The 72,089-nt window shown below is 32.8% G+C and overlaps 5 protein-coding genes, 2 long non-coding RNA genes and 1 pseudogene across 8 annotated transcripts in view; 7 read left to right on the top strand and 1 right to left on the bottom strand.

Annotated features, from left to right (window-relative positions):
* The window catches only part of LOC146943050 (serine/threonine-protein kinase STY46-like), a 5,942-nt gene extending 5,062 nt beyond the window's left edge, over positions 1 to 880 (top strand). The window contains exons 13-14 of the mRNA XM_085758061.1: positions 445 to 498; positions 670 to 880. Coding sequence (XP_085614187.1) covers positions 445 to 498; positions 670 to 825 — 210 coding nt within the window. The 3' untranslated portion in view covers positions 826 to 880. The remainder of the gene's footprint in view (positions 1 to 444; positions 499 to 669) is intronic.
* Positions 881 to 8,210: 7,330 nt separating this feature from the next.
* On the bottom strand, positions 8,211 to 12,246 carry LOC146943049 (uncharacterized; annotated as a pseudogene). The gene is made up of 9 exons (XR_015032944.1): positions 11,942 to 12,246; positions 11,581 to 11,618; positions 10,557 to 10,819; positions 10,168 to 10,409; positions 9,876 to 10,082; positions 9,685 to 9,776; positions 9,477 to 9,578; positions 8,572 to 8,950; positions 8,211 to 8,457 (listed from the first exon to the last, which is right to left on the bottom strand). The product of XR_015032944.1 is annotated as an uncharacterized LOC146943049 (transcript).
* Positions 12,247 to 13,755: 1,509 nt separating this feature from the next.
* Positions 13,756 to 15,399, top strand: LOC146943048 (ornithine decarboxylase-like). The gene has a single exon (XM_085757135.1). The coding sequence runs from the start codon at positions 13,839 to 13,841 to the stop codon at positions 15,120 to 15,122; it is 1,284 nt and encodes a 427-aa protein (XP_085613261.1). The 5' UTR covers positions 13,756 to 13,838; the 3' UTR covers positions 15,123 to 15,399.
* Positions 15,400 to 29,552: 14,153 nt separating this feature from the next.
* Positions 29,553 to 46,675, top strand: LOC146943045 (uncharacterized). Its single transcript, XR_015032946.1, has 3 exons — positions 29,553 to 29,687; positions 29,934 to 29,992; positions 46,447 to 46,675. It is a non-coding gene; the product is annotated as an uncharacterized LOC146943045 (long non-coding RNA).
* Positions 36,977 to 45,669, top strand: LOC146943046 (uncharacterized). Its single transcript, XM_085757133.1, has 2 exons — positions 36,977 to 38,898; positions 40,899 to 45,669. Exons 1-2 carry the CDS (start codon positions 37,834 to 37,836, stop codon positions 40,977 to 40,979), a joined length of 1,146 nt encoding a protein of 381 aa, XP_085613259.1. The 5' UTR covers positions 36,977 to 37,833; the 3' UTR covers positions 40,980 to 45,669.
* On the top strand, positions 43,029 to 45,669 carry LOC146943047 (uncharacterized). Its single transcript, XM_085757134.1, has one exon. The coding sequence runs from the start codon at positions 43,029 to 43,031 to the stop codon at positions 43,863 to 43,865; it is 837 nt and encodes a 278-aa protein (XP_085613260.1). The 3' UTR covers positions 43,866 to 45,669.
* Positions 46,676 to 49,497: 2,822 nt separating the features above from the next.
* Positions 49,498 to 50,836, top strand: LOC146943044 (uncharacterized). Its single transcript, XM_085757132.1, has one exon. The coding sequence runs from the start codon at positions 49,580 to 49,582 to the stop codon at positions 50,744 to 50,746; it is 1,167 nt and encodes a 388-aa protein (XP_085613258.1). The 5' UTR covers positions 49,498 to 49,579; the 3' UTR covers positions 50,747 to 50,836.
* A 5,022-nt stretch (positions 50,837 to 55,858) lies between these two features.
* On the top strand, positions 55,859 to 56,585 carry LOC146943043 (uncharacterized). Its single transcript, XR_015032943.1, has 2 exons — positions 55,859 to 56,445; positions 56,538 to 56,585. It is a non-coding gene; the product is annotated as an uncharacterized LOC146943043 (long non-coding RNA).
* Positions 56,586 to 72,089: the final 15,504 nt, after the last annotated feature.

Here is a 72,089-nt window from a genome sequence, read left to right as displayed (position 1 = left end):
ATAGAGCCCTAGAGTTAAATCTTCCCCATTAAAAGTGATTTATCCTCTCTACTATGCAAAATTTGTATTAAACTTTCATTTTCTTTTTATTGACCAAAACCTATCATCTTCAAATAGCGTTGAACTAATATAGTTTGGTATGTAAACTCAACTCAATGCCACTGGTTAGATTACTTCCAGACAATGTTGGCTACATTAATTCAGATATAGGACTAATGAGTAAAATATAAACCTTGGTGTAGAGAAAGAGTAAAGACTAAGGACTGATTGTTTCATTGATTTAAAACTGGTAACAATGTATACTACATTTAACAGCTTACAGCAGAATTTGACAATAAAAGAGGAAGAATGTTTCAAATAATTTTTGTGTGTGTTTTTGTTCAGTTACAATTATGGTTGCACAGAATTTAAACTTTTCATCATTGTTTTCTTATTGAATGTCAGCTTCCTTACGAGCATTTGTCCCCATTGCAAGCAGCAGTTGGAGTGGTCCAGAAGGTATACTTTCACTAGCAAATTATACTTGCACTACAAAAATATTTGAATGAAGTAAAGTATATATTGGCTATAGTAAATATAGTAAATTCGAAAGTCTATGGTAGCTCAATTTACCAAACAACAAAAATATTATTATTAATAATTTAGATGAGATTTGGGGATAAACTGCAGGGTTTAAGGCCCAAAATTCCAAGGCATTCTCATCCAAAGTTGGTGGAATTGCTTCAGTGGTGCTGGCAGCAAGATCCATCTTTGAGACCCAATTTTTCAGAAATTTTGGAATTTTTGCTGCACATTTCCAAGATGGTATGTCAGGGCCGTTCCTGATGAGATGATGAATGTCATGTGAAAATTAATAATTTAAATGTTATTTTTTCTTACATTTTTTTCCCTGCAAAATCATTAATAATTCATATATTAGAAATTAGATTATTTAAAATATTTTTTTCTATTAAAATCAAATTAAAACTATTTAAAATAATAATATTTTGCTAACTATCTATAACAGCATAAATAGATATATTGCTATCTCTTTTTTATAGGGTGTATTACTAAATTTTGTTCAACAATATATCTAACAACATAAATTATCTTAACTAAATCACTTTTTCAATGTTTTTTTTTTTGGCAAATTTTCAATGTTCTTTTCTTTTCTTGTAAGTTCTTGACTATGTTTATGAATTGTAGTTTTTTTAATATCCAATTTCAATCCATTTACTCATTAAAGTCATGTGTGCTAATTCACGCTCTTTAAACGCTACAGAAGAATGATTCCGGTCATTGAAACTGTATTTGCTAAAGGGTTTGTTTTATGTCTTGTACCAAATAGCACAACATGCCCAACTCCTATCTTGATCTTCTCCTATAGAACACTAACAAATAAAGTATGATATGAGAAGTGTCTACCAAAAGAATGATTCCCCTTCTCTTTTAGATGATGGGTTATGTATTTGGTCGGAAAATATACACTTCTTCCTCTAAAAGACACACATTCATCATCGTTGCTACCGACTGCTTTACTAAATGGGTCGAAGTTCAGCCGATGATAAATGTGGGATAGGATGACATCATTAACTTTATCCTGAACCAAATCAAATACTCCATCCGGTCACTATTATAAGCAAAAATTGACTTTTTAGATTCATTCAATAAATGATGTATGTGGTCTATATATAAACCACATACATTATTTATTGAATGAATCTAAAAAGTGAATTTTTGCTTATAATAATGACCGGAGGGAGTATAAGTTTGAAATTTTTGGGACTATCACAACCGACCAAGGAACAATGTTCATAGAAGAAAAAGTGGTTGCCTTAATGATAAATTTTAAAAGAGAAATGTTAACCAGTGCCCCGGGCACATGAAGCATATATAGTAACACTGCATTGGAACTTGTGAAGTCAACTCTTTAAAGGTTTAAAAAATGTTATTTTTAAACTAAAACTTTCTTTTTTTGGTTTCTTTAAGCAGTGCCCCGGGGGCACCGGTTAACCCAACCCATTTTAAAATCAGGCTCGTACATTCCTCCCTTTATTGTGTTGAGGTCAATGGGTAGGCCGAGGCGAGCAACCGAATTATCATCGGCATAATAAAATCGAGAATAATCCGAGGAGATGACATGTAACCATGCAGGAAGTCGTTTGGGACATGAGGAATTCTAAAACAAATGACACATGTTTCACCCCTAAAAAAAATCCTTGTTAAGACTCATATCAAGTAGCTAGAAATATTCACACAAAAAATATGTTTTTCCATTAATAGGCTATTTATTCATTGGAAATGTTCATTGTTACGACCAAGATTTTAACGAAAAATAGATGAAAAATGTCGAATGACTTACTCCACCCACGACACGGCGTGTTTTCAGCCAAAAATATCACTTCAAAAATATTACATATTGTGTGATTCGTGGGTTTGCTATTTGTACTAAATAGCTTAGCTCATACATACTTAGGGGTGGCAAAAGGGGTCTGACCCGCCGGGCCGGCCCGTTTGGCCCGCTATTTTTGGCGGGCTGAGTCGAAGTTTTGAACTCGTTTTTTATAGTTGGCTTGACTCGTCTCGTCTCGTTAAAATACGGGGCGGGGCGGGCCGGCCCGCTTAACTCGTTGGAAACGGGACATGCACGGGGCGGTCCGCTTAACTAGTGTTTCAATTTGTTATTTTGAGTCTTATTTTATGCTTTTGGATTTCTTTTGGTTGTTAGATTTATTTTGAGACTTATTTTATGCTTTTGGATTTATCTTAGTTGTTGAGTTTATTTATTTTGAGGTTTATTTTATAATTTGGTTGTTGAATTTATTTTATGATTTGTCTTATTTTGCTATTAGTTATGATGTTGAATTCGACAATTTGATAATTATTTTGTTTTTCACAAATTTACTTGCTACCTATTCTTTTATATTTTTTTAAGATAAAATCAACATAGTTTTTTTTTGTAACAATTAAGTTGTAAAAAAAATAAAAAATAATTTTTTTTTGTTTGGCGGGCCGGCCCGCCAACTCGCAAGTCCGCCACTAAACGGGGCGGAGTGAGATTTTGGACTCGGTCACAAAATTTGACTCGGCTCGTCTCGTCTCGTTTTTAGCGGGCTTAGACGGGGCGGGCCTAAATGGGGCGGGCCGGCCCGCTTTGCCATCCATATACAGTTAAAACTCTATAAATTAATAATGTCAGGACCGGAGAAATTTATTAATTTAGAGAGTTATTAATTTATCGATAAATTAATAATTATTAATTTAAAGAGTTTTTAAGTAATTATACTGTACATACCAAACAAAAAGGTAAATTAGTCTATGCCTCTTATAATTACGTTGCAGCGAACCTTGGGACTCAACGTAAATTAGTAACTACTGTGTTCATATGCATTGGAAATCAATAATGACTTTTGAAGTACAGTAAATGTAAACAAGAGGAACAAATGTGTTCAATGTATTCTTAATATATTTTTTTTCAGTTTCCATGAATTATTAATTTATGATTTTGTTGGGACCGAAAATTATAAAGGGATCTCCCGAAAAATTATTATCTTATTATTTTATCGAGTTTTTTAATTTTTTACATTGGCCCAAGTCGGGACCGAACAAATTTATTATTTTAGAGAGTTTATTAATTTACCGAATATTAATTCAAAGAGTTTCTACTGTACATACTTTATTTTTGGTAAACTTAGCTCATACATACTTTGTCTTTATCATAGAATCACTTGTTTAAAAATTTGTTCTATAACCTTGACGATCTAAATTCGATACTCTAATACGTTGAAAATACAACGAAAACTCATACATACTTTTTTTTGGGAATGAAGTTCATACATACTTAGTATAGCATTATGAAGTCTTGAAAATGAACGATATAAAAACAATTTGTTCTAAAAAATTGGGAGAGTTAAAACGAAATTGGAAAACTTTAAATTCTCAAATCCATAATTTATATGAAATTTATGTAGATCTGTTTAATATACATTGTTCTTTTGAACATAGTTCTTTTTCCCTCAAATTTCTCTAGCCATAGTAAAAAATTATTATATAACAAAAAAAGAATTGTGTTTTTTATATGCATGTGTTTAGTTGTTAGTATATTGTTAGAGAAAAAGAAAAAATATTAAGCTTGCATAATAATTATTTTTTAAGGTGCCCCTTTCTATTTTTTAGAGGAAGGGGATTTATTATGTATCTACCACATTATTCAATATTTTAGGAAAAAACAATACTTTCTGTTAGTGTTTGGCGTATAATTCATTTATTATTGAATAATATTTTATCTACATTTTTTGTAGATGTATACACTTTGAAATAAAGAAGAACAAGAATAAAAATAAAATAATATGACATATATGATAGTTTGAAAATGTGAAAGAAAGAGAGATAAAGAACAAAATAGGATGTTAAATAAGTGTATAAAATTTAGAAATTTCTATTTATTATTGTTTATTATCACTGACCTCAGCTGTGTTTGGGAAACAAGACAAACAAATGATAATCGACACTCCATCTTTTTCTTATGAAACAGTAGTTTTTTTTGGGTTGATATATATATAGACCTAGTTTATTTCTAGATGAATCACAGATTACACATGCTTTAAAATATGCTATAGTATATGCTTTTTTTAAGGGAAGTATACTTTTTTTTAAGGGTTTAGTGTATAGACCTAGTTCGTTCAAAAAAAGTGTATAGACCTAGTCTTAACAGCGAGAAAGTCATTTTTTATTTTTTTGACGTGGAAGGATATATGAGACAAAGTCCAGTCAAATTTCTTAAAATAAAAAGCCCATTAAAAAAAGATAGATGTGTTTGTTTTAACTTTAAGAACATATATTGTGTAAGAATTTTTTAGAGATATTTAAAAAAATCTAAAACCATTGTGTTTGTTTTTTTAGGGACTATTTATGTTTGTTTACTACCCAAAAAAATAGTTTTTTAACTAAAAGATTTTTAACTAGTTCATATGTTACCTTCTTTGTTTTAAAAAAAAAATAGATTTTTTGAAGGAATAAAATAGATTTTGAAAAAAGTTAATCTTAATAACTTTTCATTTAAGAGTTAAAATAGATATTTTCTAAAAATATCTAAAACAAATGGGGCCTAAAAGTTGCCGGTCTGTCATTAATATTAAAAAAATGGAGACTAATTTTACAAAAGTCGTCATAAAAAATAATCACAAATGTACCAAGCTACTCCCTCTGTCCCTTGATATAAGAACTTATAGTTTTTTCTTCCACATTTTATTAAAAAAAATTGATAGCGTAGTTAATGTGTCTATTTTATGTGTGAATTACTAAAATGGCCTTTGTATGTATGCGCAGTAAATTTTTACTTTTCCTACTCCAAAGCACTTTGTAGTATTAATTAGGAGTTTATTTGAAAAAGAAACAATAAATATATCTAGTAATTTAAAAATAAATTTATATTTAAGGTCAACTTTTTAATCAAATAGGTTCTTTATATAAAGACGGAGGGAGTAAAAAAATAAACATGTTCTCTAAAAAAATAAAAATAAACATGTTATGCGCACAACGTGGTTGATTGTCTATTTTTTTAGAGGAGTAGTTGTTTGTTAGTCATCCCAATAATAATTATTTATTTACTAAGGGAATAATAATTATTTAGTCATCCCAATTCGAAGAGATTCAAGTTAACAATTACTACCAAGTACCAACGTCAAAACAATCGTGTCTCTGAACCAAAATAAAAAGTAAAAATCAAAATACAATTAAAATCACACCTAACTAGGAATTTTACCCCATGATTAGTCGTTTAATTCAGATTACAACCAACCACGCAAGAAATAATAATGCTAAATTCTTCGTAACAATTTGTTTTTGGTGGAAAGACATTTGTGTATAAGTCTCCAAGCAAATAATGAAATCTTCAAAGAAACCATATCAATCAAAGCGGCTTTATAAAAAGGTGAGTTTGCTCCATCTTCAAATTTAGATATCAACTAATAAACTTCTTTAAGTGATCAATACATACCATCATGATTAAGATCCCAAATTAAAGTATCCTCCGCATACCACATTATCTTTCAACAAAATGTTAGACAATAAAATCTTACGCTCCTTCACAAACTCAACCTCCTAAACAAACACAGTTGTATTGTCCAACTCCAACAACTTCCTTCAACACCGACAACTAACCTTGTATACAAACTTATGGTAAAGTATTAGATTAATGAAATTGAATATCTAATTAGATTTCTTTTTTTTATTATAATTATATTAATAAAAAAAATCCAATTCAAAAAGAATCCATTTTTTTTCTAATCTCTAGTAAAAGAATTTTAGAGGATGTTTTCCAATTGTTTTATAGAACGAATCGGGAGACAATCAAATAGAAATAAGAGATGCAAATAAGAGTCTGAGTATGCAAAGAAATCCTTCACGTAGAGATTTTTCTCCATCACTAAATTAAACAACTTATTAAAGTGCTCTGTTACCACCTAGCCACAGCTCTAACCAAAATAATGTCTTACTATCATTTCCTATTTTCTTAGAAACATTATACATAAACCATCTTCAGTGTCGTTTTTGAGATTTTAGTGGTTTAGGACAAACATACAATTTGGGTCCTAAATAATGAGTATATAAAAAAAATTAAATTTCTAAAGTGTGAAAATAGTATGCTTGAAGAGGATAGTTTTTACTATGTTAAGAAATTATCTAACAAAAACATCAAAATTCATACAAAAAAAATATTCAAATGTTCATACAAAACAATTCCTATGGACATTTTGAGATGCAAAGTCACTAATAATTGTGTCAATATCAATAAGTTCTATCATATCTTTTTCAACATCAATAGGTTCTGGTGGGATTGTAAAAGCGTTATTTTTCAAACAGTTGAAGAAGAGTCGCTTTAACAAGGGATATCAACTGGATGGGTAAAAGATAAATCATCATTATTCAATTTAACACAACAAAAGTTTTTTTCTTATAGACGAGGTCAATCAAATGAATTCAATAAGCATCAAAATCTCCTCTCATAAAACATGCAGATAACCCTCAATTGTATAGCCTACAACTTTTCTAAATAAGGAGTGTGAGATGCTTTCTTTTGATTTAGACGGAAGGTTTTGGGATGGAGGTAGACTAAGGATTTAAACTCCCATTATAACATCACAATAAATTATAAATGGGTTAATAAAGAACTAAGCTCATCCTTTAAAAAAAAAAAAGAACTAAGCTCATTACTAACAATCACACCTCCCTTTAGAATTCAAGTAACTTTTTGTTGGGCCTAATGAACCTCTAGTTTTTTTTTTGTTGCGGCCTAAATTTCGTACTTATTTTTTTTGGGGTCTAGAAAGGCCGTCATGCTCGCCATGCCTCAGCTACGACCCTAACCATCTCCCTCGACACACCTCATTATCTCTTTCAATACTACAAATATCATTCCACCAAGTCGAATATATATATGTATGCTACTACCCCCAACTACTTCCCCATCTAGAGTCTCATATTTATGAATCAAGACTTTACACCAAAACTCACATTTCTCCCTCTTTAACCTCCAACACCACTTATCTAAAAGAGCTAAAATCTTTTAAATAAAATAAACTCTTGCTTTGAATGTAATAGTATCCATATGATCCGCAATACGTTATTTTATTTTTACGAAACAAGTATATTATTTTATTTCCTCTTGATACAAAATATTTTTATGCTTTTAAAATTTTAAATATTTTCAGTTTATGTTTCTTTTATATGAAATAATGAGTTGATATCAGGCAAGGTCATGAAGAAAATACTAATTTTTTCTACGTAAACTTTAGCAATTGTTTGCTTTTTTGAATACTTAACAAATGTCTTAATGATACTTGCACTACCAGAAAACCGGTGATTAGCCACGGTCAAAGGCGTGGCTAAACTATTGTATAACCGTGGTTAAGGAATGTTACCACGCAGACCACAACCGTGGCAAACAAGGGCGTCGCTAAACTTTAGCCACGGCTAATTTTGTCGTGGTAACCTTGTGTTAGCTACGGATTTGAGCTCTTATAGCCACGGTTAACTCGTGGATAAAGAAATGAAGAAGGTCTGTTATACATACAGTTTGCCACAGGCCTATCCGTGGCTAAAGTGTTTTTTTTTTTTTTTTTTTTAATAATTGCTAATTTTTCAGCTTCAGCATACTAGCCAAAATGCAGTACAGTATATAAAGACAATAGTAGCAATACTCCTGCTTGGGATATAAGTAGACATTAAACTAACAAGGTCAAGAGCCAATTTCTTAAAGCAATATGTAGGGATCAAAATACAAGTTGCAGTCATATAAAATGTAGTGGAATCAAAATTACATTCTTAACATATTATAGCATGACTAATATACTAACAAGGCCAAAAGCTAATATACTAACACATTCACTACTGAAGCTAAAAACACAAACAGAGTCCTTCATTTAGCAGTCCAAAAAACAGCATGTTCCTTATTGGTTTAATTACTAGAACTGGTACCTGTCAAGTAAAGAAAAATGAAAGGAAGAATTGGTTAATTAAAGATCAACAATTGTATAATGCTAATTATAATGTAAACTAGAAACACAAGATATGATTATTATGAAGAAATACCTTGGTTGAAACTTGGTAATTCATCGCCAAATTTTTCTTGCAAAAAATTGGTGAGAAATGCCAAGTGACTTTGAGCTTGTGTAAGCTGCTCCTTAGTCTCTTCATATCCAGTTAACTTTTCCCCTAAAGTGTGTACTTGCTTCTTCAAATCCTCAATATTTTGGCTAGAGCTACCAACATTAACAAATTCAGAGAAACGCTTGCGTGTTCCAAATACCTTAGAGGGGCAAACACCAACACCTAATCCACGCACTCGACCTGAATGCTCAGCTCCATACACTTTTCCGACAACATCATCTGGATAGGCATTAATCTTTAAGGGAACACCTAAAGTAGCAACACGCTCTTGATCTTTGAGCAAATTCTCTGATATCTTATCCTATTAAAAACAGGTAATTAGCTACCATGAAATATCCAAATAGCAGGCTATATACATCAAGAGTGATGTTATATCTCGCGACCCAACTAGATGCAATTTCATATGCTCTGATAATTAAATAATGCAATTTCAGCATTACTCTTAAATTAAATATTGTGTCACATAGAAAAGAAAGCAATGACTCATTCAAATTAAATAGTATCCAGACAATAAATATAGAACCAATGCCCACCCAAAAAAACATGAAAAAACTGCTAGTGTCATAGCAACATGTTCTACCAACACCCACCCCAAAGATGACAAAACATAAACATAACACGTCATTATCAAATTCAACTATAACTGAAACTGAAGCCCTCACACACAAGATCAAGGGGAACCTGGAAATTTTGCAGAAAATACATTTGACATCTCCAAACAACTTATTTGAATCTATGTCCCATCTAATCTAAGTCTTTAGAACACATTCATTAAACTAAAACAAAATTATAGAAAAATGAAAAGGAAATGCAATCAATTTACTTACAGCAATAACTTTTCCTTCGTCACTCACAAATTTTCCGTGCTTATTTATTAATGTTGACAAAATAACCTCACTGCGACATACCGGTCGTTTTAATCGTAGCTCCTAATAAAATCAATACAATAAAAGTTAACCATTAATTATCATATATCATATAACATACTTAAACTTTACTATGATAAAGTAATATAGAACGCTCTAAACAACTTACCATCTGACGACCCCTTCTTGCTTGCTCTTACTACCTCCAGCATGTGAAACTTTCAGCTTCTTGCGGTTTCTTGTATTTTGCTCACTTATTTTCTATAATTGTTAAATATATTAGTCATTTTATACCTTCAAAGTGAAAATATAAATATCTTTTACATATTTTGTTAAAAAATATACAATGAACATCTATACCTTCATTTTGTCACTAGTATAGTAACTCACAAAAGTTGCCCATTGAACAGGAGGAACACTAGAAGGACGATTAGCAAGTATCTCTTCTTTACTTTTCCTGGGATAAAAGTGATCACACCTTAACTTGTATTTATAGGCCCTCCATCTTTCCCCTAGTGCACTCCATATCCAATTGATTCCAGCAGCATAATCAAATTCAAAACGATCCTTTAAATATTATATTCATCAATCAATCAGTAATAACAAGAAATACAATAAAACAATTAAAGTAATGGTAATTTTAGATAACAACCTCGATAGACTTCCATTGTGCCAGACCATTCTCGATTGGCATCAGATCCCATGTTTCAATAGATACAGGACAGAATGCTGACTTTGTAGCAAGTTTACCTAAATATCTCACAAGTAGATTTGAACCATCATCAATGCCTGGTCCGTCACCACCGATCTCCACCATAACTTTCTTTGTCTTTTCCAAATGCCAAACTTGGTTTGCTACCATTCTTCGAATTGTAATTTCATTGGTAATAGTATCTAAAATTATGTACATGAAGTGAAGTAAATAAACTTAATTAGAGAATAAACTTAATAGTGCAACTAACAAATTAGAGAATAAACTTAATAGTACATTTTTCGTGCAACCAACTAATTAGAGGATAAACGTAATAATGTTACTTTTACCTCTAACTTTGACAAGTAAGGGCTCCTCTTTTAGCTGCGGGACTGTTTCATTTGGGCATGAAGAAGAGTCAAATATGTCATTCTCAATTGAGTTATCTGTCATGTCCACATTGGTAAATTGGTCATCCAGTTGATCGTCGATATTTTGTTGGGGCTGGTCTTGTAAAGTCTCCCTGTCATTTTGATTTTCTTGTCCTTGTAACCTTTCTAACAATTCGTGTCCTGAAGTATTCTTGCGTCTTCTACCCATATCAAATCAATACCTATGTATACATGGTTACAATTCATGTCTTGAATTACTCATTTCAGCAACAAAAAAAAGTATAAAATTGTGAATAAATACTAAAACTAAATGAAGCACATTATCAACCACAATTGAAGAAGTATGTTCATAAGATTAATCGCTACCTACCACTAATACAGCACAAAAAGTCTCATATAAAATTCAAATTTATACTAACAAAAAGTCTCATATAAAATTCAGAACTGGTGTAAGGACTTTGTTCCATTGGTTTTAGTTTAGAAATAAGTTATGCAGTGCAGGAGAACATTCATTGTGACAGTCCAACAATAAAATGCAACTTAAATAAGTTATGCAGTGCAGTCCCCTGAACTTTCCTCCACCACAACCAAACCAAAAAACTTTCCCTCTTTATTATAACACAACCAACAAAGGGTAAAACTCGACTACGCCGCAATTTGAGAATAAGTAATAGCTTATCCTTTACTTCAGAAACAACATTAACAATTTAAGGGTTTCAAATCTAAGTTTAAAATATTGAATAACACAAAAAGATCAAACCTAATAAGTTTAAATCATCAAATAATAGCAACGATCGAACTTAATAATTTCAAGTCATACAAATTCAACTTCTCAGTGAAGAAAATATAAACTGAAGTAATACCAATGCTAAATACAACTTTTCACAGAATAATAATCACAAAAAAAAATGCTAAATACAACTTTTCACAGAATAATAATCACAAAAACTAAACGAACAAGAGAAAGATAAGAAATCCTTACCTTGAGCAAGATCAAAGTGAAACCAGAAATTTAATAACCTGTGTTAAAAAACATGAAAAAGAAAGAACAAGTTAAAATCAAAAGAAACATGGGCAAAAATCAAAGAATCAAACAAAAAGACAGAGAACCTAGAAATGGGTTAGAATGGGTTAGTGGGTTAAGGAATGAAATGAAATAAAAACACAGAGAACCTAAAAATTTCATGCTCCAAACGATGAATACAGATTGAAAATCAAACTTGAAATAGCAAAACAGAGATAGATGAATACAAATTGGAAATTACAAAGGTAAGAAAATTGAGATTTGAAGAAAACTAAAGTTAGGGTTCGGCTGGAAGGAAGAAGAGAGAAAAATGATTCACCTTGATTCCTTATGTGAGAATGCTGGATGGACGGCGCTTAGTAGGTGGAAGGAGGTTAGGGTTTCATGTTTGGGGAAAATGAATTTTGTCTCTCTGTTTCACGTTTTTGAGGGAAATGAAATGAAAAAAAAATAATAAATGAATGAAGGAGGGAGAATGAAAAAAATAGGCGCGGAGACAATTTTAGTAGAGGGGGAAACCTGAATTGGGATTGTTGACTTAGCCACAACTTTGACCGTGGAAAATGAAAATTTAACCCGTGGCAAAATGAAATGTTAGCCACGTTCACCATACCGTGGCTAAATAACCGTGGCTAATAGCCGGTTTTTTGGTAGTGTTGTTAGCATGACCCAATTACTTACACAAATACTTATACATCTTTTGGTAAAAATAAAATAAAAAAACTTATGCAACTGTCCTTAAAATAATTAATATAAGGTTGACATTTAATACTTGTTGTTTAAGGTATACTCCTCATACAAACATGTGCTTTGATTATAATAGTATCCATATGATTCGCAATACTTTTTTTTTAACGAAACATGTATATTATTTTATTTCCTTTCAAATAAGTATAAATTTTTATTTATTTTTGGGTCCAACATTAACAAGTACATTATTTTAATTTGCTCACATCGTGGCCCGTACAATTCCATGTTCATTGTATTTGTTTATTAGAGATAAATTTGTTGTGACCAAACTTTTTGAATTTAAATACTGAAAATTTATAAACTAAACGATTTGACTCAAATGATTAAAGAGCTTGACAAATTGTTCGATTCTAAAGTGAAATAATTTTTTCCCTAAAAAAAGTGAAATAATTTTTTACCAAATTTTATTTACCAAACTCAGCATTACCAGGACCCCTTCCAAAGGGTTAACACAAGAAAAAGTTAATTAATACATAAATATATTACAATATTTAATATTTTTTTATAAAGTTTTTTATGCTTTTAAAATATTACATGATTTTAAAATAATTTTTTATAACAGTATCCATATGATTCACATTACAAGATTTTAATTAAAGGTTTTCTTAAAAAAAGATTTTAATTAAAGGTTAAATATATCAATTTTTTGTTTTAGTTCTTTTACAAATTTTCTTTCACCTTTAGCCTCTTAAAATTTTCAATCATCATTGTACCAAAAAAAAAAAAATTCAATCATCATTTATGATCTCTACTTTTAAGTCAACTTTCATGTAACCTTCAAACTTTTAAATGAAATTTTTTAGGAATGTTGAGAATATTATAAGAATTTTTTATAAAAGAATTAGATTTTTTAACAAAACATGAATTAAGTATGAATTTTTTTATGTTTTTACATTTAAAAATTCATATTTAATTTATGTCATGTTAAAAAATTCTATTTATAGGGACCAAAGTTCATAATTGATATGAAAACTTTTGCGAGACTAAAAATCAAAGAAATTTTTTAAGAAAACTAAAACAAAAAGTTGATATACTTATAAGATCTAAAAATATGCTTATCCCTTTAATTAATTTGCTCACACCCTAAAGTTATTTGTATTCATTTATCTTTTTTTTTAGAGATATTTGTTTATCTTATTAATCATAATTCATAATATATGCGGCAAAATATTATCAGAGTGCAAGATGTATCAAATTTAATTATAGAAAATGCAAGTGTTATTTCCCTAAATTTTAATATGCGGCCAAACGGTCATGCTTCACGTGGCGCTGGCGGATTTTCACAGCCTGTGTGATATCTGCCTCCCTTCTAAAGTATTTGTAACGTGTAATCTTCTCTTACCTGTATAATCATGTGTATATATATCATCGTTTGTTCATTCTAGCTCCAGCATCAAAACCAGTTATAATTCCACGTTACTTCTCCTTTTTTTAATTATACCTTATCAAGCTGTTAAGCACCAAAAATGCCTACACTAGTAGCCGAAGAATCCCTATCCCAAATTGCCAACCTGAAGCCCATTTTTGGTGCTTCAGGAGTGAAAGGCAAGAAAGTTACAACTTTGTCATCAGAGGTTACTATTTCTGATTTCATTCAATCCGTTATTAAAACCAAACCAGCTGAAAATGACTCACCATTTAGCGTCCTTGATTTAAGGGTTGTAATTGATCTTATGAACAAATGGACCATAAAACTTCCAACTGTTAAGCCTTTTTACGCAGTTAAGTGTAATCCAAACATTTCACTTGTAGGCACATTAGCTTCACTTGGCACCAATTTCGACTGCGCCAGCCGCACCGAAATTGAATCCGTTTTATCCCTTGGCGTTTCACCCGACAGAATCATCTATGCCAACCCGTGTAAATCAGAGTTACACATTAAATATGCTGCAAGTGTCGGCGTAAACTTAACCACCTTTGACTCTGTTGGGGAGATTGAAAAGATAAAAAAATGGCATCCAAAATGTGAGCTCCTCCTCCGTATTAAGACGGAGGAAGGTAGTGGAGCGCGTGCATCTTTGAGTGTCAAATATGGCGCGCTTCACAACGAAGTTCCCAAGCTTCTCAAAGCTGCTGATGTGGCGGGACTTAAAGTAACTGGCGTATCGTTCCACATAGGCAGTGGAGGAGCCGATGCAAAAGCTTACCACGGAGCCATATTATCAGCTAAAGAAGTTTTTGAAACAGCTACACGGCTTGGAATGCCAAAAATGAAAATTCTTGATATTGGTGGTGGATTCACTTCTGGCTCCAAATTTGATGAAGCTGCATTGAATGTGAACGATGCAATAAAAACTCATTTCGGAAATGACAAGGATCTTGTTGTTATTGGTGAACCTGGCCGTTACTTTTCGGAAACGACATTTACATTAGCAACAAAAATTATTGGAAAACGTGTGAGGGATGAGTTGAGAGAGTATTGGATCAACGATGGAATTTACGGAACTCTTAATAATATTTTATTTGATTCAGCTATTCTCACATGCACCCCACTTAGGTTTGGTTCAAAACCTGAGAATGTTACATGCAAAGATCCTAAAACTTACCCTTCAACGGTTTTTGGACCCACTTGTGATGCCATTGATACGGTTCTCAAAGAGTACCTGCTACCTGAACTTGAGGTGAACGATTGGCTTGTGTTTCCAAATATGGGTGCATATACAACTTCTTCTGGAACCAATTTCAATGGGTTTTGCTCCACAGCTAAGGACATTTACCTTGCATGTTCAAGTCTTGTCGGGCAAGAATAAATTATCACTTGTGATGCCATTGATACGGTTCTCAAAGAGTACCTGCTACCTGATCAAATGGTGCTTTTACGTTGTTGTCCTGGAGATTGATTGTGTTAGAAGAGTTATTTCATTCCACTAATAATGTAATAGTTGATGCCTTGTCAACTATTGTGTTAGAAAAGTTATTTCATTCGACCAATAATGTAATACTCCCTCCGTCTCACAATATTAGTCGTTTAAGGTTTGTGCACGATTATTAAGGAAATGATTAATTGTGTTGATTTCAATGGTAAAATTAGTAGCATTTACTAAAATATCCTTATTAATTGTAGTTAGTGGAGTAGTTTAGTTGGATGGAATTTAATAAATAAGGGTATAATAGTGGGAAAAAGTAATAAATGCTGCATCGATATTGTAAAGTGACAATTATTTAAAAAAAAATGTTAAAGTGACAATTATTGTGAGACAGAGGGAGTGGTTAACGTAAAAAAAAAAAAAGAGGGAGTAGTTGATGCCTTCTCAACTTTTTTTTTATACAGTGTAGGCGATCACTGCCATATACTTTGGCATGAAACTTTTACTATTTGTATATCAATCTTTATTTAATTAAGTCTTCAACTTTTTAAAAATTTCTACTATATTGTATGGAAAATGGTAAATGCCACGACACAATATTCGTCGCCCTCGTATAATATTTAGCCAACTTGCAATTATTACTTTTTTTAAGTTTTTCACATGTTCTCTTCAGAATTGGATCTTCTCCTGTTTTTTTTTGTCCAACCATCCCATCTCTTCTTAATCTAATTATTGACTCACAAAGGAAAAAACAAAACAAATGAGAGAGAGAAAACATGTGGGCTTAATGGATGAGAGTGCAACACCAACAATATGAGAGAAATGATAGGAGAAGATTCAAAGCCGTTCACTTCTATTATTAATTTTTTTATAGGGGAAAATTATATTATATATTGGTTGAAATCTTATTTAAAGTCTCTTAGATTAAATGTTATGTGAGTACTTCTCTTGACTTAGATTTAATTATGTCATGTGTGAGTTTAGTATCTTCTACTAAACCAATTTTTGATGATTTTTTTTCCTTTTAAATTATACTTTGGCCATTTCAATTATTTTTAGATTTTAGTTTAGTACTTAAGTTATTTTTCTTTTGTTTTGGTTCCTTAATTTCATTTTGATTACGAACAATTGTATTTTATAGGATGACCTTGAAATGTGTTCATCTCAAAGTCTCAATTTTGATTCCCTTAGTGGTATTGGCTTGGGACCTGGGAGTGTGCTCCTCCTTGAGGTCTCATGTTCGATTCTCACCGGTGTCAATTTAGGTGGGTTAATTTAGCTTCTTCAAAAAAAAAAAAATTGATTCCCTTAAATGCTAATTTTGATGGACTAAGTTATACGGAGTTATGACTTTAAATGAAGACCCCACAAGTAGACGATGATATAAAACCCCTCAAATTAGTCGGTCTTTGGACCAAATATCGTTTTTTAAAAAAAAATAAGATGACAATAATGCAAAAAAATTGATAAACAAAGTAAGATTTATAATTTAAGGGGACTTAAAGTAGATTTATCTTTTAAAATTATCTACATATTTTTTTCTTCGAAAGCAAAGTTAATTATTTGTTTGGACCAAAAATCAATTTTAACTTTTAAAATTTAGAAAACATGTAAATTCATATCTTAAGTGTGTTCATGCATGTCGTGCTATATGGCCTCTCGGGCCATATATATAGCTCTGTTCAGATTTTATGGACTAAAAAAAGTGAAATGTTATCTGGTCCCTCCGAGATACTCTTTGTTGAACAAGTGACTTCAAACACACAAGAGGGGGGTGAATTGTGATCTTTAAGAAGTTTATAAAATAAGCACTAAAAAATATTTTAACCAAAGTAGAAAAAAGTACTTATAGAAGTTTTTAATAAATGCGGAAAATAAAGATGTTAAGGTAAAATAAACAACAACAAAAATAAAAGAGATAAGGGAAGAGAGAAAAGACACAAGAAATTTATACTAGTTCGGCCTAAAACAACAAGGCCTAGTCTAGTCCCCAAGGAAAAGCCCCTTGAGATTTTCACTGCTCAAGCTTTTAATTAGGATAAGCCGGTAACCTTTACAAATAACGAGCACTCTCCAAACAAAACAATCATTTGTAGAAGAGTCTCTAAAACCAAGAGATATCACCTCTCTTGAAACCTTGGGATCGCACCCAATACAAATAAGAGTTACAATAATTAAATAATACACCAAATGTGTAGATATAACAAATTGAAGCACAAGTACTACAACTCAACTATGTAGTATAAAATAGCTCTCAATAAAATAAATTAGCAAGTGTAAAAATAATGAGAGTGATGAATAATATTTTTAACAATGTTTAGTGCAGATATGAGTTGTTCAAATGAGCTAACACAAAAGCTCTATTTATAATGACAAACGGGAATGATGAATTAAATAAAATACTAGCCGTTTGTATGCAAATGCCAACAGTATTAAATCATTGATTTAACTCCAACGGTCACTAAAACAAAATTGACTATATGCAGCCTTAATTGAGAAAAAAAGAGACGTTGGAAAAAATATGATTTATGCAATGAAAAAAATCTCCTTTTTAAAGAAAGCATGAAAGGCCAACGTTAACCAAAAGTGTTTTAATGCCAATGGTGTAATCAATTGATTAAAGAAATTAAAAGCTATTTGGCTCAATTGAAACACGGTCAACTTGTACCAAATCAAATGCATATTAAAGTGATTTCAAATGTCAAGATATAGTTATGCATTTTTCATAATAAATTATGGCTTTTCATGAAAAATATTTTCATGCAAAATCACTTTTAAATAAAAACCATTGTGAGTGTGTGATTTATTTTCATGAGAGCATTTTCTACTACTTACATAAAAGTCCTAATACAAATAAAATTAAAATCCAAGACTTGAAAGCTTGAATCCCCTTTTCCGCTTTTTGCATAGTTGCTTTTCTATGACTTCTTTTGTCAATCATCAAAACTAATGTATTCCTGTCAAGGCATATATTCACATTCTCCCCCTTTTTGATGATGACAAACATCTCTTGGAGTGATTTGCTCAATGAAAGGGTTAGTACAATAATAATCAAATCCCCCTTTTTGATGATGACAAACATCTCTTGGAGTGATTTGCTCAATGAAAGGGTTAGTACAATAATAATCAAATAATAAAATATACGACAAAGATAAGCGCAAATTTAGCTCCCCCTCACTATATGCAAATAATGAAAATCCACTCTCCCTAAAACATGCAAATCACATAACTCTCCCCCTTTTGGCATTATCAAAAAGCGGGAAAGAAACATTTATGGCAAGGCATATATTCAAGAAAATTTAAAGCAAAAAATAAAGAGAATTAAGTGAAAAGTGTAAACCATTTTTGCTTCTCTTGAAATTGCACTTTCTTTTTGGAGAAAGCTATTGATAAAGACACCATATGTTGTGTAACCAATATTCTTGTAATAATAGGAGAACTTCTTTTTCTCCCCCTTTCATGTGCTTTGAATAGCCTCTGTAATTATACCAATTTTTAGTACTTAGCCTTAAAGCACACCTGCAAAATAAAATCAAGTTTTGACTTTTGGTACCCAAATCATTTTGGGTCCTTGTGAGTTAGTTTTAGGCAGAGTGCCATTTGAAATCCACTTTCCTTTCTCATTCATACCATTGTTCTTTCTAATATTACAAATAGAAGATGTATGACCTTCTCTTCCACAATAAAAACATTTAACAAAAGGGGAACTTGAGGTTTTGTTTGGGCGAAAGAATTTTCTAAAAAGTTTTTCATGATTTTTTGGATGATATCCCAAACCGGCTTTATTATAAGTTCCCTTTTGATTTCCCAAAATGATGTTCAAGTTTTCTCTTCCCATTGTGAATTTAGCAAGTGTGTTTTGCAAATCCTCAATTTTATTTTTCAAAATATTGCAATCATCACACTTCAAAATATTTTCCTTTTTATTTTCACAAGAGGTACAAGAAGATACCTCACTTACAAAAACTTGTTTCTCTTGAAGAATTACTATTTCTTTATTTAAAGTGTCAATTTTTGATTCAAGAGTGGAAATAGTTTTCTTAGAGGTCGAAACAATTTTTCTAAGCTTAGTTGACTCATCATTTAATTCTTTACAAATAGTAAATAACTCATCATAAGTTAAGTCATATTCAGATTCAATAGAGTTTACCTCATCTTCCTCATGATTTGCCATGAAACATGAATATGCTACTTCTTTTTTCGATCCATTGGATGAGTTTGTATCTTTGTCATCCCAAGCGATATAAGCCTTCTTTCCTTTTGTATATCTCTTTTGACTTAAAGGACAATTGGATTTTATGTGACCCTTTTCACCACACTTGTTGCAATTTGGATTGAAGGAAGTTCTTTCATTGATTCTAGCTTTGAGAGCAAGACCTTTCTTTTTCTTTTCACCTTCTTCACTATCCATGAGACGATTCAATTCAAGCTCATGTTCCTGCAATTTTCCAAACAAAGTACCCAAAGACATAAAAGATAAATCTTTAGATTCACAAATGGCGGTCACTTTCGGTAGCCAACTTCGACTCAAGCATTTAAGAACTTTATGAATAAAATCCTCGTTATCGAAAGATTTTCCGAGAGCTCTGAGATGATTTATTATATGGATAAATCGTTTTTGCATATATTGAATGCTTTCTCCCGATTTCATCCTAAATAATTCATACTCATGAGTCAATGTGTTCATTCGAGCCCTTTTGACCTCGGTAGTACCTTCATGAGTCAATTTAAGGGTGTCACACATTTCTTTGGCGGTTGTACAATTTGATACACGATAGAATTCATCAATGCTTAATGAAGCGGTGATAATGTTCTTAGCTTTCAAATTGTATTGAACCTTTTTCTTTTCATTTTTGGTCCAAAGGGATCTTGGTTTATTCACCACAACATTATTGACTAAATGAGTGGGAATAAACGGACCATTTTCAATAGCATCCCAAATATCACAATCAATTCCCTCGATAAAAATTTTCATTCTCTCTTTCCAATAACCATACCCTTCACCATTGAAAGATGGGGGACAATTTATGGAATTGTTGTTTGAAGTCATCTTGCCTCTTGAAACGATTAGTCCTTAACAAGAGTTCAAGCTCTGATGCCACTCGTTGAACAAGTGACTTCAAACACACAAGAGGGGGGGTGAATTGTGATCTTTAAGAAGTTTATAAAATAAGCACTAAAAAATATTTTAACCAAAGTAGAAAAAAGTACTTATAGAAGTTTTTAATAAATGCGGAAAATAAAGATGTTAAGGTAAAATAAACAACAATAAAATAAAAGAGATAAGGGAAGAGAGAAAAGACACAAGAAATTTATACTAGTTCGGCCTAAAACAACAAGGCCTAGTCTAGTCCCCAAGGAAAAGCCCCTTGAGATTTTCACTGCTCAAGCTTTTAATTAGGATAAGCCGGTAACCTTTACAAATAACGAGCACTCTCCAAACAAAACAATCATTTGTAGAAGAGTCTCTAAAACCAAGAGATATCACCTCTCTTGAAACCTTGGGATCGCACCCAATACAAATAAGAGTTACAATAATTAAATAATACACCAAATGTGTAGATATAACAAATTGAAGCACAAGTACTACAACTCAACTATGTAGTATAAAATAGCTCTCAATAAAATAAATTAGCAAGTGTAAAAATAATGAGAGTGATGAATAATATTTTTAACAATGTTTAGTGCAGATATGAGTTGTTCAAATGAGCTAACACAAAAGCTCTATTTATAATGACAAACGGGAATGATGAATTAAATAAAATACTAGCCGTTTGTATGCAAATGCCAACAGTATTAAATCATTGATTTAACTCCAACGGTCACTAAAACAAAATTGACTATATGCAGCCTTAATTGAGAAAAAAAGAGACGTTGGAAAAAATATGATTTATGCAATGAAAAAAATCTCCTTTTTAAAGAAAGCATGAAAGGCCAACGTTAACCAAAAGTGTTTTAATGCCAATGGTGTAATCAATTGATTAAAGAAATTAAAAGCTATTTGGCTCAATTGAAACACGGTCAACTTGTACCAAATCAAATGCATATTAAAGTGATTTCAAATGTCAAGATATAGTTATGCATTTTTCATAATAAATTATGGCTTTTCATGAAAAATATTTTCATGCAAAATCACTTTTAAATAAAAACCATTGTGAGTGTGTGATTTATTTTCATGAGAGCATTTTCTACTACTTACATAAAAGTCCTAATACAAATAAAATTAAAATCCAAGACTTGAAAGCTTGAATCCCCTTTTCCGCTTTTTGCATAGTTGCTTTTCTATGACTTCTTTTGTCAATCATCAAAACTAATGTATTCCTGTCAAGGCATATATTCACATTCTCCCCCTTTTTGATGATGACAAACATCTCTTGGAGTGATTTGCTCAATGAAAGGGTTAGTACAATAATAATCAAATCCCCCTTTTTGATGATGACAAACATCTCTTGGAGTGATTTGCTCAATGAAAGGGTTAGTACAATAATAATCAAATAATAAAATATACGACAAAGATAAGCGCAAATTTAGCTCCCCCTCACTATATGCAAATAATGAAAATCCACTCTCCCTAAAACATGCAAATCACATAACTCTCCCCCTTTTGGCATTATCAAAAAGCGGGAAAGAAACATTTATGGCAAGGCATATATTCAAGAAAATTTAAAGCAAAAAATAAAGAGAATTAAGTGAAAAGTGTAAACCATTTTTGCTTCTCTTGAAATTGCACTTTCTTTTTGGAGAAAGCTATTGATAAAGACACCATATGTTGTGTAACCAATATTCTTGTAATAATAGGAGAACTTCTTTTTCTCCCCCTTTCATGTGCTTTGAATAGCCTCTGTAATTATACCAATTTTTAGTACTTAGCCTTAAAGCACACCTGCAAAATAAAATCAAGTTTTGACTTTTGGTACCCAAATCATTTTGGGTCCTTGTGAGTTAGTTTTAGGCAGAGTGCCATTTGAAATCCACTTTCCTTTCTCATTCATACCATTGTTCTTTCTAATATTACAAATAGAAGATGTATGACCTTCTCTTCCACAATAAAAACATTTAACAAAAGGGGAACTTGAGGTTTTGTTTGGGCGAAAGAATTTTCTAAAAAGTTTTTCATGATTTTTTGGATGATATCCCAAACCGGCTTTATTATAAGTTCCCTTTTGATTTCCCAAAATGATGTTCAAGTTTTCTCTTCCCATTGTGAATTTAGCAAGTGTGTTTTGCAAATCCTCAATTTTATTTTTCAAAATATTGCAATCATCACACTTCAAAATATTTTCCTTTTTATTTTCACAAGAGGTACAAGAAGATACCTCACTTACAAAAACTTGTTTCTCTTGAAGAATTACTATTTCTTTATTTAAAGTGTCAATTTTTGATTCAAGAGTGGAAATAGTTTTCTTAGAGGTCGAAACAATTTTTCTAAGCTTAGTTGACTCATCATTTAATTCTTTACAAATAGTAAATAACTCATCATAAGTTAAGTCATATTCAGATTCAATAGAGTTTACCTCATCTTCCTCATGATTTGCCATGAAACATGAATATGCTACTTCTTTTTTCGATCCATTGGATGAGTTTGTATCTTTGTCATCCCAAGCGATATAAGCCTTCTTTCCTTTTGTATATCTCTTTTGACTTAAAGGACAATTGGATTTTATGTGACCCTTTTCACCACACTTGTTGCAATTTGGATTGAAGGAAGTTCTTTCATTGATTCTAGCTTTGAGAGCAAGACCTTTCTTTTTCTTTTCACCTTCTTCACTATCCATGAGACGATTCAATTCAAGCTCATGTTCCTGCAATTTTCCAAACAAAGTACCCAAAGACATAAAAGATAAATCTTTAGATTCACAAATGGCGGTCACTTTCGGTAGCCAACTTCGACTCAAGCATTTAAGAACTTTATGAATAAAATCCTCGTTATCGAAAGATTTTCCGAGAGCTCTGAGATGATTTATTATATGGATAAATCGTTTTTGCATATATTGAATGCTTTCTCCCGATTTCATCCTAAATAATTCATACTCATGAGTCAATGTGTTCATTCGAGCCCTTTTGACCTCGGTAGTACCTTCATGAGTCAATTTAAGGGTGTCACACATTTCTTTGGCGGTTGTACAATTTGATACACGATAGAATTCATCAATGCTTAATGAAGCGGTGATAATGTTCTTAGCTTTCAAATTGTATTGAACCTTTTTCTTTTCATTTTTGGTCCAAAGGGATCTTGGTTTATTCACCACAACATTATTGACTAAATGAGTGGGAATAAACGGACCATTTTCAATAGCATCCCAAATATCACAATCAATTCCCTCGATAAAAATTTTCATTCTCTCTTTCCAATAACCATACCCTTCACCATTGAAAGATGGGGGACAATTTATGGAATTGTTGTTTGAAGTCATCTTGCCTCTTGAAACGATTAGTCCTTAACAAGAGTTCAAGCTCTGATGCCACTCGTTGAACAAGTGACTTCAAACACACAAGAGGGGGGGTGAATTGTGATCTTTAAGAAGTTTATAAAATAAGCACTAAAAAATATTTTAACCAAAGTAGAAAAAAGTACTTATAGAAGTTTTTAATAAATGCGGAAAATAAAGATGTTAAGGTAAAATAAACAACAATAAAATAAAAGAGATAAGGGAAGAGAGAAAAGACACAAGAAATTTATACTAGTTCGGCCTAAAACAACAAGGCCTAGTCTAGTCCCCAAGGAAAAGCCCCTTGAGATTTTCACTGCTCAAGCTTTTAATTAGGATAAGCCGGTAACCTTTACAAATAACGAGCACTCTCCAAACAAAACAATCCTTTGTAGAAGAGTCTCTAAAACCAAGAGATATCACCTCTCTTAAAACCTTGGGATCGCACCCAATACAAATAAGAGTTACAATAATTAAATAATACACCAAATGTGTAGATATAACAAATTGAAGCACAAGTACTACAACTCAACTATGTAGTATAAAATAGCTCTCAATAAAATAAATTAGCAAGTGTAAAAATAATGAGAGTGATGAATAATATTTTTAACAATGTTTAGTGCAGATATGAGTTGTTCAAATGAGCTAACACAAAAGCTCTATTTATAATGACAAACGGGAATGATGAATTAAATAAAATACTAGCCGTTTGTATGCAAATGCCAACAGTATTAAATCATTGATTTAACTCCAACGGTCACTAAAACAAAATTGACTATATGCAGCCTTAATTGAGAAAAAAAGAGACGTTGGAAAAAATATGATTTAGGCAATGAAAAAAATCTCCTTTTTAAAGAAAGCATGAAAGGCCAACGTTAACCAAAAGTGTTTTAATGCCAATGGTGTAATCAATTGATTAAAGAAATTAAAAGCTATTTGGCTCAATTGAAACACGGTCAACTTGTACCAAATCAAATGCATATTAAAGTGATTTCAAATGTCAAGATATAGTTATGCATTTTTCATAATAAATTATGGCTTTTCATGAAAAATATTTTCATGCAAAATCACTTTTAAATAAAAACCATTGTGAGTGTGTGATTTATTTTTATGAGAGCATTTTCTACTACTTACATAAAAGTCCTAATACAAATAAAATTAAAATCCAAGACTTGAAAGCTTGAATCCCCTTTTCCGCTTTTTGCATAGTTGCTCTTCTATGACTTCTTTTGTCAATCATCAAAACTAATGTATTCCTGTCAAGGCATATATTCACACTCTTTAAAAAATATAAATGACTATTATTTATTAAAAAAGTGTGTATGCAATACATTGAAAATTCGAAATGTATTAGAATGTGTGTATTTCATACACCGGGGATCAAAATGTTTGATTTTTTTAAAAGAATAACTGTTTATTTTAAAATGTTTAAATAATACTTCAAAGGTACTCGTTAACGAAAACCTCAATACAATAAGAATTATATAATTATCTAAAAGTTCATATGAAACCTAAAGTCTCTCTTTGGTCTATAGGGCAGCCGGAAAATGTTTAAATAATACTTTATAGGTACTCGTTAACGAAAACCTCAATACAATAAGAATTATATAATTATCTAAAAGTTCATATGAAACCTAAAATCTTTCTTTGGTCTATAGGGCAGCCGGAAACGATGTAAAGTTTTTTTTTTTGTAACAAGGAACGCCGTGTGTCCTTCAATAAACATTCTCTCCTTTTATCACACTTATTTCTCACAATTTTCTTCTCTCTACAATTTCCTACGATATTTTCATATGTTTTCCTGTGAGCTTAGCTCAGTTGGTAGGGATGTTACATGTTATATGCAGGGGCCGGGGTTTGAACCCCGGACACCCCACTCCTCTACAATTAAATTGTGTGAGCTCTAGCTACTAGGCTACTTGACCAAAAAAAAATATTCTTACTAGCAGTGGCGGTTCTAATGCCCGGGCTCCGGCCCAACTTTTTTGCAATTTCTTATGTAAATTTTTTTTGCCCAAGCTTTATAATAATTCTGACTCTGCCACTGCTTACTAGGATTCTAATATCATCGTAAACTTATAATGGTTTATAAATAAGAGGGATAAATGAATTATCAAGATTCTTAAACTTAAAATGAAAACTACAACGGATATATTGATTACATTCGTGCAAGAGCTATAAATTAGTAATAATATAAGAAAGAAGTGAAAGCCGTAAAGAATGAAACAAAGAAAATGGAAATTGCATTTTCAACTAAACAAGTTTCAAAAATACAACTACATCGTATTCTACCAAATCGAAACCTCTTCCTGATAATTCATCTGTCACAATGAAGGGATTAATTCGGCCACCGCTATCATATTAACATTTTTTTTTTAAATTATGTTATTTGTTTTCAACAGTTTTGACCTTTATCTCTCAAAAAAAAAAAAACAGTTTTGACCTTTGGTAATTTTTCCGTAACGTCGGTTTTTTGGCCGCCGTTAATGTTCTAATATAAAAAAATCCTATTCGTGGTGGATTAAGTTGCCGGTAATGGTGGTATGCCGCTAATTTGCTGCGATTTTTTTTTGGCTTTTGTTGGCCGGCAATGTCATATTTTCTTGTAGTGTTTTTTCGAAAGTTAGAATATATGAAAGCTCTTATGAAATCATGATACAAATGCAGATTATCCAATTCAACGTCGTTGAAGGAATCTTGGTTCAGCTAGACATAAGTTGGATGTTATATGAGTTGAACAATTTGCATTGATCTCATTAAATGAGTCAAAATAATGTTTAATTACAAACTATAGTAACATAAGTAAAATAAATTGAAGAAAAATACATACACCATTTTCGAAACTATGATATTTAGAATTGAATGTACACTAGGGATTTGATTAAAAAATTTAACGTAAATGAAAAAAAGATTGTACATTTTTTATTTTTAAAATAAGATTTTTTTTTTTGAAAAGAATATATAGTTTTTTGTGTTGTGTTTTATGAAGCAAAATTACATCTGCACATCTGCACAATACTAAATGTAAATTTGTTGCGATTTGAATCAGAGGTAATTTGTTAAAGTGATTTTTTATCGTTATTTCAATGAAAACGTGATTTGGGGGAGCCCATCAAAACAGACACTAAACATATTTAAAGTTGATTAATGTGTCGAGCCGATACAAACTAAAATAACGAATATGTACTTGAAAAAAAGAGGGAACGAAACCGCTTCAAAAAAAGAAAGAATGAAACCATATAAAAGATTATTTTTCAACACAGTTAAAGTTCTTCGTTTCCAAAAAATCAGATGTTTATTGACATAAAAAAAAAAAATCAAAGGCGTGTGTAGGCCTATATTCTTAAGTTTAAAAGTTGGATTTTTTTTTTTGATAGTTTTATTTTTGGAATAAGAATGTTTTTTGTTAGTTATTTTTGGAATAAGAATGTTTTTTGTTGGTTGATTGAAGAATTTTTTTTTTTTTTGAAGAGGCTAAAATGGAATATATTAACACCACAAATTGTCCTTCCTAGCACAAGGTGTGCCAAGGAGAAACAAAAGAGTCTGAACAATATTTACAAACTGGGAAAAGAAAAAACAACAAAAATAAAACCGAAAGAAATAACAAATTATTCGGTACCCAACATTACGAGGGGACTAAGCCACCAACTATGGTAATTGAGAGAGAACCGAGCAAATTTCTCCTTCAACCACGAGAAAGAAAGTGACTTTATTTTGTCCACAATTCGCGTAATCGAGCAGTCTTTAGCGTTGAAAATTCTGTTATTTCTTTCTTTCCATATTTCCCACACAGTAGCAAGCCAAATGACAATTAAAATAGTGAGCCGCACCTGAGATCCACCACCACCAAAACAGAATTGAGTAAAATGATCTGATACATCTAACGGGGCGGCGGTGGAGAAGCCAATCCAACGGAGAATACAGTTCCAAACCGTACTAAAGTAAGAGCAATGTAAAAATAAATGATTAACAGTTTCTGGAGAGCCGCACCCAATAACACACAGACAAGAATCAGAATTAAGAACACTACGCCGCAGCAAGTTATCTCTGGTTGGCAGTCTATTCCGAAACAGACGCCAAGCAAAAACTACAACCTTCAAAGGCACATTCTTTTGCCATAGCATCTTCACATCCACCGGTGCGACAATAGGAAGTTGAGCAGTCTGACAGTTGTAAGCACTACGAAAGGTGTAAGCATTAGATTTTTCCAAATTCCATATCCATTTGTCCTCCTTGTCAACCTGCAAAGTCACATTTTGAAGTAATAAACATAGTTCCCCCACCTGTTCCTCTTCCCATGCAAACAGCCTCCGCCTCCACTTCCAAGCCTCACCATTCTCACCCCAACCCAGCTGAAACAAATCAAACACTGACACCCATTTATCCACCGACAACTCAAACAATCTGCTAAACCTTTCCCTAAAGGACACCCCACCCACCCACACATCCGACCAAAAATAAATATGTTTCCCATTCCCCACTGATCTACTGACATGAGTACTAAACCACGCCTCCCTACGCAAGGCAGCAATGGTACGCCACCAAGCCGAGGCTGTCCTCCCACCCTCCAACAACCTACCTCCTTCCTCGCCAACAGCACCCTATACCACAAACTCTCCTTCTCAACCAACAACCTCCAACACCACTTACCTAATAAGGCCATATTAAACTCCCTAATTCTCCTTACCCCCAAACCACCAACCTCCTTATCTAGACAAACAGAATTCCAGTCAACCCAAGATATTTTTTTATGGTCGTCATTTCCCCCAAAAAAAAAACAATTTAAAATAGATTCAATAGAGGAGATGATACCTGAAGGAGCCTTGAAAAAGGAAAGAGCATAAACAGGCATAGATGACAGGACAGACTTCAACAGAATCAAACGACCACCGAAAGATAAATGTTTAGATTTCCACCCTGACAGTCTAGATTTTATGCGAGTAATCAATGGTTCCCAAAAAGACAACCGACGCGCCTCACCACCTATAGGCAGCCCCAAATACAGGAGATACAAACAGCATATTGTTATCTATCTATCAAAATTTAAAAGTTTATTTATTTTTGTAAGAAAAATCAAAGGATACAAACATCATGAAAAGGGATTTTTTGATATTAAAAAATATGAAGGGTCTTTTAAAAAAACAGAGATTTTATTTAATTAAATTTTTTTTAAAGTTAAAAAGGTGCCAATAGCATATATTCTATCATTATTCAAAAAAAAAAAGCATATATTCTATCAATATTTAAAAGTGATTAAAAAAAGGAAAATCAGAAGATACGAAGACATAGAAAGGCAATTTTTGAAGTTAAAAAAACTTAAAAGGAATTGAAAAAAAAAACACAACCCAATCCCTAAAAACTGTTAAATTTTTTAGGCTTAAATATGTTATTCGTCCCTGCAAATAGGGGTCGCTTAAAATTTCATCCCTGCAATCGCTAATCCTTTTTTTTTGCCCCTGCAAAGTTTAATCAGTTAAAAATTCGTCCCTTGACCAAGTTAATGACTGCCACGTCATCAAATTAACAAAATGGCATGGAAATTGACGAAAATACCCCTGGCTTATTTTTTTTTGTTTTTTTCCTTCAAAAAAAAAATTCAGTTTTTTCCCGAATTTTTTTTACGATTTTTTCCCGAAAATTTTTCAGTTTTAATTTTAACAGTTTTTTTCCGAATTTTTTTTTGACTTTTAATTATTTTTTCAGATTTTTTAATTTAAAAAAGAATTTTCAAAATTCAAAAAAAATTAGGCCAGGGGTATTTTCGTCAATTCCCATGCCATTATGGTAATTTTGATGACGTGGCAGTCATTAACTGGGTCAAGGGACGGATTTTTAACTGATTAAACTTTGCAGGAGCAAAAAAAAAGGATTAACGATTGCAGGGACGAAATTTTAAGCGAACCCTATTTGCAGGGACGAATAACATATTTAAGCCAATTTTTTAAATCCCAAAATCCTTCAACCAAACCTGAATTCTGCATGCTAATTTCGAAGGGTAACGCTATCCTTGATTGTATTCACCCTGTTAATCGATGTCGGCACCGAGAAGAAGGTGATTTCATCATGTAATCCTTTGGTAAGAGCGAGAAACCCATCCCTTATTCTGATGAATCAGTTCCTTCTTCTTTCTATTTTGTTCTTCATCTGTGGGTTACTTTCTGTTGAGCTGTCTGTTGAATTCGTTACCGAGTTCGGCGACAATCGTCCTCGTACTATTTTTGTACACATGTTGCTTATATTAATTTTGTTCTGGATTTATTTTAAATTTGTTGAACTCAGTTCAGTTTTGTCATTGTTGATAAAATGTTTTTTTTTTTTTTAGGAATGTGAGTTGAAGGATCGATAGTGTATGCCAATTAGCAGTGGGCTGCTTCGTATAAGGTACATTGATCATTGATCAATTGATATGATAATTTTAGTTATTGGTTTAACATTACCCGCTCATTTGGAACTGTCTATGCGTTTAGTTGATGTGTAGATAGAAATTTATGGTTCTAACCATTAATAAGTTTTTTCACCATTGAAATGATTCAAATGGTTATTGTTGTGTTGGAAGGATTTTAGTTTATTAAGGTTCCGAAGTTCAGATTGTGTTGAAAAGAATATATCATAAAAAAAAACCCCTCAAAATAGCTGGAATCCAAAACTTTATTTATTAGAGGAACATAATCTAAACAATGCAATGCACTTCAAAAGCAAATATTCTTCTGTCCCTAGCAGCCAAGTTATCAATCTTCTAAATCTTCCATCTGCTCCTTATCACCCAATTCGCAGTCAGAGTGCAATTTTTAAAATTCTTCCAGTGTTGTTTTAGCTTACATATTTACACGGTTAAATGCATTAGACAATATATCTTACATTAATCTTCTCTTCTTCTGCATATTTGGTGTTTTAATGTCAAGAGATCCACCTGAGGAACAACATATAGTTGCAATGTTGTCTTCTTTCTCAATCTGAAATTTGTAAAATTACATCAAGAATTGTGCATTTCATAATTTTCAGCGAAGAATAAACGAATGAAGACATGATTACTGTTCACCTTAACAACTGGCTCCAGAATCTTTGTCTTCAAAACATATGTCAACATTAAAACAAATAAAACCCCTCAAAATATAACATTATAAACCAACAATGTAATTAAGGTCAAAGTCAACATAGATCCAAAGACATTATTCTTAAAAAAAACATAACATCCAAAAAAAAACAAACCAACAATGTAGTCTAGGACAAAATGGTTCAAAAGACAAAGTCCTCGAAAAAACACAACCTCTAAAAAACAAACTGAAATCCACAGGTCTTTGATTAGAGAAACATAAACTAAACTATGGAAAACACTGCAAAAGTAAATCTTCTTCAATCCTTGGCAGCCAACTTCTCAATCTTCTAAATCTTTCACATCTTCAATCTGGTCCTCATCACCTGATACATTGTCAGAATGCAATCTGAAAAAAATTCGCAAGTGTTTTTTTTTAGCTTACATTTCTAGCTTACATATTTACACGCTTAAATGCATTAGACAATGATACATCTTACATTAATCTTCTCCTCTTCTTCTGCAAATCTGGTGCTTCAATGCTAAGAGATCCACTTGAGGAAGAACAGACAGTGTTGTTTTATCTTGGTTTTCGGGTGTCAAACATTGATTAAGTTTGAACCTTTTTAACCTTTGATATCTCATTTTTTCTTGGGAAGGGAAAAATAAGAAAAACCCTTGAGAATCGAGGTCCGGGAGTTGTTTTCGCTACGGGAAGGTGTTAGGCACCCATAACGACTATAGTATCCTATAGGAACCGTCTTTACTTTCTACGCGCGCGCTTTATTTTTAAATGCTATTTTGAAAAATGATATTTACACCTAAGAGTTTACTAAGTGAAGAATTGGAGGGAGAAGAAGATGTTTGAATTTTTGTTTTATTGGAATTGAAGGAATATTGGTTCCTTGCCTACGTACCCTTTTAAAGGATCAAATCCACCGTAGTTCTCTTCCACAAAAAATGTTTTTGTTTTTGTTGGTTGATTTTAAGTTTGAAAATTGGAATTTTGAAGAATGAGAGAGAGAGGCCTCAAGGGCATAAGATTGTGAAATTGTGAGGTTGAATTAGTTATTTTGCAAAAGAAAGTCAAAGTATGATTAAAGTTCATTAAGATTTTTGTTTAAGAAAAGAAAGGAAAATTCAATGGGATTTTGATCCCAAGGTTTATTAGGAAAATGATTTGAGTGAAATTGTTCATATTTTTGAAAAGAGAATTTTTGTCTAAGTTTCAAGGTTCCTAAACATACATCTAAGCATACATTCCCTAAACATACATCTAAGGCATGCATATCCTAAACATACATCTGAAGTATCTATGTGATGTGTGTGCATGTGTCGGTGCTTGTGTCGGTGTACATCATTAGAGTCCATTGTCCTTTACATCATTGGCCTAAATACATGCTATGGTCTTGCAAGAATTTTTAAAGGCATAAGGCAAAGTACAAGAATTCCTAGATTTTACATTCTAACTTTTGTATGAATTTTAAAGTGCAAGAAAATAAAGACTTAAGAATATAAGATGGAGGATGAAATGCTTATGAAATGCATGAAACATGAAGTAAAGTGGTTAGTAGCATAAGGTATAATAGCATGAAAATTATAAGCAAAAGAAACACTAAAAGAAACTTGACAAAAAAAGTAATGAAATTCTTAACCTAAAAGTAGCAAAATCCACCTAAAATTTACCATAACATCAAGACAAGTACATGACCTATAATCCTCATATCATGACAATTTTCTAAAGGTTTTATTGCAATCAATAATGGGAGGATTATAAGAACACATTCAAGTCAAGAATTATGATATGTTTAGGCATATTTGGTACTTTATCTTCACAAACAAACATTAAGTTGCCTTGTAAAGCAAGTAATTAACCATACTTATTCACATACAGCAAGAAACACATCCAAACAGTGACAAATCAATCCCCAATCCACACATCCCAACTCACAAGCATACACCAAAAATTAGAATCAAACTTATTACATATTTTCACAAGTTCTTAACCTAAAATTCAAGAAATAAAGCAATACACAACACATTATTTTTTTATCCATTTTTTATATATCAAAATATCCTAAGTAACAAGTTTTAAGTGTCAAAATTACTCGCAAGGAGGTTTACAAAAGGTTAGAGGTTCTTTAACAAGATTTTTATCAAGAAATGAAAGAAAATTGAATCAACAAGGTACAAATTATTTTCATGTATTTTCTATCAAGATTAACATGTAAAACACATCAAGATTTATTGAAAATAACAAGAAAACATTGAACAAATTTTTAGGAATTTTTTTAAAGGATTTTTAGTAAAAATAGTGGTGTAAACAGCATTGAACAGTGGTGTATTTAGCAAGTAATGCAGCAAAAAACTCAAAGAAGCAGATCCAAGGCCCAAAACACGCAAGAATTCACAACCACATGATCAAAACTCAGATCTACGGTCAGAAATGCAAGAAAACCAAACCAGAGGTGAACCAGACTGGTTCACGTGAACCGGTCCGGTTCACCCCCCTATATATTCACAAAACCGGTTCAAAACTTCATAACACTCTTCACTTTCTCTCTCTAACATGCAGAGAAGAGAGAGGAGCTCTCTTCTTCTTCGTCTCCAACGAAATCCTAAGCTCGCCGGCGTGGTGGCCAGAAGGAGCACCGCCGCGTCGGAGCTTCAAGAACTCCATGATTTTCGAAATTTTTTACAGTTTTTGGAATCTTTTTCCGTGTTCTTTATAGATCCAGACTTGATTTCGAAGGAAGAAGAAGGATTGACGATAGATCTACGCGTTTACGTTCACAGCTTTGAACAAAAAAAACGAAGGAAGGAAGACGAGTTACCTCTTCTCCGTTCGGTTTTGAGATGCTACGAACGGTTGTTGTTGTTGTTCGTTCTTCCTCTTTCGTTCTTTCTCTTTCGTTCCTCTGGACAATCTTGATGCGAAACTGAATTTGTTGGATTCTTGCTGCGTGATTCGTAGCTTGAATATTTGAATTCGATTTGTTGAATTCTTGCTGCGTGATTCGTAGCTTGAATACTTGAATTCGATTTGTTGATGTTGATGATAGATGATTTTGGTGAATTGGTGTTGATTCTGGGAAGATTGGAGATGAATCACAGTTGAATGTTCTTGATGAACTTCAACGTGTTCATCATTTTTCTGCGTTTTGATCTGTTTTTGGTGGAGAGAGAAAGAGTAATAGTGTTTGTGATGAGTTGTAATAGAATGAATGGTGCTTTGACCATTGACTGTGACTGGACTTTTATAGGTGATGACTGTGATAGCTGGACCAATGAGGAAATGCCACGTGGACTGGACTTGTAACTAACTTTTGGACTGATCTGCAATTAACTAAAAAGCAAAGGACTAAACTGCAATTTTTAGAAATTTTAGGACTAAAAATGAAAATTAAAAAATAAAATTGAATTAAAATGGGTAAATGGAAAATAATGTAAAGTGAAACGATTAAAAATAACAAAATGGACTAAAATGAACCAATTACTTAAATGAGGTACTTCAAAGTAACCTCTCTCTGTCAAAATTTCGTGTGAAATGACCAAAATGCCCCTAGGGACTAAACTGACTCAAAATTTCTCAGATGCAATTTCTAAAATGGATGTTGACATGGAATTGAAACAAAGACTTATACAAACCAATTGAAAAGACTCAGAGACAATTTCAGGGACTAAAATGGATTTGAATCATAGGAAATGACTAAAATGCCCCTAGGGGCTAAACTGACTTAAGATGACTCAAAATGTAATTTTTGGAATGGACCTTGACATGAATGGAAACAAGAGTTTATTTAAACAACTTGAAATGACCCAGAGATAATTTCCTGGGATTAAAATGAGTTTGAATATAGGAAATGACTAAAATACCCTTTTTCATGAATTTTGCAAATAACATTGAAATAAAATGCAGAGAAATATGCAATTGATCAGAGACAAATTCAAATGACTTGAAATGCAAGGAAAATGTTTATGGATGACTTGAAATGCAAGAAAACATAGACAAATCCACAGTTGAAAAAAAAAATTAAAGCTAAATTGGGAGATAAAGCAGAGTAAAATGTCAGCGTAAATAATAGCAAATTGGCAATTCTTCAAGAGTAATAGACATATATCAAAGATGGAAAAATATTTTGAGCAAGTATTTTTAGGTCCAAAATTAGGGTATAACAAGTGTCAATGTTGTCTTCTTTCTCAATCTGAAAATTTGTAAAACCACATCAAAAAAAATTTATATAATGATTTCCAACAGTGAAGAATGAATGAATGAAATCATGATATAACTAACCACCTTAACAACTGGCTTTAAAATCTTATGTGATGTGAAACTTTGTACTCCACGACGCTCAAAGTAAGAGCTCATCTTAACTTGAAAAATATGCTTTGAACCAATGATATGTTGGAGTTCTTTAGGCAGATCTGATTCACGTCCATTTTGCTATCCAAACAAAAAGGAATGGAATGCAAGTTGAGAAAACAATTAACTTTTATTCTATGTTTTCTATAAAAAAAAATGCAGATAAACACCATATTTAATTTAAAATAGAATGTAACACACACATTTTCTAAATCTGAGGTGAGGTCCTCTAGCTTCAGTTGTGCCAATTGTTCAACAACTTCGCCAAACAATACAAATATTGTTGAGTCTGTAGAGTCGTTGACTTGAAGCTCCAAACGGTACCTATAAAGAATCATTGTAATTGCTTCAAGCAACATGCATCGAAACTGGGGGAAAAAATAGTTACTTCAAATGACCGCACCTAATCTTTGGATAGTCGACTTTTTTAGTACAATGCTCACAATTGAAGTCTGTCTCAGTGGCACTCACAATTTTTCTACAATGAGGGCAAGAAACATAATACAATCCATTTTTTAGCAGGATGTCATCAACTGTTGCAACACAGTTATAGACAACATCACCCTGCAAGTAAAGTTGAAAGTATGAGTGTTTGACACACACTGTGATAAAAAAAAATAGGTTTAGAGAATATTTAACCAAGTGTTGACCTGATTAACTCCCGAAACTGCCATGGATAAAAACTCAGATATAGTCTTCACATCAACAGTAGTTACAGACAAAGTTTCAGCTGTTTTCACAACATTGTTTTTTCCCCTACAACGATGCAACAACAACACATAATTAGGAAATACATAGGCAACATAATATAAACTTTAGCATTTAAACATTAGTAAAATGACGCACTTGGACGATCAAATTAGATCAGCAACTTCAGGGGTGTCTATGTTGATATAAATTGTTGTGGATCTTGAAAACGAAACATAAAGCTCACCTACAAAAATATATCACATATGGAATGGTTGAAGAGAGGGTCAGTTGAATATTAAATGTAATGGTTTGATCAATTACCTTGGTACTGTTTCACCAAAGTGGAGGTAAAAATTGTCACATTTGGCTTAGGAGCAGCATGCATCTGATCTTTCAGTTTTTGATTAAACATTGGAGCATAGTCATCCCATAATGTTACCTTCAAGACATTTCCACTGTAAAAAGGTTCGAAGGATTAAAAAGTTTGTTAATTGATTTGTGGTAAACTTGACACATGCAACAAAATGAGAATTAAATCACGGGAAACAAATTATGATGCACCTTCCTGTTGAGATAATATTCATAAATCCCTATTTTAGTTTTAAAGATGAAAAAATATATTTAGATTTTATTTTATAAATGGATTCTGATATTATTGTATTTAACATCTTTGTATGAGTATTTTTAGTTGCAGGAACTTAAACTCAAAAGGATTGATATAACTAAGTTCCCTAAAAATTATTTGAGCACCTCATACAATGAACAAAGCAAGAAATAGATGGTTGAGATTGAATTGGATGAAAATGGATATACCTGCTCAAATTTAAAGCAACACGTTGGCACATATATATACAACAAAGTGGTTTTAGTTTTGGTTTTCTATGTCTCCAATACCACTACATCTCAAATCAAATATGCACCCAAATACAAACAAAACTAGACTTTGAGCCGTAAAAGGAAACAAGAAGGAAGCATACAAATGGGATATTTATGTACTTGAACCACAACCAATTGGACACATGGATTTGCATAAGAAATAATTGGCTGTAAAGCCTTAGCTTGGCACACGTGAGAAGCACTAAACAAATGCATGACAGCTTGGTTTTTTCTTTACACAAGTATAAGAACAAAAGGAAGCAATATATTATAAGAGTGCATACACACATGTGGAACATGATGAGTCATACGCTCCTCACGTGGGAAAGGAGAAAGAGCAAAATGTTTTAAGCAATTTAGTGCCTATAAATACACATGCTGGGTGCAAGGAGAAACCACCGAATTTTGAGAAAGAAAAGCAACATACACTCAAGCAAAAATACTCAAAGCTCTCTCTTTTATTTTTTTTCAGTGAACTAAACTTGCTCTTTTACAGTGAGCTTTTTTTGTTTAGTAAAGCACTACTCAATTTCATTTGATATTTGGTCCAAGTAAGAATTTATTTCTTATTGGATTGTAAAGCTTGTAGGTAACAAGTGTGTAAACAACAAGGGTTAAATCACTCGTTTGTAGGGATAGATCAGGTAGATCTAGCAAGGGTGATTTGTTCTCGTTTGTTGTTTGGTTGTAAAAGCAAAGGTAGATTTACTCGGTTGCAGGAAAGATCAGTCGGATCTAGCAAAGAGTAAAAGTTACTCATTTGTGTAAAAAGAAGACAAAAGAGGAGTTGTGGTTAACGTTACTTAACACAACTACCTAGTGGATAATCTCACAGGATTGTGGGGACTGGACTAACCCATATTGGGTGAACCAGGATACTTCTTGTGTGTGATTTTCTTTTCCCTGTCCTTTTTTATTTTTGTCTCACACACTTCACAATATTATTTTTATTAATTAACTAACCTAATCCAAGTATATATATACTTGAGAAAATTTTTATCAGGCATATTTTAAACAGGTCACAATTCAAACCCCCTTTCTTGTGAAAATATTTTACTTCAGTTGGTACCAGAGCACTGCCTCTAAAAAGCCTACGCACCCAACGGTGCAGGAGGAAAAAGATCCAGAAGAAAAGTCTCAACACAACCTAAACACCCAACGGTGTAGAAGGAAGAAAATTCAACCTAAACACCCAACGGTGTAGAAGGAAAATTCAAAGCCTAAACACCCAACGGTGTAGAAGATCCAAGAAAAGAAAATATGTCTAAAATAAAATTTATGTCCGAAGGAGGTTCCTCAAACAGACCACCGCTCTTTGAAGGAGCAGACTACTATTACTGGAAAGGAAAAATGGAACTATTTTTACAATCACAAGATAATCACATATGGACCATAATTGAAAATGGAGACTATATTTCATATGATGAAGATCTGAATGTAAAGAGTGAGGAAGACTGGTCAGAAGAGGAAGGTAAGCGAATGTTATTAAATTTTAAAGCTAAATTGTTTCTAACCATGGCTTTGAGCAGGGAAGAATATGATAGAGTACAAGAATGCAAAAATGCCAAAGAAATTTGGGATACACTAAAAATACATCATGAAGGCACCAGTCATGTAAAAGAAACAAGAATTGACATTGGTGTTCGCAAATTTGAACTATTCGAAATGAAAGAAACCGAAACCATAGATGAAATGTATGGAAGGTTTACTATCATTATGAATGAGTTACGTTCTCTTGAAAAAAACTTTACAGTCCATGAGAGAATAAGAAAAATTTTAAGATGTCTCCCAAAATCTTGGAGACATATTGTAACAGCCATAACAGAAGCAAAAGATCTGAAAAAACTCATATTAGAAGATCTTATCGGATCTCTGAAACCACATGAAGTTCTTTTGCAAGAGGACAAATCCTCAAACAAAAGCAAAATGATTGCATTCAAGACAAATCTAGAATCACAAAATCAAGAACTAGAAATGGATTTTGACAATCAACAACAAGAACCCGATGAAGAAGATCATCAAGATCAAATCATTCTTCTCACTAGAAAACTTCAAAGAATGATTCAAAGAAGAGATCAAAACAAAAGAAATTTTCCAGCAAGAAAAGAAAACACAAAGACTGAACTTGACAAAAGTCAAGTTACCTGTTACGGCTGTTACAAACTTGGACACTACAAAAATGAATGTCCACTAAACAAAAGAAAATCAAACAACTTCCAATCAAATCAAAGATCCTTCTTAACTACATGGGATGAACCGGAAGAACCAACAAATGAAGATGAACAAGCAGATCTTTGCCTAATGGCAAAATCAGACAATGAAGAGGTAAATCCTGATCCTTGCTCATCATGTGAAAAAACTGAATATTTGTTTGATAATCTTTTTCATAACTCTCTAATTTTAGAACAAACATGTGAAAGATTGAGAAATGAAAATCTTGAACTAAAAAGGGAAAAAGAAATGTTGGAAAAAGAGAACAAAAGTCTGATTCAAAATTCTAAATCAAAAGAAGTCTTTGAAAATAAAAATAACTCTCAAAAGGAAAACATTATTTTAAAAGAAAATGTTTCACAACTAAAAAATGATATCTCAAATTTTGTTAAATCAACTGAAACATTTCAAAAAATCATGGGATCACAAGTAAGTGTTTTTGATAAAGCATGTATAGGGTTCAAAACTAATCAAAAACAAAAACTTTATGAGAATTTTTTTATTCCTGAAAAAGGTACAAAAACATGTGAAAAATACAAATGTACATATTGTGAAAAATATGGACATCTTGAACCTTTTTGTTTCAGAAAAAGAAAGAGACTCGCTTCACAAAAATTAAAAAATAGTTATTCTCATTTTCATAAAAAGGAAACTCGTAAAAACAACACTAACCATCAAGGACCCAAAAAAATATGGGTACCTAAGGGATTACTAACTTCTACTGCAGGAATGTCTCATAACAGTCAAGAAAAAGCCTTGGTACTTGGACAGTGGATGCTCAAGACATATGACTGGAGATAAACAAAGCTTTCTCTCCTTCACCAAAAAAGAAGGAGGATTGGTAACCTTTGGTAATAATGAAAAATCTCGGATTAAAGCATACAGGGTGTTTAATTTAAGAACAAAAGTCTTAGAAGAAAGTATGCACATAAAATTTGATGAGTTTGAGGAACTTGAGACTCAAGAAAGATTGAATGAAGAAGATGAGGAAGAAAGTCAAAACAATCCCAACATCGAAAATTCTCTCCAACAACCATCAAATGAAGAAGTATCTCTAAGTCCTCCAAGGTCATGGAGAATTGTGGATCATCACCCTCAAGAACAAATAATTGGTGAAACCGCAGATGGAGTAAGAACAAGAAGATCCTTTCAAACAAATGACTTTGCAATGATATCTCAAATTGAACCGAAATCAATAAAGGAAGCAATCATAGACGAATCATGGATCGAAGCAATGAAAGAAGAACTACATCAATTTGAGAAAAACCATGTTTGGACTCTTGTACCTAATCCTCAAACTCAATCCATCATTGGTACAAGATGGGTATTCAGAAACAAATTAGATGAAGAAGGAAAAGTGACACGCAACAAAGCCAGATTGGTAGCTCAAGGTTATAATCAACAAGAAGGCATAGACTACGATGAAACCTATGCTCCTGTGGCTAGACTTGAAGCCATAAGAATCCTTCTTGCATATGCATCTCATAAATGCATAAAACTTTTTCAAATGGACGTAAAAAGTGCCTTCTTAAATGGTTTTTTAAACGAAGAAGTTTATGTTCATCAACCTCCAGGTTTTGAAAATTTAGAAAAACCAAATCATGTGTTCAAACTAACCAAAGCTCTTTATGGACTTAAACAAGCTCCAAGAGCTTGGTATGAAAGATTGAGCATCTTTTTACTCAAAAATGGTTTTTCACGAGGAAAAATTGATACCACGCTTTTTACAAAAACTGACAAAAGTGATTTATTAATTGTACAGGTGTAGTTCGATGATATCATTTTTGGAGCCACAAATGAAAAAATGTGTGATGATTTTTCAAAACTCATGGAAAGTGAATTTGAGATGAGCATGATGGGAGAACTTAAATTCTTTTTGGGATTACAAATCAAACAGCATAAAGATGGTATTTTCATTTGTCAAGAAAAATATGTCAAAGATCTTCTTAAAAAATATAAGATGAATGAAGCCAAAATCATGACTACTCCCATGCATCCTTCATCAAATCTTGACAAAGATGAAAATGGAAAAGATTTTCCTGAAAAAGAATATAGAGGAATGATTGGATCACTTTTATATTTAACTGCTAGTAGACCTGACATTGTTTTTGCAGTTGGCCTATGTGCTAGATTTCAAACTGCACCAAAAGAGTCACACTACATTGCAGTCAAAAGAATTTTCAGATACCTTGTAGGCACTCCAAGTGTCGGTTTATGGATAAACAGGGAACAAACTTTGATCTTATGGCATTTTGTGATGCTGACTACGCCGGAGATAAAATAGAAAGAAAAAGTACAAGTGCTGCATGTCAACTACTTGGAGAAGCTTTAGTCAGCTGGTGTTGTAGAAAACAAAGTACTATAGCACTATCCACCACAGAAGCTGAATATATTTCCGCTGCAAATTGCTGCTCTCAGGTATTATAGATCATAAATCAATTAGAAGATTTCTCTCTCAGGTACACAAATATTCAAATATTGTGTGATAATACTAGTGCTATAAACTTTTCAAAAAATCCTATTCAACATTCCAGATCTAAACACATCGAAATTAAGCATCACTTTATTCGTGATCATGTAAGTAAAAAGGAAGTTGAACTTATTTTTGTTAACACTAACGATCAACTGGCTGATATTTTTACAAAACCATTAGTAGAGGATCGTTTTCTTCTCTTGAAAAATAAGCTAAAAATAATTAAAAACCCTTTTTTAATTTAGTTTGATTTTATTTTATTTTATTGTGTTTCCTTATTTATTGGTGTTGAATTTTTCTTTATTTTATTTTATTTTATTTTATTTTATTGTGTTTCCTTATTTATTGGTGTTAATTTTTTTTTTTGATTAAATATTTTTTTTCTTCTCTCACGCTAAACTTAAATATTTACATTTAATTATAGCATTAATTATTTTTTTTCTTCTTCCCATAATCTGTTTCATTTCTCCACAAAATCCTCTTTCAATCAAATCTTTCTCCTCTTTTCTCTCATCACACGCGCCTCACTTGTTCCAAGGGTGATCAAGGAAGTTTAACAAATCACAAGATCAAATCCCAGCCATTCAATCCATTGATCTTCCTAAGCCAAAAAGGCTATACTAGCAATTCATCATTTCTTTCACAGATTACGTAACACAAAGTCTGCCTAACATCAATTCACTTACTATCACTCTTGTTTCTTTCAAAACTCTTCTTCACCTTTAAAAAAAGGATCCTTTTCTTCTTAGAACCTCATACCTCAACAAAAAAATGGAAAAATCAACACAAACCTTTTCCAAACTCCTCCTCTCTGTTGAGAAACTCACTCCTTCCTCTCCTAGTCAATCACCACCTCTCACACCTCCTGCATCCTTCACTTTTGTTCCTGAATCAATCTCCATCCCTTCAAGCTTCATTTCAGATTCAAAAATGGAACCATACTCATTCTCACCACCAAAAATCTTCACCACTTCTGCTCCTGTTAAAGCTCAAACTTTTGATGAGCTAATCAACATCAAACCCAAACCATCCTTCTCTAATGAACTAAGAAAATCCATCAGACTTTCCTCAAAACCTTTGAAGACTTCCTACATTGATCTTGAGGATGAAATCGATTCCTGCATGCAAGCACAAAACCCTACCAAAAGACTCAAACAATCTTCATCAGCCTTTTCTCCGTACGATCGCAAAACTGCAAAGAAAGAAAAATTGCTTGATGACATAGTCACTGAGCCAATCGTCGTTGAAGAAACGATACTGGCAAATCCTTACTTTAATATTACAGTTCCAGAAAGCTCAATCAAAAGACCACTTTCAGAAACAAAATCTTTCGACTTTGATGACATCAAGAAGAAAAAAATCCAAATAGATGAGGTGCTGCAATGAATTGGATGGAAGGATTTTTGTGCACTTGATGAGATAATCTACCCTGATATTGTCCAGAAGTTTTACTCTTCTGCAACCCCTCTTGAAGGTCACGATGTGATCATCTGTCAATCAAACAAACATCTACATCACCACTGATATCTTGGCTAAAGTGTTCAATATTCCAAATTCTGGTGTCAAGCTCTATGGAAAGAAATGGTACGATGATGTTAACCCTAAACTCAATAGAAATTCTGTCTTAAGTAAGTTGTTTGATATAGTCACGATTGGCAGCGAATTCCCTGTAACCGATTTGAAGAATGAGTATAAAATTCTTCATAACTTGTGTGCTCACTCCCTCTTACCTCGAAGCAAAAACAAGTACAAAGTTAATGATACCGATATCATGATTCTCTATCAATTAACTCATGGAAATAGAGTTAACTTGCTCTATGTCATCATACAACATATGATGAATGCTCTCATGAACAACAATGGGAATGATGGTCTCCCATATGCCATGTCTCTAACCAGGATTTTCAAAGAATTCAAAATGTCTTTCATCGGAGAAGTGGCCAAAAAGAACAAGAAGCATTTTACTGCAAAAAATGTCTCTCACATTAAGCTAAGTAAAAATCCTCTTGCTCGACCACTCCATGACATTCCTCTTCCAAGAGAAGCTTTTATCAATCAACAAGAAGAAGAAAATCCTCTTCTCAATTTAGTAAATGCTATAATTGTTGAAAATCACTTGTCTTCTCAATCTGCTCCATCAAACTCTCATGTTTTTCCAAAAAATCATGAAGCAACTCAGCTTGTTGTTCCAAACGTCTCAACTGATCTCAAACTGTCAATTGATGGCAATGTCGAACCAACTCCTACAGCCCCTCTTTTTGACTGCGAAAATTCTGCTCTGTTTGGTTCCTCCTGCTTGAACAGGTTTATTAATTCTCCAAAGAATGACACTCTTCTTTTGAGTGATCTTCCCATTCCTTCGCATTTCAGCTCCTTTGATAACTTTAAATCAACTGGAACTTCACCAAAAAGGGATCCTCCAATCGAACCAGAAAACTCAGTCGTCACCAATGAGATGTTGCTTGCTGAAATTGCATCTCTTAGAGCGGATGTGAACAATCTGCGTGAGAGCTTTGTGTCCTTCATGTTTCAATACCTTGGGATGATGCCTCCTGTTTCTGGCCGTGATCCTGGTTCCTCATCCAACCCACCTCCAAATCAGCAGTAATATGTTTTGCTTATGGTGTCTTACGCTATCTTTTTGAAGATGACAAAAAGGGGGAGAAAAGCAAGTGTCTTAGGTTAATACTTGCATGAAACGAACATGAAACGAATTTGAAAATTTGCCCTTTTATATATGTGTTGGTTGTAGACTGTTAGGCACATGTGTGCCCTGTTTTTTAGTATTTATGTGTCTTTCCTTTTTTAGCTAAGAATCTTAAAAAAATGGACTTTTGTATTTTAGCAAGTTATTGCTAAAAATGGAACTTCAATGACATATGTATTTTGGTCCTTATCTATGTTAAATGCAAGCTATCATTATAAGTTTTTTTTTGCCTCTGTGATGATATCTGGAACTCTAATGATATATGCATCTTTTGTCTTTGTTAAATACAAGTCATCTTGCTCTACGTGATTATTTAGCTTCTTTGATGAACATAAGTATCCTTGTTAAGAAAAGTATGACTGTTTAAAAAAGGGTCCCTATCATTCTTTTCAAATCAATTTTGAGTTGTCATATCTTATTAATCAAATTTAAAATTTTATTACCAAGATCAAATTGAGGGGGAGCCTATTTTTAAAACAAGTAATCCTTTTCCTTTAAAACCTCAAACGATATACATCAATTTGAGGGGGAGCTTAATCGGAACACATTTATATAAATCAAATTCTAATATATTTTGTCATCGTCAAAAAGGGGGAGAATGATGAGATAATATTCATAAATCCCTATTTTAGTTTTAAAGATGAAAAAATATATTTAGATTTTATTTTATAAATGGATTCTGATATTAGTTTATTTAACATCTTTGTATGAGTATTTTTAGTTGCAGGAACTTAAACTCAAAAGGATTGATATAACTAAGTTCCCTAAAAATTATTTGAGCACCTCATACAATGAACAAAGCAAGAAATAGATGGTTGAGATTGAATTGGATGAAAATGGATATACATGCTCAAATTTAAAGCAACACGTTGGCACATATATATACAACAAAGTGGTTTTAGTTTTGGTTTTCTATGTCTCCAATACCACTACATCTCAAATCAAATATGCATGCAAGTACAAACAAAACTAGACTTTGAGCCGTAAAAGGAAACAAGAAGGAAGCATACAAATGGGATATTTATGTACTTGAACCACAACCAATTGGACACATGGATTTGCATAAGAAATAATTGGTTGTAAAGCCTTAGCTTGGCACACGTGAGAAGCACTAAACAAATGCATGATGAGTCATACGCTCCTCACGTGGGAAAGGAGAAAGAGCAAAATGTTTTAAGCAATTTAGTGCCTATAAATACACATGCTGGGTGCAAGGAGAAACCACCGAATTTTGAGAAAGAAAAGCAACATACACTCAAGCAAAAATACTCAAAGCTCTCTCTTTTATTTTTTTTCAGTGAACTAAACTTGCTCTTTTACAGTGAGCTTTTTTTGTTTAGTAAAGCACTACTCAATTTCATTTGATATTTGGTCCAAGTAAGAATTTATTTCTTATTGGATTGTAAAGCTTGTAGGTAACAAGTGTGTAAACAACAAGGGTTAAATCACTCGTTTGTAGGGATAGATCAGGTAGATCTAGCAAAGGGTGATTTGTTCTCGTTTGTTGTTTGGTTGTAAAAGCAAAGGTAGATTTACTCGGTTGCAGGAAAGATCAGTCGGATCTAGCAAAGAGTAAAAGTTACTCATTTGTGTAAAAAGAAGACAAAAGAGGAGTTGTGGTTAACGTTACTTAACACAACTACCTAGTGGATAATCTCACAGGATTGTGGGGACTGGACTAACCCATATTGGGTGAACCAGGATACTTCTTGTGTGTGATTTTCTTTTCCCTATCCTTTTTTATTTTTGTCTCACACACTTCACAATATTATTTTTATTAATTAACTAACCTAATCCAAGTATATATATACTTGAGAAAATTTTTATCAGGCATATTTTAAACAGGTCACAATTCAAACCCCCCTTTCTTGTGAAAATATTTTACTTCACTTCCATCTCCCAAATGAAGTCACATCATGTCAACTTTCCCATTGACAGTTGTTTTCTCCTCAATTGGATCCACATCAATTATAAATCCAAACACATCTGTTTCACATAAAAGTGTTACATTCTTTACACAATATAATATATGTGCATTACATTTAATTTAATATTTTGAAAAAACAAACCTGCTAACACCTCTTTCCCGCAACGTTTGGGCAGATCATTGAAATTAACAAATTCAAAGATATAGCGAGGGATTGTGTTGTCATCCAAGCCTTCCGCATTCACAACTATGCCACCATAGAAATGAAGCATAAGGGATTGTTTTCGACCACAACATATTTCTCCTTGTTTTTTGAGACCTCAAAGCGCGAAATGACATATATCTTGCCTTCTTGCAAGACTTTCTTCAATGAAGGCGAGAACCTCCTTGGTATTGCAGCATGAATGCAATTTTCCTAGAAAACATTTGTAAATAGGAAGTAAAGAAAGATTATCTGCGAAGGAACAATTATATAATAAGAGTAATGACAAACACCTTCTCATCAATTAGCACCATATCTGTACTAATTATTTCCTTTTTTTTTGTTATATTCAGCATGTCCCACACGCGTGCTATCCTAACTTTGATCCTGGTATCAGGGGCAGCATTGGAGAGTTCGTTGAGAAAAGTAAAGAACATGAAAAAAGATTAGATCAAATCATTTAGTTAACATGGTAGAGGAAGAGTGCAGGAAAGTGGTTTACTTGGTTCCTATGACATCAATGGCAGGCATGGTAGGGAGGCAAAGAGATTATGAGGGAATCAATGAAATTACACAGATAGATGTGACAGAATGAGTGGAAAAGGAATGGGACCAGTGCTGGTGATGAATTGTAGTTTTGCATCAAAAACAAGATAAGTATTTGTATCGTCTCCACAGGGATTAGTGCGACATCAATGATAGATTAACATCAAATATCATTCTAAGTTAAAAGGGTGATTGTTTGTTTAATTTACAACTATGGTAACTAAATTGCAAAAGTAAAAAGATGAGATTAATAAGGATTGAAACTTGTTAGGAGTAGAGTTCCTTAACCAAGCATCACACATAACCTAATGATCCATACGAATTCTAGCTATATAACCAATATTATCACAATCAATTCAATTATCGTTTAAGCATTCGTGTCCAAATCCCTTAAACGATAACAAAGTCGATTGGATCATTTAACCGTCCGTGTCCAGCCTGATTAAATATCCAAAAGCATTAAGTTCTTGATTAAAGGTGACTATCAAAGATCTACAAACTTGTCAAGAGTGATATAACCTATGATAGATTGTCATTCTAGCTCTACAATATCCTTCGTGTCCAAAGTGCTATCATTACTCTAAGGTATCCCTTAAACATTCATGATCAAATCATTCAAAAGATAACATAATCGATCGTGTCATAAAACGATATAGTTATTTCTAACATATCTTTCAAACAGTTGTGACCAAATCATTTCAAGGATAACAAAGTCGATCGGATCACTTAATCGACCGTGTCCAGCCTGACTAAATGTCCGAAAGCATTAACAACAAGAATAACAACTATATTGAATATAAATTGCTAGAACCATATATTGCAAGATCAAAAGATTACATGTTAGCAAGTATCAAGTACCTCTCATCCCAACAAAGGGTATTTAGCTACACATCATCATGGAAGCCATGCAAGGATGGATTGAAAAGGAAGGATTCATTCTCCTAGTGATGTCTCAACAAAGGAATAAGATCCAACTTCCAAAATCACTCTCACTCTATATGATCTACCTTACTTCTCTCTATAAAATTACAAGTTAAAAGCTATGAAAAACTAAGAGAAAAGGATCCTAAAAATATCTAAGAAGATCCCAACATAATATCTTCAAGGAATAGCAAGTGGGCTATTTATAGAGGTCTGCCCTGCCTGAGGTCGCAACTGCGAGCTACACCACTCGCAGATGCGAGTTGAGAAAATACAAAGGATTCCAGAGAGATACGCTATTGGCGTATCTGGGCAAACCGCCCTTACTCGCAGTTGCGAGTAAATGAGCTCGCAGATGCGAGTTCACTCGCATCCCACTCGCAGTTGCGAGTTGAGTGCGAGCAGCTGCTGCCTTCAGGAACAGCTTCTGCCAAAATAGTACTTTTCATGATTTTTGGTCTTTGATCAGTGTCTTGAGGCTAATTCCTGCACAAAAGAGTAGAGTAAGATATATAAAGCGTAATAAGGCATTTAACACTTATTTCTCGGCTTTTCTTTCAATTACTTGTAAAACAAGTAACAAAAAGTGCTTAAAATATAACATGAATTTAACACTTTTTTACATTTATCAGCTGGTTATATAGGTGTGAATTGAAATGGTTTAAACTATAACATATTTTTTTAGGCTTCATGTCAAGGAATGTAAAGAGCCACATTCAAATTGAAATTGTATCCCTGTTACGGGTTTAAACATTTAACCTTGCATGTTTGTTATTTGTTTATTCAATTATTTATTTATTTATATTTTTGGTCGTACAAATAAAAAAATTGTGAACCTTGATCACTGTGACCATTACTTTTGTGTGACATTGTATATTAAAACTGTTACATAAGAATGAAGAATTAGAAAAATTTATGCGTTGGGTAAATTTTTTTTTTTTTTTGGTATCAACCCGTCTTCCATGATGACTAAAGAAGGAGTTACAATAAGAAATGATTGACAGGTACACTATTTTGGTAAAAAGGAGTTACACATATAATTGCTAGCCGCTTATAATAAAAGTAATTAGTAAGATGTGTAACTGACCATTACTACAACATAATCATTCAAGTGTTGGCAATAATTAATAAAAAAATAAGAATATAATAGATTCATTTTATATAAAATAAATACATATGACATATAAATATACAAAATTTCGATGATAAAATCTGAGGGGTTTTAATACAGACCAATTTCATTTGTCCAAAAAAAATATATAGCTAGACCAATTTGTGTAACTGGCAATATTATTAGGAGACATAATAATAAATAACGATCCTTCAAAAAAAATAAATAATAAATAACGAATAATGAACATAACTAAAAATTTAAATAAGCAAGGATAATGAATAAGAAATAAAAATTATTAGAAAGGGGACATTGGTGAGGTGACACATAAGCAAAGTGTAGCTTAAAATGAGAGAGAGTGCATACATAAAGTGTAAGGAAATAGTTAGAAAGGGAGGATATTGGTTAGACCATATGCAATGGTTGTTTAATTATTGTTGAAAGCCAAAATAAACCAAAAAAATCAGTCCAATGGTTGTTTAAGTTTGGTTGAAACCGAAAAATTGTTTAGCAGAATAAACAACTTTTCTCCTGCCAGCGACGGACACGCGTCCAGCTTTTATTGCTTCAATCCGGCGCGTGTGGTACACGCGCATACATAGGCGCGTGACAGCAGGGAGGGAGAAGAGAGAGAATCTCCAACGGATAACAATGGACACGTGGCAGTTTTTTATTGGCTGTCCGGATTCTTATCATTTTAATACTTTCACCTCAATTATTTCGTCCAAAATTAATTTAAAAAAATAAAAAAAAAATACCAAAATTCATGATTTTTTTTCTCTATAAATAGAGACTTGGTTTATTTGATTTGGACACAGAAAAAAAAACCAAGTTTTTCACTATATTAGTCTTATTATTATCTTTCAATTAGCAAAATTAGTGAAGTTGTTATCTATTTTTGTAGTGAAATGGAGAACAATAATAACAATTTCAACAACCAGAATTCTTCTAGTTACCCACATGGCTACCAAAATCCCAACAATTTTCAAAATCAAAATCATCAATTTTTCAACCATCCTCCTCAAAACATGCCTAACTATGGTTTTCCATCAAGTTTCAACCCGACATCCTCTGCTCAAAACTATACTCAATATATGAACCCGTCATCCTCTGCTCAAAACTATACTCCATATGGATCTATGATGGGATATTCATCTCAAACACCCCCGGGATTTTCATCTCAAAGACCCTCGTTTGGTTATATGCCAATGGGGACTGAAAATGTTCAGAGTGTTGGTGCACCTGAATTTCCAGGATTTTCAACACAAATAACTCCTGGTGGCATGGCAGCTGCTAATCAAGTCACTCCTGATCCAGAAGATTCAACTCCTAAGAGCAAGAAAAGCCAGCAACCAGGATGGACCACGCAACAAAATTTGGTGTTAATCAGTGCGTGGATTAAATATGGAACAGACAGTATTGTTGGCAAAAATCAGAGAGGTTCAACATTTTGGAATCTTGTTGCTGATTCTTGTAATGAGTATTGCTCATTTGATGAACCACGCGATCATATTGCATGCCGAAACCGTTTTAATTATATGAGCAGCAAAATAAATAAATGGATTGGTGCTTATGAAAGCGCTAAGCGTTTGCAAGGAAGCGGTTGGTCGGAAAATGATGTTTTGAGAAAAGCGCAGGAATTATATGCATGTGGAGGGACTAATAAATTTATTTTGATGGAAGAATGGCAAGCTCTCCGTGATCAACCACGTTATCTGAGTCAAGTAGGAGGAAATATTGGCTCAGGAAGTAGTGGATCTAAGAGATCTCACGACGGTGATGCATCTGGCTCAAACTCTGTAGGATCTACTGCTCGTCCAATGGGTAGGGAGGCAGCTAAAAAAAAGGCTAAAAAGAAAAGCAAGGACGGTGGCGTGGAGGAGGTGGCAAAAGAGTGGGTTCAATTCAAACAAATCAGGGAGACTGAGATTGAACAAATGAAAGAGTTAACCTTGGTGAAGAAGGAGAAAAACCAACTAAAGAGAATGGAAATGTATCTAAAGTTAAGAGACGAAGAGCATCTCGATGACGAAAAGAAAAATTTGTTGGAAATGTTGAAGCGACAGCTGTTTTGAATTTGTTGGAAAAATTTGTTTGTATTCGGTCAAAATTGTCATTGTTGTCTAGTCCCGAGTGTGTGCTTTAATAATTATTAGTGTTGTCTAGTCTAGTCCCCAATGTATGCTTTAATAATTATCAGTGTTGTGTAGTCCTCAATGTTTTCTTTAATAATTATCAGTGTTGTCTAGTCCACACTGTTTGCTTTAAAAATTGTCAGTGTTGTCTAGTCCCTACTGTAATAATTATCCGTGACTTTATTTCCCATACTATCTCAACGTTTGCTTTAATAATTATCCACACTGTTTGCTTTAATATATCCACCACACAAATCTCACTAACTATTTCACCTACTATTCGTGAGAATGTCATCCACACAATATGCTTATATATAGAGACTCATACCTACTTCCAATATCACAAATCTCATTCATATCTACTTCCTATATCACAAATCTCAATCTACTTCCAATATCACAAATCTCATTCATATCTACTTCCTATATCACAAATCTCAATCTACTTCCTATATCACAAATCTCATTCATATCTACTTCCTATATCACAAATCTCATTCCACTTCCAATCTTTCAAAAAAACTATCAATGGATCCTTTTGATGATATGGAAGCCTACACACAAAACCGTTATAATGAAGACACTTTTATGGTCAACCAATTTATTCAGCGTCGAAAAAATGCAGAGGAAAAGGAAAAGAATGCATCTCGTAGAAGAAAATATATCAATAGAGATCATGCAGCGGCAAACGAAAGACTAATTGAGGACTACTTTGCCAATGAGCCTACATATGACGATGCAATGTTTCGTCGTCGGTACAGGATGCAAAAACATGTTTTCCTTCGAATCGTTGAGGACCTTTCAAGTAGTGATGACTACTTCACCCAACGATTTGATGCAGCCTATAAAGAAGGTATATCTCCCTTAGCAAAATGTACCACAGCAATGCGAATGTTAGCATATGGTGTGGCAGCAGATGTGATCGATGAATATATCAAAATTGGAGGTTCTACAGCATTGGAGTGCTTACGTAGATTCTGTCAAGGAATCATACGATTGTACGAGCAAGAGTACCTGAGAGTACCAACCGAAGATGATCTGCAAAGAATACTACATGTTAGTGAAATGCGGGGGTTCCCAGGGATGATCGGGAGTATTGACTGCATGCACTGGGAGTGGAAAAATTGTCCTAAAGCATGGGAAGGTCAATTTACTAGGGGGGATAAGGGAACCACCACAGTCATTCTTGAAGCAGTTGCATCTCATGATCTATGGATCTGGCATGCCTTTTTTGGATGTCCGGGAACGTTGAACGATATAAACGTTCTAGATCGGTCGCCAGTGTTTGATAATGTGGAACAGGGAAAGGCTCCAAGTGTGAGTTTCTTCGTGAATCAACGTCCCTATAATATGACATACTATCTAGCTGACGGTATCTACCCTTCTTATCCAACTTTTGTCAAATCCATTAGACTTCCTCAAAGTGAACCCGATAAGTTATTTGCAAAATATCAAGAGGCATATCGGAAGGACATCGAACGTGCATTTGGAGTTCTTCAAGCTCGATTTAAAATCATCCGTGAACCAGCTCGCTTGTGGGACATAGGCGATTTAGGTATCATCATGAGGACATGCATCATATTACATAATATGATTGTTGAGGATGAACGGGATACATATTCTCAACGCTGGACCGATTTTGAGCAATCTGAGGAAAGTGGATCTAGTACACCGCAACCACCACCATACTCGACCGAGGTGTTACCCGCTTTTGCAAATCATGTACGTGCTAGATCCGAGTTGCGTGATTCAAATGTTCATCATCAATTGCAAGCAGATCTAGTAAAGCACATATGGGCAAAGTTTGGAATGTTTAGGAATTGAAGATAATTTGTATCGTACTAATTACGTTATTTGTGTGTTGTGTGCTTAGTTTATTGTTTAGCATTTTAAGTTATTTGTGTGCCGCGTGCTTAGTTTCTTGTATTGCATTTCAAATTAAGAAAATAATTAAATATTTAAATAAATTTTGTTTAATTATAATCGTTAAGTGTATATTATTTTAATTTAATTATAATTGATATTTTTATTTTTATGTAATTAAAAATATAAAAATATAAAATTAAATAATAAAATTAAATAAGAATATGAATTAAAAAAGTGGTGGGGTAGAGTGTTGGTGGGGTAGATTGTTTAATGTTGTTTAACCATTGGAGATGGTTATTTGTGAATGTTTGTTTAATGTTTAGGTGGAAGAGAGAGAAAATGATGTGGAGTGTTGGGAAGTGAAAAAGTGGATGTTTAAACAAAAAATGTTGTTTAACCATTGTAGATAGTCTTAGGTGACACATAGGCAAAATGTAGCTTAGAATACATGTATATAGAGATGAATGTCTCTCAATGATTTTATTACCGAAGTGGTAAAGCCTGAATAATCATTCAAAATTCATGTCTTTTAAGTTTCTGCATAACAATGAAATGATTCATCATGCAATATGAATTAATTCACATCTTTCAAAATTGACTAGATAGACTTTCTGGATATAGCGAAATGATTCACTATACATGAGTAAATCGATTGATATTGTCCAATTGTATGAGTCTGCTTTTGATAGGTTATTGACGATGATCAATGAAAATCCAATTGCGCGAGCTCAACAAATTGGTGAATTCAAGTGATTCTTAATTAGTGTCAAGAATCAAAGATGAAGGTTCATCAAGGTAACGGAAGGTTTTGAATTTGATCTGGACCGGTCAGAAGACGAACCGCACGCCGACACATGGCATAAGATACACCACCTTAAGGATCCGCACTCAAAGGAGCACGCCAGCTTGCGTGCACCGTACCACACCGGAGCGCACCCTTGCGCAAAGATCACCTACACGTGTCCTGCTCTGCCCCTAAACATACGCCGCATAGTCCGGAAACGAAAACGGTTATGACCAACGCGCCTATATAAGGGTGAACTTGTTTCACCCTCAATGTACACATCACTTTTCACAACACTTTTTACACACTCTTTTTCACAGTTCTATTGCTGACTTGAGCATCGGAAACGTGCCAGGCACCTTTCGGTCCACTGCGAAGACTCGTCACCGCCGTGCCGAAAATCGTTACTGTCACACCGAGGAATTCTCTGCCACCGTTGCCACTCAACTGTTTTCACCGGACATATAAGAATCAAAATAGGTTGTTTTTGTTAAAGTTTGGTTAATTGGTTTAAGACGCTTATAGTTTATTTTGGTGTATTCATCAACTTAGTAAACAATCTATAAATTTATTGATCATCTCAATCAAACAAATTAATCGAATATTTGTGTCCTTCGTTATCCTAACTTACGTGCTTTACAATTATCTTTCAGTTATTTACATACGATATCACGATACACATTTATATTCGAAAATTTAGTTTTTACATGAGGAAAAAAATGTGGGGATCTATTCCCACCCCCGCCCCCTCCTGATACGATTTGTACCTTCTAGATGAACCAACCATAAAAAGTCCAACAAAACCAATATTCTTTCTATTAAATCAACAATTACCAAATACTAATGAACCCCGTGTCGTTAATAAGAATAAAAATCCATGTATTTTGACCTATTTTAACCCAGAAAATGATGTCCTTAATAGACAAGACTGGTGTAAGTTGACATTGTGTTTACTTTAAATTTTACATCTTTTTGTTGATGCTGTCAATTTATATTTATGAACTTCTCTGCAATTCCTGTTGGATAAGTTATTGCATGTCCTATATTTGATCTCATATGGAAACTAAAGCTGATTGATGATACAAATCAATAAGAAGTGATCTATTTATTTTTTTTAATGACAAATGTTAATATATTAATTATCTTTAGAAGAAGTCGTTATATACTAATTATTATGTTAGGATTCTCTCCCTTGCGATGATTCAAACCATATGGACTCTTAACTCTTTGATTTATTTAATTCCTTAACTCAACCAGGGCCGTCTTAACAAATTTGTTGGCCCTGTTTAAATTTTTATGGATTCACAAAAAATTTAAATTTTGGGCCCCAAAAAACCTAAATAAGACACTAAAAAGAAAATTATTAACAAAAATCACCTTAGTGGGAGTTGAACCACCAACCACAACCAAAAGCAAGCGCGCCACTGAAGCTCATAGTTTTAAAAACCGGACCGGACCGGCCGGTCGGACCGGTTGGATCGGGAACCGGAGGTAAGGCCGGTTCGGTCCGTATATTGGATCGGATATGCTTTTAGACCGGTGGAAACCGTTGAAACCGGCCGGTTTTTTAGAAAACCGGTGAACCGGTCGTAAAAGAAACTCGGCCGAGTCATCCATCAAAACACCATTGCAGAATTGGTCCATCTTCATCGCACGCAACATACCGACATTTGTTGATCTGTTTTCAGACTTTAGTTGCAAATAGATAGAGAATAGAAGAAGATAAGAGAACTAATCAAATATAGATGAACAATTATGAGAGATGCGCATGCAATGTTCATGACAAAGATGCAGAAGTTGAAAGTTATTATAGCTTGAAGACAAACGAATCTTGAAAGTTGGGGGCGGCTGCTAACAAAATGGTAAACCTAGTTAGAGACTTCTAGTTTTCTTAGTAGGTTGGGCTATATGACCCGGTTTACTTTTCGGCCCATTTACTTGTTTTGTTAGCAACTTCTAGTTTAATATTTTATGATATGCATAAATAAACTTATTCCAATCCCACCCAAAATAAATAAATAAACATATTCATATTCATGATTTTACAAATTCTATTTTCATTATACTTTTTTGTCTATGGTTTTATAAAAAATAACCATTTATAGAGACCGAGTTACATAAACGAGTCATCCGATTTTATCTGGTTCAGTCATGCGGTTCGACCAGTGACCCAATGGTTCGACCAATGACTCAGTGACCCAATAACCTTACCGAGTCGATGACCGGTCCGGTTTTTAAAACTATGCTGAAGCTCCGTGTCTTGTTTGAAATTTTATTCGCATTAACTATATATAAATACTAATTAAGTGCCTAACATATAAAAAAAAATATGTTTCGGGCCCCAAAAAAATCGAGGCCCAGTGGCATAGCCCAGCCTCGACGGGCTATGGGCCGGCCCTGAACTCAACCAAGTGAGGTACTCATCCTCCGACAAGTAGTCTATTTTAAAAACTGGACTGAATTAATCTTGGCATATGATAGGAAACAAAATATATTTACTTAACTTTTGGACTAAATACTTTATTGTAATTAAGTTCTTCAAAAGTAGAGTGAACAGTTGGATGCTATGAGTTTATGTGTAATGGATGATCAACTAACTATTGAAATGCTTATGATTTAACTTTGAAAATTTAACATGCACTATGTTTTTTTCTAGTTCTGCTAACATTTTTGTATGCCGCATATGTTTTGGCCTTTACTTGGTGCTCCACAAAGTTTAGGTTTTTTTTTTTTTTTTGAATCGGCTAAATTTATTAGGCTCGGCTTGTGTAAAACACACCAAGACCAAAGGCAAAAGAGGATAAGTTACAAGGTACAGTATGTATGCGGAACACCAACCCGATACAACCCCACAATTCCGTATACCAAAGGAATCTAAAACCAACCACCCCACAAAACCACCCAACAAGAAACAAAAGCACCAAACAACCCCAAAACTCAACACAGCAGCTGCACAGAAGGGGGAACCTATCAGCTGCACAAAGTTTAGGTATAGTTGATTTTATGAGCTGTGTTGTGTAAACTTATGGTATACTGTGTCTATATTTTAAAAAACTTTTCATGTTGCTCATTTCGGTGTAGCCAGAGTGCGTAATCATTATGGTATAATGACTGCATGACTTATCGGTGGATGACTTCAGAACCAAAGGTGTGTAATGTTATCGACATTTATTTTAACACATTTTTTGTAACCTTCAATCTTTTATTTGGTATAATACATACAGTATAGGTCACATCATTTTGAGTAAACGTCCCACATAAAAATGGTGGGACAGATATGTATTATATTCAATAAATGAATGAATGTTAGAAAAAAATGTTGCATATAAGTATTATATTCAATAAATCATTGTTGTAAATTTTGAGTATATTTCAAAAGTTTTATAATATAATGTAAGTAAAAAAAAATTATTATTATTTTATTTATAATAGTTGACTTGGTCTAATTTTTTTGGCCACATCATTTTAACTTGATTTAGTCCAAGGATATTTATCTTCATCTTAAACAGTAATTAAGGCACATGTTTTTTATGTTGTAACGGAAATGAAATTAATGAGACACGTTATAGCATGAGCTGTTATTATATTTGAGAGTTAGTGCCTTCATCACTATTCACAACGGTTTTTGTTGGCTTTTGGCAATTGTCATTACTTGCTATATATGTATATGGATAAAAGCAGTAGCTAACATAGAAAATTCAACCGGCACATAGTATACACAGATATATACTCTCTAACTTTATTTTCTCTGTACACAAATTATTTTCCCTCATCCAAAATATTGAGTTTCTGGGTTAAATCTCCTATTATCATTGAGATAAATTTGAGCTGTTCTGTCACCTCCGCTTATGATTCATAACGGGGAAGAACTGTTGTATCCTGGGAGGATATGCGCTTATGAGGCGGATAAAATCCTCAAGGACAGTGACTATGTCACGCCTCAGGTTAGATAACAGTTTACTATTTTGCAGGTTATTATTGCCGTTCATGGTTTCGTGTTTGTTTGCTCTTCATCACCGGCCTCAAATCACCGCAATTTTAAAGATAGATAAGTCTAATGATCTCTCTCTTTTGGTTATTGATTTTAATGCTTATATGTTTATGCTGATTATTATTTGAGATAATTCACATATCAATAAATGTACAACAATCTTGAGGATTTTATCTCAATTCATGAAACCTAAACCCTGAAAGTTAGATCGCAAAAGAGGCAACCAAATTTTAATGATAACGGCTTCTGAATCTGTATTATTTGTCGTGGTTTGTGGTAATTAATTTTGGATGTTTCTAATTATATACCCCTATTCTAGTTATCATTTGATGCCTAGCTCAACGTCCTAAGCTTGTCGATATCTTAATTTTTGATATACAATATATTATCCTTGTTTTGGATTTTGTGTTGCTTTGCTTTTGGTATTAGTTGTTTGGTTTTGTTTTGTCTTGTCATTGAAATAGGAATTGGTTGAGAAAAGTGGAAAAATTAATATAACACAGTTCAAGGAATTTTAGTTCTCAACAAGACCAGCAAACCAAAGACCTTCATGCATAAATAAGCAATGGCATCATAGAATTTACCTTCAGAATGAAGAGGCATGTCCCTGAGGTAGTGTAGCTAATGAAAAGGCCAAGTAAGTCTCTTAAATATGCTTACTACTCTTTGTATAATCAAGAACGTGGTGTCTGTGTTTTAGAAATAGTAGCACAAATTATTATTTGTTTTGTGCAATAAAATTAAAATGAAATTGGTCACAGTAGAGTTTAACAGTTGCAACTCTAAGTACAAAGAAATTTGTAATTTTTGTTTTGATAAATGAATATCACTAAAAATAGTTTCTTTTGAAAGAAAAATTATTTGCCGTAGGTCCTGGTTCATCTTATTTCTTGGTAGTAGATACCATGGATTTTATTCTTATGTTTCTTTATCCCACTCCATTACTACTATATTTATTTCTTGATGTTAATCATGACTCAGGAAGACAATTATTGGCTTTATGAGGTTTAATTTGCTAGTTTATGGGCTTGTGTGAAACTGTGAATCGTATTTGCTATCAATTTGTAAATTGGTGTTTAGTCATGTACTTATATGAAATAATAGAAATATGATAGGTTGTTTTGACACTAATTAACAAATGAGTTTGTGCAAACCGCACGTGTTGAATTTTGTGATTGATGATGCACTAACGCATGATAATCAACTGAATTAAATGTGCAGTAATTCCGAGTGCTCATACATGTCGTATTAAGTTCTAGTATTTTCTCTTATGGTTAACTGCTTGTAATATGAAATATTACACCAATGCTATTGTTGTGGAGGAATTAGTTTATGGCCATACATGTTACAACTATATAATATGTATATGCCTAATTAAAGTTTGATCGATGTGTTTTCATGAGAAATTAAGCTTTGAAATAATTTGGTTATGCTCTCGGTGGTGACATGTATATTAATCTGATTTAGATGTACATTATTTATAATATGCACTATCTGGTATTTAAGTGATGCACTAAAGTAGTTGCTTTTGAAGCATGAAAATACATATATGATACGCATGAGTGAGCCGAGTGTAATAGCGATGTTATGTTGTTACTTATAATTAATTTAAGTAGACCAGAATATATTTTTGTGGCACTTGATAAACTCATGAGAAGGATGTTGTTGAGTCTTTCTCCTATAAATTTTTGTGTATATGCATAAAATTTTAAATTTGATGTTTAATAAAATTTGTTTATGAGAAAATATACATTTATCGGATTTATTTTTCTTTGTAGAATTGTTGTCACTTGAAAAATTATTCAAGTAGATCTGTATAATAAATCCACACATAGAGTTATATTTTTCCAATGTGGGGGTTTGTCGTTTAGAATTTATCTAAGTAGACCCGATGACATATATCAAAAAATCAGTTTGACAATATATGAGATATTGTTTAAAAGTGGATAAACCATTGTATTTAAATAATACAATGACGTTAATTAGATATGAATCCAATGAGAATAAATTTATAAGTTGATTTATCTTATTGATGAATATGTTGTCGCTTAGTAGACAACTAAGCAGACCTGTATGAATTTATTATGAAGAACAAGTTATAATTGTTAACTTGGTAAATATGAGATTAATTGACTCAGAGACGTCTTAGTCAATATTCTTTGATGAAAGAGATTTTTGTCTTCATCAATGTGTGTAAAGTACGTACTAGTAAAGCCCCTGGGATGAAATAAATTTGTGAGCATCGAGGGGATTGAGACTTAAGCCAATCGAAATTGACATGTGATAGGAACCCAACCTTTGTGATTGGAGATCCCATGAAGAAGGTTCAATGTGGTAAGAACAAGTCACATGTTAGTTCTGCTAGCGCTAAATTTAATCCTAGTCTCTTTCCTATGGTGTATTTGAGTAAGTGCTAGACACTGCAATATTGAGAGGATAAGCTATAATGCTTTCAACGATTATCATATCCCTTATGGGTGGTGTATGACTTGCAGCATACATTTGATGAAATCGCCTATATGGGTGTCAAGTGGGGCCGCTTGCATGAGACCGTGGCGGGTCTCTAGAGCACTCATGAATACCAGGCACGCGCATGGCCTATTCGCGCACAACCGCGTAACAGCGAGAATTGTGGGGGTGTAGTGTGATTATAAGACCTCTAACATACAACAAGTGTCTTGGGTTCCATAGCTTGCTAAACTAATTCACTGTGTGTTAAGTCTTATTAGTCTAGGACGGGTTCCATAGCTTGCTATACCGTTCCGATGCATTACATCTACGATGTTTACCCAGAATAACTCTTTTTAACTTTTTATTTTAACTTTTGAAATATGTGGGGGATTGTTGTAAATTTTGAGTATATTTCAAAAGTTTTATAATATAATGTTAGTAAAAAAAAAATTATTATTATTTTATTTATAATAGTTGACTTGGTCTAATTTTTTTGGCCACATCATTTTAACTTGATTTAGTCCAAGGATATTTATCTTCATCTTAAACAGTAATTAAGGCACATGTTTTTTATGTTGTAACGGAAATGAAATTAATGAGACACGTTATAGCATGAGCTGTTATTATATTTGAGAGTTAGTGCCTTCATCACTATTCACAACGGTTTTTGTTGGCTTTTGGCAATTGTCATTACTTGCTATATATGTATATGGATAAAAGCAGTAGCTAACATAGAAAATTCAACCGGCACATAGTATACACAGATATATACTCTCTAACTTTATTTTCTCTGTACACAAATTATTTTCCCTCATCCAAAATATTGAGTTTCTGGGTTAAATCTCCTATTATCATTGAGATAAATTTGAGTTGTTCTGTCACCTCCGCTTATGATTCATAACGGGGAAGAACTGTTGTATCCTGGGAGGATATGCGCTTATGAGGCGGATAAAATCCTCAAGGACAGTGACTATGTCACGCCTCAGGTTAGATAACAGTTTACTATTTTGCAGGTTATTATTGCCGTTCATGGTTTCGTGTTTGTTTGCTTTTCATCACCGGCCTCAAATCACCGCAATTTTAAAGATAGATAAGTCTAATGATCTCTCTCTTTTGGTTATTGATTTTAATGCTTATATGTTTATGCTGATTATTATTTGAGATAATTCACATATCAATAAATGTACAACAATCTTGAGGATTTTATCTCAATTCATGAAACCTAAACCCTGAAAGTTAGATCGCAAAAGAGGCAACCAAATTTTAATGATAACGGCTTCTGAATCTGTATTGTTTGTCGTGGTTTGTGGTAATTAATTTTGGATGTTTCTAATTATATACCCCTATTCTAGTTATCATTTGATGCCTAGCTCAACGCCCTAAGCTTGTCGATATCTTAATTTTTGATATACAATATATTATCCTTGTTTTGGATTTTGTGTTGCTTTGCTTTTGGTATTAGTTGTTTGGTTTTGTTTTGTCTTGTCATTGAAATAGGAATTGGTTGAGAAAAGTGGAAAAATTAATATAACACAGTTCAAGGAATTTTAGTTCTCAACAAGACCAGTAAACCAAAGACCTTCATGCATAAATAAGCAATGGCATCATAGAATTTATCTTCAGAATGAAGAGGCATGTCCCTGAGGTAGTGTAGCTAATGAAAAGGCCAAGTAAGTCTCTTAAATATGCTTACTACTCTTTGTATAATCAAGAACGTGGTGTCTGTGTTTTAGAAATAGTAGCACAAATTATTATTTGTTTTGTGCAATAAAATTAAAATGAAATTGGTCACAGTAGAGTTTAACAGTTGCAACTCTAAGTACAAAGAAATTTGTAATTTTTGTTTTGATAAATGAATATCACTAAAAATAGTTTCTTTTGAAAGAAAAATTATTTGCCGTAGGTCCTGGTGCATCTTATTTCTTGGTAGTAGATACCATGGATTTTATTCTTATGTTTCTTTATCCCACTCCATTGCTACTATATTTATTTCTTGATGTTAATCATGACTCAGGAAGACAATTATTGGCTTTATGAGGTTTAATTTGCTAGTTTATGGGCTTGTGTGAAACTTTGAATCGTATTTGCTATCAATTTGTAAATTGGTGTTTAGTCATGTACTTATATGAAATAATAGAAATATGATAGGTTGTTTTGACACTAATTAACAAATGAGTTTGTGCAAACCGCACGTGTTGAATTTTGTGATTGATGATGCACTAACGCATGATAATCAACTGAATTAAATGTGCAGTAATTCCGAGTGCTCATACATGTCGTATTAAGTTCTAGTATTTTCTCTTATGGTTAACTGCTTGTAATATGAAATATTACACCAATGCTATTGTTGTGGAGGAATTAGTTTATGGCCATACATGTTACAACTATATAATATGTATATGCCTAATTAAAGTTTGATCGATGTGTTTTCATGAGAAATTAAGCTTTGAAATAATTTGGTTATGCTCTCGGTGGTGACATGTATATTAATCTGATTTAGATGTACATTATTTATAATATGCACTATCTGGTATTTAAGTGATGCACTAAAGTAGTTGCTTTTGAAGCATGAAAATACATATATGATACGCATGAGTGAGCCGAGTGTAATAGCGATGTTATGTTGTTACTTATAATTAATTTAAGTAGACCAGAATATATTTTTGTGGCACTTGATAAACTCATGAGAAGGATGTTGTTGAGTCTTTCTCCTATAAATTTTTGTGTATATGCATAAAATTTTAAATTTGATGTTTAATAAAATTTGTTTATGAGAAAATATACATTTATCGGATTTATTTTTCTTTGTAGAATTGTTGTCACTTGAAAAATTATTCAAGTAGATCTGTATAATAAATCCACACATAGAGTTATATTTTTCCAATGTGGGGGTTTGTCGTTTAGAATTTATCTAAGTAGACCCGATGACATATATCAAAAAATCAGTTTGACAATATATGAGATATTGTTTAAAAGTGGATAAACCATTGTATTTAAATAATACAATGACGTTAATTAGATATGAATCCAATGAGAATAAATTTATAAGTTGATTTATCTTATTGATGAATATGTTGTCGCTTAGTAGACAACTAAGCAGACCTGTATGAATTTATTATGAAGAACAAGTTATAATTGTTAACTTGGTAAATATGAGATTAATTGACTCAGAGACGTCTTAGTCAATATTCTTTGATGAAAGAGATTTTTGTCTTCATCAATGTGTGTAAAGTACGTACTAGTAAAGCCCCTGGGATGAAATAAATTTGTGAGCATCGAGGGGATTGAGACTTAAGCCAATCGAAATTGACATGTGATAGGAACCCAACCTTTGTGATTGGAGATCCCATGAAGAAGGTTCAATGTGGTAAGAACAAGTCACATGTTAGTTCTGCTAGCGCTAAATTTAATCCTAGTCTCTTTCCTATGGTGTATTTGAGTAAGTGCTAGACACTGCAATATTGAGAGGATAAGCTATAATGCTTTCAACGATTATCATATCCCTTATGGGTGGTGTATGACTTGCAGCATACATTTGATGAAATCGCCTATATGGGTGTCAAGTGGGGCCGCTTGCATGAGACCGTGGCGGGTCTCTAGAGCACTCATGAATACCAGGCACGCGCATGGCCTATTCGCGCACAACCGCGTAACAGCGAGAATTGTGGGGGTGTAGTGTGATTATAAGACCTCTAACATACAACAAGTGTCTTGGGTTCCATAGCTTGCTAAACTAATTCACTGTGTGTTAAGTCTTATTAGTCTAGGACGGGTTCCATAGCTTGCTATACCGTTCCGATGCATTACATCTACGATGTTTACCCAGAATAACTCTTTTTAACTTTTTATTTTAACTTTTGAAATATGTGGGGGATTGTTGTAAATTTTGAGTATATTTCAAAAGTTTTATAATATAATGTTAGTAAAAAAAAAATTATTATTATTTTATTTATAATAGTTGACTTGGTCTAATTTTTTTGGCCACATCATTTTAACTTGATTTAGTCCAAGGATATTTATCTTCATCTTAAACAGTAATTAAGGCACATGTTTTTTATGTTGTAACGGAAATGAAATTAATGAGACACGTTATAGCATGAGCTGTTATTATATTTGAGAGTTAGTGCCTTCATCACTATTCACAACGGTTTTTGTTGGCTTTTGGCAATTGTCATTACTTGCTATATATGTATATGGATAAAAGCAGTAGCTAACATAGAAAATTCAACCGGCACATAGTATACCCAGATATATATACTCTCTAACTTTATTTTCTCTGTACACAAATTATTTTCCCTCATCCAAAATATTGAGTTTCTGGGTTAAATCTCCTATTATCATTGAGATAAATTTGAGCTGTTCTGTCACCTCCGCTTATGATTCATAACGGGGAAGAACTGTTGTATCCTGGGAGGATATGCGCTTATGAGGCGGATAAAATCCTCAAGGACAGTGACTATGTCACGCCTCAGGTTAGATAACAGTTTACTATTTTGCAGGTTATTATTGCCGTTCATGGTTTCGTGTTTGTTTGCTCTTCATCACCGGCCTCAAATCACCGCAATTTTAAAGATAGATAAGTCTAATGATCTCTCTCTTTTGGTTATTGATTTTAATGCTTATATGTTTATGCTGATTATTATTTGAGATAATTCACATATCAATAAATGTACAACAATCATTATATTCAAAAATGGTGGGACAGATATGTATTATATTCAATAAATCATTTTTGAATTGTATGACCTACCGGCTTGGATGAGGCAGATTAAGACAAACATAGACAAGGTTGTACGAGAATGAAGGCTTTTTATGCTGAAAATTGAATAACTGGAACCGAACTGAACTGAAAATAGGTGAAAATGATTTTTGATAATGATTTTCTTACAATTTTGAGGGTTGGTTTTCCTTTCTAGATTTCTTTTTCCATCTGCCATTCCAATTGCACAAAATGGGTTTTTTTTGTTTGTTTTTTAAGATTTGGTCAAGATAAGGGTTCGGATTTTGGCCCACAAATATGATTTGATATATACACCCCAACTATAAACTTAGCTTTGCTATATACATCCCCTATAAAAAAAACTGGGGCCTTAGGACCTAGGTCCTAGGCCGTCACACCCCTGTCCTATGCCCAGGGCCAGCCCTGGAAAATCCCAAATAGGAACGTTGGATGAACTTCTCACTCACAAATTCCACATCTACGCCTCCTAAAATTAATGTCAATGAGGCTCAGAATGGTGTAATACATCAAGCTAATCTCTATCGTCAAGACAAGTCCTTTAACATGGGACAATGGGTTTTTCTCAGGCTTCAACTACCGCCCAATCTCTGTCCACTGTCGTATGTCTCATAAGTCGGCAAAATGGTTCTACGACCCTTACTAGACCCTTTGATGTATTGCTCTCTATCGACAAGCTCAATCTTCCTTCCACGACAAGGATCCACCCGATTTTCCACATCTCGAAGTTCAAACTTTGTTGAGGACACTCATCAACCCAAATCATTCCCTTAGTAGGTTTTCTTTTAATAATTTAGACTTTTTAATCTTTTTGCCCATTAGATTAACCAATAAATAAATTTCGATGGCTGAATTTATTTCGTTGAGAGAGATTGACCAATAAATAAATTGAGAGAATCCAATTCTAGATTTAGGTCGATTTGTTCAAACGAAGAAATAACTTCTAATAGTATTAAAAGCAAATGCCAAATATATCATTACCTTTGGTTGATTCACTTACTTTTTTTTAGACGTGATTCACACATCATTATTAGTGTAAGAATAAAATTAACATAAGTATAGTTAATATTTCGTGTATGCTTGTTATTGTGGTGGAATACCGCATTTCTGCACATTTGACATAGCTTCTGTAAAATCATGGCATATCTTCTGCACTTGAACCGTAAGAAGTGTTAAATAACCTCCAAACCAAACTGATTATTGAACGAAAATGATCATTGTTACGAGCAATAATATTTTAATGAAAATCCACGAAAGATATTAAACGGCTTATTCCACCCACCACAACTTACCGTGTTTTCCACCAAATATCTAATACTATACATTATCACTTTAAAAAGCACAACAACTCATGCGATTCACTCCTTAATTAAAGAAAAGGTCATGTGATCCATGAGTTTGCCATTCATGCTAAATAGCTTTGCCAATACTTTAAAAGAAGTGACCGACATATAAAAATAATTTGAAAAAATTGGTAACTTTTTTTTTGTCAAGTAGCCTAGTGGTTAGAGCTCACACAATTTAATTGTGAAGAAGTAGAGTGTCCGGGTTCAAACACGGCCCCTGCATATAAAATGCAATATCCCTACCAACTGAGCTAAGCTCACGGGATAAAAAAAAATTGGTAACTTATTTAGTTGAATTAAGAAACTAAACGAATTATAGACTTACATGTTCAGAGTCCAAATCAAAGCAGTAAAATGGTTTACATTCTGGATTCTTATAATTTTTATTAAATTTGTTTAAGATCTATTAAAGATTACTTGTTCTTTTCAACGCAAGTTTTTTAATTCTTTACCCAGAATATAAAATAATTGAATAATTGCAGAACAAAAAGAGAATTTGGGTTGCTTAGCTAGCATTGTTTTTTACTCTTTGGAGCTAGTTGCACAACCAGACCGAATATCCATATTTTTTTTACAGTGACCGAATATCCATTATTATCTACAACGATAACCAATATTTTAAGGAAAAAGCAAATCTTTATGATAGTCTGGTTCGCCACATAAGTCAATTATTATCACGAACCTTAGCTGTATTTGGGGGAGGGGGAAATACATGTAAAAGGACAATCGTTATTCCATCTGTTATAAGTATAAACTAATAATAAATGATATGCATAGATCGCAAAACATTATATGATGATTATAAAAAATAGGCTTAAATGTGTAATTAGTCCCTGCACTTTCATCAGTTTTTGGGATTGGTCCCTGCACTTTTTTTTGTTTGGTTTAGGTCCTTGCAGTTTGTAAATAATTTGTTATTGGTCCCTCTGTTAGTGCACTGTTAAAAAAAAAATCAAAACTAACAGAGTGCCACGTGGCCCAATTATTTGCCGCCACGTGGCACACTACAAGACAAAATTTTAAATTATTAAAAGAATTCAAATAAAATAATTGTTTTGTAATTATTAGTATTATTATTATTATTTAATTAAAAATATAAACAAAAAGGAAGACAAGCCACGAGTGAAAAGTAAAGAAGAAAGGGAACGGCGTGAATGAATAATTCTGCAGATTGATAATAGATTTCGACATCCATCATCAAGTTTCAAGTCTGTAAAAAAAAATAATTCTGCAGATAAAAAAAGATGGGTAAGAACCAATATGAATATGTAGGGCAAAAACAGTAACTTGAGAAGAAGATGAAAATTTAGATGGATTATGATTTAAAAGTGAAGAAGTAGACATGGTGTTTGTCATTTAGGGTGGGCATGTATATAACTTAGTTCTTTTTGGTGTTTAGGCTTTATTTTCCCCTCTTTTTGTTGCACTTATTTTTCTGCATTTTCCCTTACTGCTGCTGCGTTAATGACAGTATGCAGGGGTTTGTTTTTCAGTTGCATCAGCTTTGCCAATTTGCACTTCTTGTGCTTGGCTTTACAATATATGCCGATTAAAAAAAAAAAGTAGATTTAATTTTGTTTTTTAATTAAATCTGAACAAATATTATTTATATAAAAAGGAAATAATATAACAATTATTTTATTTGAATTTTAAAGTTTTATGTTTTGTCAGATGCCACGTGGCATGAAATAATTGGGCCACGTGGCACTCTCTTAGTTTTAGTTTTTTTTTTAACAGTTGACTAACAGAGGGACCAGTAACAAATTACTTACAAACTGCAGGGACCTAAACCAAACAAAAAAAAGTGCAGGGACCAATCCCAAAAACTGATGAAATTGCAGGGACTAATTACACATTTAAACCTAAAAAATAATTATAACAATAATACTTAATATTTAAAGCTATTAAATTGTTTTTGATTTTTTTTTGCTTCTACACACGTAAGCAAATTTTTATGTAGTGATATGAAAATATCGATATGATAAAATTTTGAAAACGTGTGGTTATTTTTACAAGGGTTAATTATGTTTCTAGTCCCTATAAAATAGCGACCTTGTAAGTTTAGTCCCTACTTAATTTTAATAGCATTTTTAGTCCCTATAAAAAAAATTTACTTATAATTTTAGTCCCTGCTAAAACAAAGTTTGATTAATTATCCTTAAACTCTTAAATTTTTAAACGATTTTTTTGAGACAAGATTAGAACACTATGAAAGGTTCGTTTACTAAAATTTAGAATTTTCTGACATGAAATGAATTAAATATGAATTTTTTAAAACGACAAAAGTTAAAGATAAAAAGTAATAAAATCTGGATGTAGAAATCAAATTTTGCAATAATTTTTTGCGGACGAACTTTTAGTAATGTTCTAAACATGTCTGCAAAAAATTGTTCAAAAATTTAAGAGTTTAAGCATAAATTAAACAAATTTGAATTGAGTAGGGACTAATACTTAGTGCAGAAAAACAAAATTAGGGACTAAAAATGCTATTAAAATTAAGTAGGGACTAAACTTACAAGGTCGCTATTTTATAGGGACTAGAAACATAATTAACCCTTTTTACAATATCAACATTAATTTACTGTTTTTCTTAAATGTTTTATTTATTTTATCTGCAAAACATCGTTATTTTTTTTAGCAAGTAGCTAATAGTACGATAACAATCTAAAAGGTACGATAACAACAAATCACAATTCAAAGTTAAACTACACACATGACACATCAATGCACAATCCAGCGAGTCTGCGTCCAAGCTTGAAACCAAATTGTAAAAGAAATAGGTATGTGAATGTTTAGAACACTGAATCCAAATCTTCAAGAAGGCGAAGGATCATAACTCCAACACGTATAAAGCACCCGCTCCTACAACTCACTATGTTGCAACACACGGTAAGCATCATGGTCATTTATAGCTCGTAGTCAATTTAAATGGCAAGGCAATGTAGCCGCGACACCGCCACAAACCTACATCTTCAAAACATCAAACAAACTCACGACCACCATAAGACCGCCACATATTTGATGAAGAAGAAGGAGCCGCAAAGAGACTTCAAAGCCATAAAACATCAACCACCATCGAATCTCAGACCGGTGGCTCAAAGAAACCATACAAACGAACCTCCTATCACGAAACCATGCTCATTTATCAGAAATAGCAACAGTTATCGTAGATAGCGACAACTTCAAACCGGACATAAACTATCGTTGAACGACCAAACCCAAAACAGAACGTTAGCAAGAAACAACCACCCAATAACGATGCGCCACCGCTGCAGCTATTACATTGGATCACAAAAAAGTGTGACGTCAAACTAAAGTTTAACATATATTGCCACCGAATCTGATTCATTTAGATTTATAAATTATTGGGTTAAATATGTTTTTGGTCCCTATAAAATTGGGACCTTTCAAGTTTAGTCCTTACTTAATTTAAATAGTTCTTTTAGTCTCTACAAAAAAAATTGCACTCAGTATTAGTCCCTCATCAATTCAAATTTGTTTAATTTATGCTTAAACTCTTGAGTTTTTGAACAATTTTTTACGGACGTGTTAAGAACATTACTAAAAATTCCTCTGCAAAAAATTGTCGCAAAATTTGATTTCTACGTCCAGATTTTGTTAATTTTATCTTTAACTTTTGCCATTTTAAAAAATTCATATTTAATTCGTTTCATGTTAAAAAATTCTAAATTTTAGTAAATGAACTTTTCATAGTGTTCTAAACTTGTCTCAAAAAAATCGTTTAAAAATTTAAGAGTTTAAGAATAATTAAACAAACTTTGTTGTAAGAGGGACTAAAATTAGAAGTAAATCTTTTTTGTATGGACTAAAAAACCTATTAAAATTAAGTAAAGGATTATACTTATAAGTTCCCAATTTTATAGGGACCAAAAACAAATTTAACCCTAAATTATTCACACGTGTAATTAAACCGAAAAGCAATGGTATTTTTTTGACGTTCAACATAGAAGTCCAGTCAAATTTCATTAAAAAAAGAATAGGTCCAGCAGGAAAAATGACTCTAAGCCGCCTGTGGTGTTATTATTAAAAAAGATGATCGAGAGTAGTTTTACAAAATCCACTAAATAAACGTTTTTCTTTTTCTTTTTTGCAGTAATCCCATTAATCATGTGAGACAGTGAGAGCCCAAAATTTATCTCTTTTTTAGGGTGGTCGGGGATGAACCAGGGGCGGACCTGGACTTCCAATATCAGGGGGCAATATTTTTTTGTCAAATGATTAAATAATACAATATTTAATAAGAAGTTATACTAAAAATGGTTGTAGTTGTAGCAACCAAAATTACAAAACAAATGCTCTATTGTCCATTCGCTAAAATGAGCTAAAATTACAACATTACTAATTGTTTTAAAAATAACTTTACATCATTACATCATCACTACTACTAATTAATATAAATAAACTTAAGAATGAAGTTGCATGATCACTACTACTAATGAAAGTAAGCACTAAACAAGACTATCTATGTTAGAGGAATTCATACGGTACATCGAGTGCACTAAACAAGACTATGCTAGAGGAATTCACAGGGAATTCATAAGAAGAAGGAGAGGAGAATGCGCGTGAGTTTTTCTGATACTGGAAGTAAAAAAATATGAGTGAAAAGGCGTGGGCTTGGCTGTTGTTTAATGTGGACTGATCAAAAATAATTATTTTTTAAAACAAATGGGCCTGGGCTGGTGTGGCTATTGCCACACCCTGCCCTGCTCAAATCCGCCCCTAGCTTGAACCCCGGATCTTTCATACATTATGCATTGTCTTTAAAATAGTTTAAATGAAATGTAAAAATGAAAGAAAAAAGTCACATCAAAATTGGATGATCCCTTTATACTAATGTCCATTTTCTAAATAGTTTTTTTTTTTGGTACAATCTAAATAGTTTCTTCTATTATAAAAACGGTAGTGTATCATAGACAAGAAGCTGAAGAATAATATACTTACTTATACTAATACAACTGTCCTTGCTAATAATATACGGTTGAAAATCAACATGTGTTTATTTTTAGAGGAAAATTCAACACTACCTCCGTCTCAATTTAACTGACACAATTTTGTTTTTCATACATATTAAGAAAAATGTATAAATAATGGGGAAAGTGAAATATATTGTATTGGGAATGATAAAAGTAGTATTATTTAGTGTTATATTGTATTGGGAATGATGAAAGTTGTATTGAAAATTGAAAAAGGTCAGTTATTTTGGAACACTTTTTTTTAGAAAATGGGTCAGTTATTCCGGGACGGAGGGAGTATGTGTTATTTAAGTTACATATCTACATACATGATTATAATAGTATTTTTATGAAGGAATGATTATAATATTATCCATGTGATTCGCGCGCAACATACTATTTTAATTTGCTCACATGCTGTACTTTTCGAAGTCCTTTCTATTTTTATTTTGTTTGAAGCAAGAATTAGTTTCTATTTGTTTACTATAAAATAAATTTTAATTTGGCCAAACTCTCTAAATTGAAATAATTTGAGAGAAAAATAGTACATGAGGATAGATACAATACAACCTTTTCTGGGTTGTACGAGTCTGTTTTGTTGATGCTGATTTGTTGCTTGAGGAATCTGACTTGGGTGGGAAGCTCTACTGTAGTTCTTTGGCATAGGTGTTTTTGTTGGTTCTCTGCTTTAACTTTTGTTGGTTCATATTAGTGTCCTTGTAACTTTTTCCCTCTTTCCGATTTCTTCTTGTGATCGGACTAGTGTATTATCAATAAAATTTGTCGTATTTAAAAAATATATATTGGGTGTGTGGATGGTAAAAATGCAAGAAGAAAGAATGTACTTTTTTACAAATTAGAAAGAAAACATGTATTTTTATGAGATAAAGAAGAAGAAGAAAATGTAATAAGAAAAAGTATAAGAGATTAAAAATGTATTAATTGTATAGGTCTATTTTTTTCTGAAGGACTATTTTTTTTAATAATTGTATAGGTCTTTGTATAGAAAAAAGGTAGTGATAAAATGATGGTTTAGAGTAAAATATTCATTATTCTTATTTTATGTGTTCCACTTTGGTTCCCGGAAGGAGCAGAGGATCATAATTTGGTCCTTGTTCGCGATCACATTCAGTT

This window comes from Medicago sativa, chromosome 3, assembly GCF_051527215.1.
Source record: "Medicago sativa cultivar Bolivia chromosome 3, Bolivia_mono, whole genome shotgun sequence".
Taxonomy (NCBI): domain Eukaryota; kingdom Viridiplantae; phylum Streptophyta; class Magnoliopsida; order Fabales; family Fabaceae; genus Medicago; species Medicago sativa.
Note: the sequence above shows the minus strand (reverse complement) of the source record. Positions and strands in the feature narration are given on the sequence as shown.

Bases quoted from the DNA above. Each gene is read 5' to 3' on its own strand.
- LOC146943048 (XM_085757135.1), top strand. From the start codon at position 13,839: ATGCCTACACTAGTAGCCGAAGAATCCCTATCCCAAATTGCCAACCTG.
- LOC146943046 (XM_085757133.1), top strand. From the start codon at position 37,834: ATGTCTAAAATAAAATTTATGTCCGAAGGAGGTTCCTCAAACAGACCA. The intron at 38,899-40,898 runs GTAAATCCTGAT...TTGTTTTTGCAG, and splicing joins CAAAATCAGACAATGAAGAG to TTGGCCTATGTGCTAGATTT.
- LOC146943047 (XM_085757134.1), top strand. From the start codon at position 43,029: ATGATTCTCTATCAATTAACTCATGGAAATAGAGTTAACTTGCTCTAT.
- LOC146943044 (XM_085757132.1), top strand. From the start codon at position 49,580: ATGGAGAACAATAATAACAATTTCAACAACCAGAATTCTTCTAGTTAC.